Source organism: Fundulus heteroclitus, unplaced genomic scaffold (assembly GCF_011125445.2).
Source record: "Fundulus heteroclitus isolate FHET01 unplaced genomic scaffold, MU-UCD_Fhet_4.1 scaffold_492, whole genome shotgun sequence".
Classification (NCBI taxonomy): domain Eukaryota; kingdom Metazoa; phylum Chordata; class Actinopteri; order Cyprinodontiformes; family Fundulidae; genus Fundulus; species Fundulus heteroclitus.
The window spans coordinates 19,117-91,205 of NW_023396915.1; the positions used below are offsets into that span (position 1 = coordinate 19,117).

General features: G+C 40.0%; 1 protein-coding gene across 1 annotated transcript; it reads right to left on the reverse strand.

The window, feature by feature from the left end:
* Window positions 1–10,119: 10,119 nt before the first annotated feature.
* Window positions 10,120–42,918, reverse strand: LOC105934006 (Ras association domain family member 3). The gene is made up of 6 exons (XM_036132368.1): window positions 42,366–42,918; window positions 20,067–20,174; window positions 17,278–17,451; window positions 15,123–15,210; window positions 13,446–13,558; window positions 10,120–10,668 (listed from the first exon to the last, which is right to left on the reverse strand). The coding sequence occupies exons 1-6, from the start codon at window positions 42,486–42,488 to the stop codon at window positions 10,519–10,521; spliced, it is 756 nt and encodes a 251-aa protein (XP_035988261.1). The 5' UTR covers window positions 42,489–42,918; the 3' UTR covers window positions 10,120–10,518.
* Window positions 42,919–72,089: the final 29,171 nt, after the last annotated feature.

The window sequence follows — 72,089 nt, forward strand, 5'->3', positions numbered from 1 at the left end:
TGGAGACTTTGATGAGTAATTTAATCTTAATTGGCTGTGGTACAGAACATCTTTTTAATTTAGTGTTGAAAAGTCCTCATCATTGTTTAACCCAGAAAATGTGTTGAAAACTGGCCATGAACGTCCCATCCTCATTCAGACTTTAAGACATTGAAAGTTGGTTGTTGATTTGATCGAACCTAACCACATGGATGTTTTATCTAAGCTTAGACGTCTTTCTTCCTTCCACTCGTCAGCCACAATTTATCATTGTTTAGACGGAAAGCAAAGTCTTCTTTTCTGTCTATTCAACAAACCTGTACTTGGGTGTTATCACCCTTGATCAAACCAGAAGAGATACTATATGTACACTTTGTACATTACAAAGGCAATTATAGAACATTATTGTTCTCAGTTGCCAAAGCAGGTATAAAACATCCCCAACGCAGGTATGAATTGACAGTGCGTCGTATGAAATGCCACAAAAAGACAAAAGCTGCAAAAGGACAAAATGAAAGTATAAAATGACCAGAATCTGGGGGGATTTTTTTGCTACGTTGTCGAGATTAGGAACGTTTGAGTTCATAAATCAATCAGAGTTTAGATTAACATAAAGGAAGAGAAAAAGTAAAAAAAATCCAAAGGAAAACTTTCAAAAGCATACAACAAATCATTGATTTAGACCACTTTTAAAGACTTCAAGAAGACTTACATGGCAAATAAAAAAAAAAACTGAGGGATGACAGATTACAAGACAGCACAGAAAACAGTGTCTGCAGCACGCCAGTAATCTGTGGTGTGAGGACGGTTTCCACTTTCAGAGAGATGAACGGCGAAGATCTCGAGTCAGAAACACTTAAGAAAACAGCTGACTCAGATCAAGAAACATCCCTTGAAGCCCTGCGCTCTGAATGTGAGAAGATACCTCCAGCCTGAGCTACACTGCACAGAGATGACTAAGCATGGGGCCTGCCGCCTCTGGCACTGCGTAGACATGTTCCACTCTGCAGCACACAGAAACCATTTCACACGGTCCCCAGAATCTTGGCTAAGCGAGTGGGAAACTTCAGCCGCTCTGTAGTGAGCATTTATGCTCTGGGGCCGACTGTGTACACTTGCTGCCTGGTTATACATCAGCAAATTCATCAAACGTTAAGGCTTTTCAGTTCTTATACGTTTTTTTCCCCACAAACAGCAGTTAAAACAAGAAGCCAGTGTGATTGAAATCAAATTTTTCGTGTGTTAATTACCAGAAAATTAAGTAAAATAATAATTCAAAGCAACAGCAGCACAGACAACTAAATGAGAGCAATTGCTGGTATTCCCCTCAAATGTTCTCTTGAAGCCCACCCCCTAGTACAAGTATGTGGTCAAGCCATGCTTTAAAGGTATTATCGCCACCTTCTGGCCACTGTCGCAAATTGCCAGATGTGTTAACATTCCTGTTCATCTTTAGTCAAAAAAATTTAATAAATAAATAAATGTCAAACGCATTCTTTAACAGAGATAACACCACAAATGATGGTCAAATAATTATACCTAATTTCCCAGGGGAAAGAAGTGCACTATGTTTAGACAAAGCGACATGACAGAGGAGGTGGATTTCCTCTGTTTAAGAGTTCAAAAGTTTAATGGCAAAAAACACAATGACTGTTAGACTTTAATCTTGACCGAGGAGTAGACAATAAGGCTTTGTCTAAAGATCTTAAGAGGTTTCTCTACAACGAAAGATAAAAGCGTCATGATGTCAGCGGGAATCAAGCTTTAAGGGCTTTAAATGTTATTAGTAAGATCTCAGCTTTAACTCTAAAAAGCAGCTGGTATAGTTGATTTAAGTCAAATAAAATGAGAGTCGTATGTTCCCATGCAACATCTTACTGAGGGCTGTTTATTGAACACAAATACTTTTTCATGTGTATGTTTCCAATAAGAAAAAAACAAAGTTTTTTCCCCCCAAAGAGACCACTGAAAATTAAAGGAACATTTCCAAAGGTGAATGAAGAAATTGCTAAATAGCTCGAGTGATATTATCAAACATTAGGACTGCTATAGATTGAGATGTTAAACATGTCAGGAGTAGCACTTTTGCAAAACCACTAAAAATCCAAAATCTCCATTTTATTTCCTTTCATGTTACAGCTAGCTTTAGCACAGCGTAGCAGCTAGCTGCTTCAGATATTTGAAAGATAATTTTAACTACAATGCAGCGATCATTTGGGCACATAAATGTAAAAGCACATCTGAACTGCATAAGCTAACGTTTACAGCTAGCTGTACATGATAGCATTGGCAAAGCAGTTCCATTCTGGAGCACCGATGTAGCATAAAATAAAAAGTAGCACTTTGAAACTCTCATAAGACAAATATTATTGCTTACTTAAAGCAACGCCGTGTAAGTTTTGACCCAAGTATTAGCCTAATTTGAGATATATTAAATGATTTCTTAGGTCAATATACAGTAGTTGGTGCTTATTGAGGCTCTGTGCAGGCTGCCCTTTTAAAAAAAAAAAACTTCCCTGTGTAACCCTGAGAGGTTACACAGGGAAGTCACTGAATGGCTCATGTGACTTAGAGTGCCACTTTAGGTCACTTTAACCCGTTCTAGGTTACGACAATCTGAACGTAACAAAATAAAACATATGACACTTCCCTGATCAGACATATTTCTGGTTCTTTGATGTGTAATCTAATCTAGAGGGGTGAAAGTGGCACCGTCTTTACCAGTAACTCCCTGACAGTCTGCTGGTCTAAACGGGTCTGCTATCAGATTCCAAACATGGAGGCAGACTGTTTAATTTTGAGATACATTTAAAATCAAATTGAAATTGAATCAATTAATGATCCAAAGAATCAAAACCTAATCAAATTGTGAGGTTCATAACAATACCCAGCCCTAGCCCCTAGTGGCTAAAAGTGCTGCTTTGATAAAGGACAACTATTAATTATAAAGGCTTATAAAAAGTACAAGCTAATTTTTAATTGACCCTGAAGTAAGGCTAATATCTTAGAGGCAACTTCAACTGGACAATGACCAAAAAATTAACCGTTCCAGATTGTATCCGGGGGAAGCCATGCCTTGTTAATATGGACTTCCTAAAATACACCACGGAATGCCACTCGGACCCATCGCAGCATAAACTCAGCAACTTGTAAGATTGCAGAACACCCGGACAGTATTTTAGCACCTCTTGTTGAACGCACCACATCACATGATATAAAAGAACAAAGTTGAAAGTCTAAAGCTGACCTTAAGACAAACACTGGTGTCTTTTGATGTCACTTTACCCTTCACCTGTATGTTGTGAGTGGACTTGTTGGCGTATCAAGTTTGAAATGTTTCCAAATAGGCTCAATCTGGTACTTGGTCCATGACGCTGATGTGAACATAGAACTGAAGAGACTAGATCATTGTTAATTAAAAAAGAAAAAAAAGAAAAAAGAAATTCCTGAATCGGCATCATTCATCCGATATCCAATCCAACCAATTAGTCAATATTGGAGCAGATATCTGGTCCGGGTATCGGATCGGTGCATCTCTACTCACCACCATGAACTTTTTGTCATCAGATCTCTACACCAATGGGCCAAACACTTCAACGTGAGCGCAGAGGGGAATGAAAAACAAACAAACAGAACCTTATCAAAACTTGTGGATATCCTACCTGGGCTTTTGTCAAGGCAACGAAGAAATCTAGACAATAAACTGCTGAATAGAACAAATGCAAAAACATTGCCATCTCCTATGTTGCAGGAACATCCATTAAAGATTAACATCAAGGGGCATTTTGGACCAAAACTCTGACAGAGGTTGGTTAGTCCTGAGAACAAAAATCCAAATTGAAACCGTGTGGCGTATGCAGTGCAGCGAGGAATGTCCAGAAGTCTTCATTGGCAAAACTAAACAACCTCTCCACAGACGGATGACTTAATACAGGAGAGCCAGCTCCTCAGGACAAGACTCAGCTGTGCACCTAAACCTCAAGGACGAGGAACACTCTTTAGACGACCACAGCGTTCACATTCTGGACAGAGAAGATAGACGGCTTGAGAGGGGGGGAGAAGGGAGCCTTTCACATCACATGAGGAAAACCCAACTATAACCAGAGGAGATTTCAGGTTTCAAAAGCCTACAGTCTAGCTGCATTAGGCCTCATGTCCAGTCACTTCCAGAACAATTCACACCTTCTTACATGTGACCAAACATCCCTCTGTGATCCATCCTGGATAACAACGCCCTATTGTTAAGGGAGGAAAATCATGCATGGCAATTTAAGACAAGTTTATTTGTCTAGCACATTCCAGCAGCAAGGTGGTTTAAGGGCTTTTACATTATAAAAATACATAAAACCATCAAACGGTCACTGGTTGTGAGACCAATAAACATTAAATTGCATCAAGTAAAAACATAGATGCACATCAAATATGTTAGTCAATATTCCTGTTATGGGCTAAAAGCAACTCTGAACCGGTGGGTTTTCAGCTTTGATTTAAAGGAACTCAGTGTTTCGGCTGTTTTGCCGTTTTCTGGAAGTTTGTTGCAGATTTGTGGAGCAAAGAAGCTGAATGCTGCTTCTCCGTGTTTGGCTCTGGTTCTGATTCTACTTTGCATACCCAGAACCAGAAGATCTGAGTGGTCTGGAGGGGATGATAGAGCAACAACAGGTCTTTAATGTATTTTGATGCTAAGCCGGTCAGTGATTTATAAACTAACAAGTATTCTTAAGGCTATTCTCTGAGCTACAGGGAGCCAGTGTAAGGACTTTAGGACTGGGGTGATACGCTCTATCTTCCTGGTTTTAGTGAGAAGAACAGCAGCGTTCTGGTACCAGCTGCAGCTGTCGGATTGATTTTTTTGGGCAGACCTGTGAAGACACCATTGCAGAAATAAATACAACTAAAGATAAACGAGTGGATGAGTTCCTCTTGATCTCGTTGTGACATCAGTCCATTAATCCTGGAAATGTCCTTCAGGTGGTAGAAGGCTGACTTTGTAACTGTCTTTATGTGTCCTTGTAGGTTCAGGTCTGAGTCCATCAATACACCCAGATTTTGGGCCTGATCACTAGTTTGTACCTGTAATAACTGAAGCTGCTTGCTTACTAGTTTGTTTCTCTTTAGGTCCAAAGATAATATAAGTTTTGTTTCTGTTCAGCAGATGAAAGTTCTGGCACATCCATGCATTGATTTAGGGAGTAGGGAGCTGCCTACAACTTAAAAACTCAAACATCTCACTAGAAATAGAAAGCCCTCTCTGGATGAAGAGTGAAACTTTGAAACGACAGGAACTCAAGTTGCATTCTCTTTGCCTCGGAAATCGAAAATAGGAGCCAGGAATGGGGTAAACCCGAGTAAAAAGTGGTTCAGTCAACATGGTCGGCGTATTCCAAAATAAAAACAAAAGGTTAGTATTCCAAAATAAAAACAAAAAACAAAATGGTTAGTATTCCAATATGGCGACGGCCGGGAAAGCTGTCGTTTTGTTCGTAGTACCTCTTCTAAACGTCCATTAAAGCTGTACTTTCCACATACATACACCCCTTTTAATGTGTTTACTTCACAATGTAATATTGATTTTAGACGCACTCTTACAAACAACTGTGTCTTGTTGTATAACAAACCTGTTTTCTCACAGCTCGCTGTTGTTGATGCGAGGCGCTGCCATATTGGATCCCACAACTGGTCGTAAAAAAAAAAAAAAAAAAAAAAAAATAGACTTTCCGAAGGGAAAGTCCGACTACAGCGGCCGTTAGTTACAGTTTTTTTTTACCATCAGAAGACGGGATTTCCAGGTTCCAACAGCAAATTAAATGCAACATCAAGTAGTTTTTTTTTTTAACCTTTTTCAAAAGAACCATCATTCTTCCCACTTTAATCAGTCAGTTCCACCAGGGCAAGACAACACGTTTTCTAACGTGTCATTCATTTCATTTTAGCCAACTTTCCTGAAGCAAACTCGGTTTAAACGCCTAAAAACATAATTAGCTGAGCTAGCTAACTGCTAGCTCAAACAAACTTGCTAAAAGCTAAGGGTTTGAAAGGTCGCAAGGCACAAACATATGTCTTACCTTTATCCTTTGGCTTTCCTCCTCCTTACATTTCTCTGCCCCACTAGGATAACGGATTTCATTGCTATAACCACTGTCCATATCCATAACAGCAATGACAAGACACCTGTCAGCAGATGTGCCTGGTCTGCAGTCAGTGAACTTCAAAGATTTTCACTTATATATGACACAAGAACACCAGTCAGATTATTACTATTAATATAATATTAAATAATATTTTTCAGTCTGAATTTAGTTAATAAATACAACTTTATTTCTCTTTAGATTAGGCTAAACATTTAACTGTGGCGGCCCCTAGTGGCTGAAGGAGTACAATGCACTTGGATTAGCTGAAACACCTACATGTCACTGTATCTTTTGATTTATAATAAATAAAAAAATATAATTTATTTGCAGTTGAACAGATGCTAAATTAGATTTTTCTTTTAATAATAGAACAAAAACATACATCGTTGTATTTTATATACATTGCAAAGCATAAAATGGCATAACTTTGACAACTAGATTGCAGCGAAGGTATAAGACACTCGGTGTGTGTTGAATATGCATCAACTGTCATAGTGGTATAGGATTTATTTACCAAAGCAGTCTATAACGATTATATGGACATTTCGTGGAGCCAATCCATTTTGAATAAATATGAAAAGAAAAAATATCCAATTTATTCAATAGTGATTTTTGATTAGCTACCAAGTTAAAACTTATAACCTATCCTGATATTGTAGAATGTTAACCCAAAGGCAAATAACATTTTCCGACCATTTCAAATGTTCTATGAATCCAACTTATGACTCTTCTCCTCTGACTTAACTGGTGAGGAGACTGAGGTCCTATTGTGGGACAATAAAGGATTTCTGATCTTATTTCTGAAAAGAAAATTTCTCTACTTGTGAAAATATAAAAATATTTTTGCCAAATGTCACCTTTAAAATAATAAGCAGGGAATGAAGAAGCGTTTGTGTGCACTGTGAACACATATTTTGAAAGAATATTCAATTATTTGCTAGAACATTGGATTGAGATCAGAACTTCAAACTAAAGAATGTACTAAATGTTAAGATAAAATAGAGTGGCAGAGGCGCACTTTAAGCTGTTAAAGTGGTCAAACGTGATACAACCTTCAATGCTTTGAAAAAGATACAAACTGTTTAAAGGAAGCACAAAAAACAGCAGCAACAAGGCTTTAATTTTTTTAATTCCATGCAGACTTTCAAATGATTTTCAATCAAAGTATATGGAGGTAAAAAAAAAAAAGGGAGCAAGAAACTGTATATTAAACTTATTTGTCTTGACTTTTTAAATTAATTCCCAATTGCAAATATGAGAAACCATAATGGCCCATTTAGGCATCTGTTTTACGCAAAAATATTTAAAAATCAACAAAAGCAAATGATTCTAAATACAAATTTTAAAAAACCTTTCTTGAATGATTTTTTTTTTTAATAATAATTTCATCATATCAGTTTCCTGTCAAAAACATTGTAGCCCGAAGTCCTAAATACATCTTGGCATGTCTGATAAATTTTGCTTCAGTTTCACAATTATTCAGCTACATAAAAGATTCAACTCCCGAAAACCCTTTATTCCCTTCCATAAACTAAACCCAGTGTTTGATAGAAGACTAAATCAGGGCTAATCTACCCTGTAAATAAAACTCTAAGTGTTATAAATTGTTCCCTGCAATGGCAAGAGGCCTTTTATCATTTTGCTCCTGGCAACAACACAAAAACATATCTTTGGTTATAACAAAAAGACAAAACAGCAGAATAAATCTATATGACGAGCAATGCATGTTTTGACACAGAAGTAAGAAAACAGTTGCAGTAAATGACCACCAGAGGGCATCATTGCACAGCAGTCCCTGCAACACCATCAGCGTGACATCTTTCAGTGGTAGAGAGAAAACTAATCAGTTTTCAAAGATTTTAACGTTTTGTTTTGCCCAAATGATTGTCGTAATACTTAAAGAAAGGCTGATTGTGGTTGTCCTGAAATATTTAAATAAAGTTACCAGAGCATTCATACCATAAAACTACATTTCAGAGAAACTTCTTTTCTACTTTCTGATATCTCTTAGTATTCTTTTGTCCACCCTCACTTTCTTTTTCCCTCTGGAGAATCCCACGTAATCCAACCTCAGTTTGACAAAGGAGGTCAAGGTTGGACATTTCATATGAAGATAAGAGCCCCAAACTGAACGCATTTTAACTGCACAGCTGCAGACAGGCGAGACTAAACAGGACAGGACAACCTAATGGGACAATATAGCCTTCTTTCCTCTGCAGCTATCAGCACACACAGACCTCTACGTGAGCTTTCATTAACGCACAAAGTGGACAAGCAATTTATCAGAGGGACGTGCGGTGTGAGGAAAATCCTGTCGTCGTCTCCAGGGCCACGGTCTCGTTGCTTGTCTGTCAACCTTTCTCATGTTTTTTCTTCCCAGCAAACTTCTCATGTTTCTTTTCTACTTCCTCAAACACGCCTAGTCAACTTCCAGAAACCAGTTACATCTCATCACACTTTTCCTGCAGATACCGTTACTCCACATACAAGTATATTCACCAAATATTGCTTCTCATCTGATAAGAATATATAACCTTATCCATTGAAATGTTTACTTTCTGTACACACTTTCAAAAAAGTAGTTTTCCGTTTCACTCGACCTCATATGAGTCTAGATTTAGCTGTAAACATATGGAGGTCCATTCCTGCCAGATAAAAGAAATAAAACAGCATTAGATTTAAAGTCACGGCTTTCACTTTCAAACTCATAACTCTGACCGTAATCTTGTTTGACTCTGAAAGTTGGAATTACTAAATTCAAGCTCAACTAAATTCTGAGTTTTCTAGTTATAACTTTGACGTCAAAACTCATGACCAAAACATTGTTGACTTCATATCTTATAATTATAACTTTAAAAGGTCAAATTATAATGGTTAACTATTACATACTGTATGGATGATATGTCAAACGATTACGACTGATTATCAGAACTAGGAATCTAAAAGTCGAAATTAGGACTGTCCACCCATCATTAGCACATGTCAATATTTTCCTTTGCAGGGCAGATTGGGGCTTCCTTACTCTGCTTCACTGAGCTTCAAACTGGTGATTATGGAGCCCTAAATGTGCCAAAAAAATCTGTTATAAAAATACTCAATTAGATGCCATAAGGCTTCAAATATAAATCCATATATTCTAATATTCCTTAAAACTAAAAGGCACTACGTGTAAAGAGTGAGACGGTAATCAAGTTCTGAGCAAGACCAGTTCATATATATTGCCTACCCTTTTAAATTTCAATAAAAAAAGTATATATATATATATAATGATTTTCCTTTAAACTTAAATAATATTTTTTTTAAAGTTGGTTCACCGTTTGAAATTAAATGATCTCCAATTATGACGATTTAATGTTTTATAAGTTTAATGGAACGGCTAATTAAATTGCTTATGGAAATTAACATTTTTTAAAAGTGGCGTAATTCAAATGTCAAGATTAACTTTAGAGGAAAAAACAAAAAATAATTTCAAAAAAGTTACATCACACAAAATTTTGAGGTAAATATGAACAAATGTAACAAAAAATAAGTTACCTATCTTTGCCTCAGTGTCACAACATGTGGATCATATTTTTGTCTTGCTGTGAATAATAAAAAGGCAATTTCTGACATTTAATATAAACTATGTGTTCCTTAAGTAAAATAACAATATATATTTCTAAGTTTGGCACACCAGGGACTCCATACTTTTGTATAAAGCTACTTTTTGTTTAGAAATACTTCCCCATTTCCAGCTCCGTCACTAAATACCCCACATCCAGTTTACTTCTGATTTCTCAGAGCCGTTGTTGTGCACATTTAATTGCAGCAGTACAAACTGATCTGATGCACGCATCATCTAGTTAAAGCCTTGATAAACTATTCTGTCTGTGTCAAAAATAAGTTTGTTTCTTCCTCTCGACAATGAAAACAAAAATAAGACTTTGCTTAAAAAGAGAGAAAAACCAGATAAAGCTTTACCCATATAAATTAAGAAAAAAATATGTACAAACCTTTGAAACAAAGGAATTAAATAAAAGAAATACAACCTCAACTCTTTCACAAGTTAAAATAAAGTGAAAGAAATAAAGAGGAATTAAGATAAATTACGTGACAGCAGAAAAAAAGAAGAACGAGGGATGGTTGAGAGGAAATAATTTGGCACATGAGTGGATCTTTGGCGAGTGCAGCAATTCTAAAAGTCCATCCATTTATTTTCTCATTTGTCCTTCATGTGTTTTCTGTCCTCCATCAATCCAAACCTCCCCCTTTTGTCCAGTTGCTGGTTCCTTCCTCTCCCTCGGCATTCGAGACCTTCCCTCCACCAAAATGTTCACCACATTTCTCCTCAGAGGAGACTGGAAATAGATAGAGCAGGTCCTCAGTCTCCGTGAGGAGCAGCAGTTCAGTTTGATGGAGGGTAAATCCTCTACGAAGGCCCCCCGACCTCCTTGATGGCCTCCAGCAGTTTCTGGCGGCAGGTTTCATAGCGGCGAATTATTGCCTCCTTCTGCTCCTGCTCCTCTTTGTCAAGTATCAGGAGAAAGTTTCGCAGCTCGGGGATGGAGAAGGCATCCCACTGGAGAGGAAGACGGAGCAGTTTAATGGTTATAAGGCAGGCAGGTGAGTGTTTGCACAGTGAATTTAAACAGGTTTTAATTTCCCTTCACATTTTCTCTTGCTACAAGAACAATTTGTTGCATTTAGCATGAATCAAAGAACCAAGCAAAAGCTCCATGGTTGCTCGGGTGGAGTTGCAGTGACACACAACTCAGGTAGGATCATCTGTTGACAGGTCAAGTGTTAGTTGTGTACACCACATGTACGGCCTTTACGTAGGCCTGGGCGATAAATCGATTTCATCGATTAATTCGAGTTTACAATTCTTTAAGATTTCATTTTTGGAAAATCTGGATTTTATTTTGCCAATACACTCATTGGGTTTCCATGAAGAGAACAGCATGTGATGCTGAATATATGTTTAGGCAAATGTATTGTCAAAATATTGTTAAGTGGAAACTTTTTTTTAACCATAATTCGAGGTACTTCATTTACTTATTTACTTCTTTTTTTTTAACTTAGTTTGAAGTTCACAAGTGCAGTGAAGCCTGTTCTTAGCTCAATGTGTAATACCACTAGCAGCAAATGTTTTGTTATATTTTCATTGTTTATAATGGCACGGCTGCCATCTTGTTTTACAAGCATGTTTCACAGCTTGTTTTTAGTTGCACTTTGAATTCAGGTCAACTCCCTGACGAAATGCTTGACATAAAAAGCATGGTTTTAAAATAATTTCTTTAATTTCTTTTTATGAAACAAAAAGGAGGAAAAAAAAAAATCGATTAATCGGATTTGGTATGATAAAATCTGAGATTTATTTTTTAATCCATATCGCCCAGCCCTACCTTTACGGAAGAGTTGCAAAAAGAACAGCATTGCTGGGGGGGGGGAAAAGCTATAAGGAGATATGTTTGTAGTTTACAAATAGCCCTGTAGGTAAAGCAGCAAACATGAGAAAAAAAGCCTGATTCAGATGACTCTAAATTGCAATTCAAAACACTATAAAAAGGTAGAAACCTCACTACACATCACACCCACGGTAAAACATGGTGGCGGCAGCATCGTGCTGTGGGGACGCTTCTCTCCATGCCATCTGACTAAAGGTCCATTCATACCCTACGATTGGCCTACACGTCCGTATTTCTGTCCGTACGTTCTATCCGTTGACTTCTTCATACCTCCGTCCGTTGAGGTGCGCAATAACTAATATTTCCTCTAGGTGGCAGTGCTGGGCGCCAATGATTCGTCACTGATCAAACATGGCGACAGTCCAAGGCGTGATTTTGTTGTATTTGCTCCGTAAGTAAACTTTTTGTTTGTCCCTGTGCCCCGGACACGACACATCATATGTGTGGGTAGTTGCAGACAAGCTCCGCAAGTCGTTCCTCGAATCCCGCCATTGTTTAAAGCCCAGAATTACAACCTTCCTCGTGATTTTGTTGCCATATTGTACTACAAACTCAATAGCGCCCCCACCTTTTCCGGTAGTATTGATCCGTTTCGTCCGTAATTGTAAGCTCCCAATTTTCGTGTCAAAGTACGGACGAAATCGACGGTTAGAACGTATAAAACACTCCACACGTATCTGTCTTTTACGTGAGGTATGAATGGGCCTTTAGGCTGAACTATTTTGCTAAAGATGTCAGTCTGGTGATGCACAACTAGATAAGTGAGATGGATCTACAAGATATTTAGTCAAAGGGGTTTAAAACCGATGCACGCCAAATATTTCAGATTATCATTTGCTATACATATTTATAAAATCATGATTTACTTTCCCTACTTTACAATTATTCACGGCTTTGTGTCTCATGTTTAAAAAAAAAAAAAAAAAAAACCTGCAATTACATTGACCCTTGTGGCTGTGAGGTGACAAAACGTGAAAAAAGGCCAAGCTGTATAAATGTCATCAACCCAAGTTTTTAGTTTAATCTATTTTAGGGCTGAACAACTAATTGCATTTTCAATATAATCGTGATTTAAAAAAACGCAATTTCCAAATCGCAGAGTCTGCAATTTTTGGCTATGTAACAATTAGGGAATTAGACACGTCCATTAGGTGTCGGTAAAATGCTTAAAGTGGGTTTGCTTCCACATGGAAGGGAAGACAGTTGCAGCAGTGAGGTAATCTAACTTTATTACTTGTTTTAGAGTTTATATAATCATACATAGCATTAAGTTCTGGTCAATCAGTTTAATACATAGACTTGCTTGTTGGCTGCACGTTATGTTCAACAATGATTGATGTCCAAATCAACTAAAAGCTGTTCTCTTGAACAATATTCTGATTAATAGAACCATTAAAAGTTCTTGTTTTAAATAGTCCTTGTTTACAAACATCTATATTTAGAGGCCATTTTTGTTGCTTGTGGTTAATGCAGAGAAAAGTCAAAATTGCAATTTTGGTTGAAATATATCGTAGGCAGAACACAATCATTTCTGCACCGAGTTTAGATGCTGTGGGTCTTTTAGCAACTAATCTGCACAACGAGGAAACAAATTGATTTTTTGTTTGTATATGTTTAAAAAGACAAATTAAACTGGAGAAAAAAAAATAAATCACATTAAATCGCAATATTAAGAAAAAAAAATCGCAATTAGATTTTCCAAAATCGCTCAGCCCTAATCTATTTTATTTGATAATTTCTATCAAGTGAAAAAGGAGCAAAAGAGAGATAACCAGAAGAATCTAGGCTAGAATGTAAGAACCACAGAAAAAAATAAAATAAAATAAACCTTGAGGATGAATAGGAAGAAGAACAAAACAAAGTGGTTTAGGACTAAAGTTCATCTCACCATAACTTCTCCGCTCTGCTCTCTCAGAACAAAGCTGAGGGTGTCGAGGTCGGGTCCGGCCAACAGACGGAGGAACAGCGGCTTCTCGCCGTCCGCCAGCTTGCACACATAAACTGCAACACAACAAACGGAGACGGTTAAACTCGTCACGTCCCCAATGCCGCCGCTTCTAGAGTCTGTGTACATGTAAACACGCATGGCAGAGGATGAAGGGACGGGGCGTGGCTCATTAACCAGAAACCTTCACAAGAGAATAAAGGTCGCTGTGACATACAGCTGAAAGCGCATGTTAAAACGCAGTCAGAAAAAACTATTTCTCTCACTCTGACATTAAATAAGAATAAACCTTTTGTTTTAGGTCAGTTAGCATTACTTTAATTATTTCTATTAACTTGTGTGGAGTTTAGGAGTTTAATAGTAAAATGTGGCAGGTGGCCTGCAGGGGGCACCAGGGAGCCGCATCCATGAAAATTGCAGGAAAAAAGAAAATCATAGAAACAGTAAACATAAATTATGAAAATAAAAATCAACATCTGCTTTCTTGATATTTTAGCATTCCTGTTTCATTCTAGATTTATTTTTTGCGCAGGCCTCCTAATTTTAACGTTTCAGTGCCTGTGTAACTTTTTGCCTTCCATGTTACTTCCTGCTGGTCTCTAATTGGTTACTTAAAGATTCTCCTCTCTGCGCCCGTGGCCAATCAGAGCTTTCTCCATCATTCTTCATCCAATCAAATGAAACCATCAAATGTGTCAAAGCCACACGGCTGGCAGCTCATATGCGTGTGCGTGAAGGTCACTCGCATATACAGATGCAAATGAAGGATTCATACTACAATAATAATTCATGGGGCTTTTGCTGGAGGAAAAAAAGTGAATAAAATCCAGCAGCAGGGAAGCGACTGTGGACGGGCTGTGTTCAAGTTGAGTTTATTGTTGTGTGGAAGTCTTAGGCCTGTAGTGCGCATGTTTAGCTTGATTTAATATCACACTGTGAGGAAAATAAAGATTATATGGTTTGTTTTATTACAGTGAATGTAAATATCGAATCTCAACTGTACTTACTGATCAGAGCTAAGAAATATATATTTTTTTTAACATTCATTCCTAAAACTCGCCCTTAAAACATTCCTCCATCTCCTGACCACAGTTCAATTAAAAGCCCCTTACTTTCTCATTAAAAGCCAGATTAAAGAGTTTAAATTTTACATACATCTGTCCGTCTAGACGGTCTTTAATTAGCAGACACAGTTTCACTCCCGTAATTAACGTAAACGCAACCAGAAGGGGGAAGAAAACTCCCCAAAGGCCTGTAAATATTTTACTGATAAATAACTCTGAAATAAAGTCGTTTCTTTAAATGTTTGAACCTTTATTTTGATGTTTGCGACAGACAAAGTGTCTCCTCAGTCTGAGCTGTTAACTAGACTCCAACATAAGTGAAATCCTACTCTGGGTATGTGTGCTGTATTTATACACAGCCTGTGTGCGTATTCCTGGGTATCCCTGGTGTGTCTCCGTTGTTGGGTGAACCCTGCGGTATTCAACAGGCGGGCGAGGCCTGCGCACACACGCTGCATCAGAGCCGAGGCATCTGATACGGCGACTGGTATGGTCGGCATGAAATCTGCAAAGCTGTCGCCCTCGCTCTCACACAGAAGCCCTCAGGAGGACTCACCCTGCTCGTCCCTGCGGCAGCGCTTGTACAGCGCGTACTTGGCCGGGTTGTCTGCCACCGTGAACTTGTTCAGCAGCGCCACGATCACCTGAACGCGCAGAAAAGAAGAAAAACACTCAAACACTTTGATCAAAGGAGGAAATTGTGGACTTATTTTAGGAAACATTTTCTGTCATACAGTTACATCCTTTCCCAGACTGTCATATTTTTCTGGCTGTTAATGTTTAAAAACAATAATTTACTGTAGTAGATGCTACAATCAGTAAAGTTGTATTTACAGTCAAAGAAGAAACCAATTTTTACACAAAAAGTAAAAAAAAATAAAAAAATGTATGGTCTGATTCTTTATTTGGTTATTTTGTAAAACTATATTCATGCCTACAGTAACAAAATGGGAAAACGTCAGGTCTGCTGGAGCAGAGGTGCGTCTAAAAGCTGCAGGACCCCTGAGGACTGGAGTTTGAGAGCCTGCATTATACAATCTGGGAAAGCCCAGATGATGTCATGGCCTGGTTATCTTCTGATAGGTTAACTCCCAACATTAACAGGGAAAACATCTGTGGATGTATTTCAAGTTAAAGCCTTAAACATGTTGCAACCCTGAAATAATAATAGTAATTAAAAAAAAAATCTGTAAAATAAACTAAAAGAACGGTCAACCTGATGGGGGTGAACATGTTTCGGTCTGAAATGTGTAAATTTAACCACAAAACAAAATGGCTGCAGCTGGTGAGAGTCTCATAACTCTCAGGCTCCACCAGAATACCCTTAATAGCTCCTAGCTCCTGCTCCTTGACCTTCCATGGTACCAACAGTGAGAACTCTATCGTGGGGAGGAAAGGAGCTTCGGACTGCTGTGCTGAATTCAGACAGCCTTTAACTCCGATGTTTTTACACGAGATGGAGACGCACATGGACGACGAGAATCAAATACGGGCCTACAGCCTTCAGATAATGAACTACAATGAGCGACCTCTCTTCTCTTTAGACATTTTTATTGCTTTTCATGATGGGGTTGTTTTTATACGTCATCTGAAGCAAAGAATTGTGGGATACCTAAAGGGTTCTTAGCACCACTAAGGGACGTCGTGGGGTTCCTAGGCTAAACTAGCCGTGGGAAGGAAGCATAAGGCTCCTTTTTTTTTTTTACCTCCTTCCTTACTGACTGCACTATCCGGACAGCATTTATCACTTATATACTGGCGAACTTCCGCTTTGGCTAAAGAATCCTTCCTCTATAAGGGTGTTCGGATTGAGCCTTAGTCCTGTACGGACATGGGCTGAAAGGCCGATCAGTGAGGAAGAAGCCACTATTCTAAAAAACACATAAAAGACTCCATTAGTGTTTGAAAATGTACTCTTGGTTTAAAGAACCTTCTTTTCAAGAGACATTTCCCGTCTGAAGAAACTAAAATCAAAGTGTTGGGTCATAAAGACCACACCTCCATTTGGTGGAATAACCATAAAGACTACAAGCCTGAGAAAAGCGTGTGAGCTGGGAAGTTTGGAGGCAGCAGCATCATGGTGTGTTGGTGTTTATTTACAGGAGAGACTGGTGCGCTTCACAAAATAGATGACGTCATGAGGAAAGGTGGAAATATTGAAGCCAATAGGTCTTCTTAATGGACTATAAGCATAAGCGTATCATTAATTTAGGTATAAAGTATGTTTTACCATCTATATGAACACACATTTATATTGAATAGTCAGATATTTTATATTATATATAAATATAAATAGTGAGAAAGCAATAGAGAATATATATATAATTTACTTAAGTTCATCATACTCTCAAACTGATTAATTATCCTTATTTTCTGTGATTTTTCACCTTTTTTTTTTAAATTATTACCAATAAGTTTGTACACTTCATAAGGAACTCAGTGTTGTCCCTTTTAGTTTAAAAAGTGTTTTACAATTAAAGTTTGAGCGATTCTAACTAGCAGGTGGATTATTTGCCTCCTGGTGCCTAATTATCAGATGTATAAAATAATGCTGTCTATTTAAACTGCTGCTTTTAATTTGGACTAAAGTGAAATCTAATCTCTCTGACCTCGACGCAGACTGAGGCGACTTTATCCTACATGTCACCAGGTCCTCATTAGCTTCCCCAGCTGGCAGCGTGTGTCGCTGTGTGTTTCTGTGTGCTGTTCACCTGTTTCACTGTGTTTTCTGAGCTGATGTGGAGCGTGTTGTTGACTCCTCGCGGTAGATAAAAGGCCTCCCCCATCACGGCTCCTCCTGCGGCTCTCTGACCGTCTCGCACAGTCACCGGCCTCCTCAGATCCATCATGACCTTGACGAAACCGGTGTAAACGCCAGTAGGGCTCTGAAAGACGGAGAGAGGTGTGGTCAGCTCCAAACTGCAGCTGCTCGTCTTATACGCCGCGTGATTGGCTGAGAGGGGGGTTACCGCTCTCTGGAAGTCATAGCAGACATGACACCAAGACAAAACAGGCGAATGGAGATAAAAATCTGAAATAATCGAGGAAAGACAAAACAAACCAAGGTGTAGCAGCTAAGTGACTGAAAAAGAATCCGGTCTGAATCGTTTAGCAACTTTCTCAAAATTTCCAGGAAGCAAGACGCTACTGAACTATGAGGATCTGTCAGTTTTCTTTATAATTATTATAATTAGCCATTATGCAAAAGGATAACCACTGGTGGGTTTTATTCCATGCAGCTGAAGTGTTTTATTCTGTTTTAGTCCAACTAACTAATCTAAACTCCAGATTTTTCCACTTTATAGAGAGCTGAGGCGCGGTTCCCTGTAAAGGTTCAGTAAACTCTTTTTCTCCGCCACCATACTGTAACACCATTTCAGCAGTGAGCACAACTTCAAACACGTCTCTCAGTGCCAAGGGAAACACTGTGGGGGAGAACAATAGCAGGAATAACATCACAGCAGACTGATGTGAGAGCTCGGGAATGCTGAGCGCAGGAGGGAACCGGCCTTAATGTTGAAATATCCACCTGGACGTGTGAACCGCTGCTACCTTCTGCACAGACACAATCCAGGCGTTTGCTGAATAAAAAGATGTCGCAGCTTAGCGGCAGAATGAAATAATTAAAAATAAAAAAAAAGGAAAATTTGAAGGTTTGCAGCCCTAACTTACAGAGACAATAACATTTTAGTCTAAATGGGGTTAAGTGGAGTAGTTCTGAGCAGTCTGTGTTTTACCTGCAGATGGAGGAATCAAACAAGTGATCCACGGAGCATGGCAACCATCCCAGAACAACTTTACACCGTCTAACCAACTCCTACAGAGCTGCTCAGGCTTGCTGATGATCAGAATAACTGCACTGCAAAAAACGGATCTAAAAATAAGTAAAATGTTCTTAAAATTTGTGTATTTGTCGTAGATTTGAGCAGGTAAATAATATCTGCCAATGGAATGAGTATTTTGACCCCTAAAATAAGATAGTTAGACATACTGCACTTGAAATAAGATGATGGAGATGAGTTGTTCCTATTCTAAGTGCAAAAGTCTTATCCAACTGGCAGATCATCTTATTTACCTGCTGAAATCAAGGACAGATACACTCATTTTATGAAAATATTACTTATTTTTAGGTCTGTTTTCGCAGTGTGGGAGCTTTAAGTAGTGCAACCTCAACACTACAGCTGCAGTTTATGTTCTTCATTAAAGTATCCTGCTCTAAATCTGCTTCCACTTTACATCCTACCGGTCTATTCCCATCAGACACCGAGGCTGAGGAATTAGAGTAAAACCTCAAATCAGTTTTCAAGAAGAGGAGAGCATCTCAGAGACATGAGATACCAACTTTCCATTCATAGAGATTTTGCTTATTAACTTTCCATTAACCCAATTATAGATCAGAAATCCACTTTGAAGTTTGGACTCCCCTCTTAAAGTTAGCTCAGACTGAGATGCTCAGGCCAGCAAAGAGGAACGATTCGGGGATTTCTTCTTCCAGCAGTCATCATTCCACAGATGCCTGGTAGCATCCACAGGCGTGGGAGGACAAGAGCTACTCTCCCCCCCCCCCCCCCCCCCCCCGGCAGGCCCGGAGAAGCCGATGCCGTCTCCGGTAATTCAGTAAAGAGTTTAAACTATTGCAGATTTTTGCCTCTGAAAACCAGAACCTGGCCTGTGGCCATCGATGCGTAGCGGCGCAGAGGCGTCTCACGCAGGTGGGGAGTCGTAATCAGCAAGAACTGAACTAGTCGCTGTAGGTATTTACTAAAAAGGACTAAAAGAAGAAAAAGGGCAGAAGATGTGATATTAGAGTTGGGGCTGGAACTTTGTAAGGAAATGATAAAAATAAGATGCCCTCAACAGACTTCCCTGATTTTGTCTTTTGCCGTTTTCTTTTTCCAACCTGTGAGTTATTTGCTCCAAAGTAGTCATATTTTCAGTTTGTCATAGGATGTTTGTGCTATTAATCAATTTGTTTATACACAATTTTTTATCTGTTTATTCATTACTTCATGTAACGACACTTATATATTTTTACTGATTTCTATGTTTCTATTTCCTTTTTAATCAATCATTTAACTTCATCTGCTTACTAATTGACTTTATTTAGTAATTCTTAATTTTCTCATTCATTTTTTTGTTAGTTAACCATATATGAATATTATTCACTCATTGATTCACCTATGACTTTTTTGTTTAGCCTTTTTATTGAAATTTTCAGTTTACTATAACAAATACCAACCAGGTACTTCCAGACAAGACACAATATGGTATTAAAAAAGGCAAATAAATACAAATATCACCTGATATAACTATACCTACAGAAATATTCATTTAAATATGACCCTAACCCTTTCCTAATATATGATTTAAAAGTAGTAAAAACAAACCTCTCTCCTATTAATCTCCTATTTTGAAGGTGCAGCATAAACTGTGCCATTAATATTAGGCATTAACCCGGGGAGGAGTCGTTGTGACGTCATCAGGACCAGGCTTCACTCACCAGAGTCATATTAAGGCAGTCTTTGGTCAGAGAGTTGTACCGCTTGATCTTCTGCTGGATCTCCTCCCTGCTGAACTCCGTCCGCACCTCTCGCTCCTTCTCCACATCCTTCCATAAAGAGACGGCAAATGAAACAGAAACAGGAGACGTCAAGTGAGGAAAAATCACCAATGACCATTTAGACAACAGCTAAGTGAACATCTAATGTATACAAGCGAAAGGGTTTTTAAAGTCAAATCAGGGGTCCGACACTCAACACGACTTCTTTTGAATAATATAACTTTGTTATAATAATATAACTTCGCCCCTAAGTTGGGTTCACTTTGACCAAGCTCAGGTTTTCCTGCATTAGAGGCAACATGTGAGAATCCTCACTGCTTTAGGGTCAGCCCATTACAATAATCTCTTTTTGAAATCAACCCAAGTCCCATGCTGAGAGCCCCGCGTCTAATTTTAGCCAAATCACAGGGATATAATTGAAAATAAATAAGCCTAAAATAAATAAATAAATAAAACCTCTTTAGTTTGACTAGAAGCTACAAGGGCTCCCTTTCACACAGGACGGAGACGTAGTGACTACAAACACACAGAACGATAACTCGGGTCACATGTAGCAGGAAAGTACGCTGTATCTGTTGTAAATAGACAACGCAATGACCTCAGAGGCACTTAAATGTTTTATTATGTAGTCAACATGACTCCAAGAAGCTCACATGACCCATATAAACGTGTCATAAAGCACCGCTAAAAGTTCAGCATCAACATAAAAGTTAATAGCGTGGTATAAATAAATACATTCGATTTTGCTGCACTTTTGGAGCAGAGGTTGTATCACCACAACGGCGTTCATTGTGTCCCTTAAATGAGAGAAAACAGATGCATAAAAACTGCTTTTAGTCCAGGAAGCAACGATGTATGTTCTTAAAATGTATTATAAATTAGGTGCAACCTTTTAGATTAGGTAATATGTGCAGGGAGAAATGCAACACATCAACAGACTCGATGAAATGACTTAAAGAGAAGTTAGTGGCGTGTAAATCCCAGAGCAAACTCTTCATCCTTCCCTGGTGTATCCTGTGCTTACATGGGCATAGTGCAGCTCCCCTCTGCATCTATTAAAAAACCGCACAGCGCCGAATCCAGCGAGGCTCCGCAGCACGTACACCCTTATATGGAGAACACACACCAGGCTGCAGGAAGACGCGAGGTGCCAATGCAACAATGCGGGCAGCGGGGGTTATAGGTTCACGGCTGTGAGAAACAACAGCGATGCCACTCTCTGCACCGCCGTTAAATCAAAACGACACGCCGTCCTTTAGAACGGAAGAACGTCCGTGTCGTCGACAGACTCTGAGAAATGCATGAAGCCAAAGCCAGACTAATAAGGCGCTGGTTGCAGGAGCCGTTCATCAATAACAGGGACAACAGCTTCTCTGCTTTTGTTGGGCCAAAAACAATCAGACGGCTGCAGCCGTTTACGCCACGTCCAAAGTCGTTAAATAGTCCATCAGAAATAAACAAAAGGGAGGTTTAGTGAATAAAAATATACGACTCAAACAACAACCTGATCAACTGTACAAGGAAACTTATTCCTAATTTTATACATTTACAGACGACACATAGAAACTCAATCAAATAAGACTAAAATGGTCCAGTTTAAGTTTAGATTATCTAAGTGTTTAAGCAAGAATATAAGCTGCTCTTAATAATAATAAAATTCTGCACCTTATAAAATTGTGTCGGGGAACATTTTCATATTATTGCTGCGTTTGGCGCTTTAAAAAAAATAAATGCTATAAATAGCGACATTATTTAGTAGCAGAGGGAATCCTAGCGCGTCTGTTCAACATAAAAGAATTAGACTATATTGGATGTTTGTGTTTATTAATCTGTGTGTAAATTAGGGCTGAACGATTTTGGAAAATAATCTAATTGCGATTTTTTTTCTTAATATTGCGATTTAATCTGTTTTTTTTCCCAGTTGTTAATTATCATGTCTTTTATACAATTACAAACAACAAATCATTTTGTTCCTCCGTTGCTACTATTATTCTAAAAGACCCGCATCTAACTCATAGCAGAAATAATCGATTCTGCCATCTTTGCCTCACTTGTTCACTTTCTGACTTTTCTCCTGCAGTGAAAGAAAAAACCACACAGCAACACACAAAATGGCCTCATTAAATAAGAAGTTTGTAAACAAGGACTATTCAAAACAGAACTTTTCAATGTTTCTATTAATCGAATATTATTCAAGAAAACAGCTTTAGTGATTGGGACATCAATTCCCCCCTTGTTGAACATAAAGTGCAACCAAACAAGCAAGTCTATGTATTAAACTGATTGACCTGTACTTAATGCTATGTATGATTATATAAACTCTAAAACAAGTAATAAAATTAGATTATCTCACTGCTGCAACTGTCTTCCCTTCCATGTGGAGGCAAACCCACTTTAAACATTTTACCAACACCTAATGGACGTGTCTAATTCCCTGATTGTTACATAGCCAAAAATTGCAGACTCTGCGATTTGGAAATTGCGTTTTTTTAAAATCGCGATTATATTGAAAATGCGATTAATTGTTCAGCCCTAGTGTAAATACTGTGAAAGGATAATTTTTACACATCATACTGAATCTACGCAGCACCAATGAATGCTGCCTGATCATTCCTCAGATGAATGTTCGATTAATAAATGACCAAATGTGAGAGAAGCAGGAGGAACGCTGAATAATTGTCGCCTCCGGCCCTTATTGGCCTCGCCGACCGCCAGCAGACACCGACTCAGCAGGAGTAGAGAGGAAAAGCTGAGGGACAGACGTCGGCGTCTGATAACACGTCTGGTCCACCAGGTTTCCAACAACAGAAGCAGAGGCACAATAAGAGGAATCAGCTTCATGGGTTTCTTCATCTTTCTGATAAAATGGTCTATTTACGGTTTAATTTCACCTTTAAGCGGCTGCCGGCCCTAACGAGACTAATCTCATCACCAGGAAGTGGCGGGTAAAGGAGATTATCGGCCCTCGCGAGGAAGGGGGAAGCTCAACGAGCAGCTAAGCAGTGTGCCTTCATGCCAACGATATTATGTTTATCAAGTGTTTCTGCATATATGGAAGACTCTACAGGACTGTCTCAGAAAATTAGAATATTGTGATAAAGTTCTTATTTTCTGTAATGCCATTAAAAAAAAACATGAAATGTCATACATTCTGGATTGATTACAAATCAATTGAAATATCGCAAGCCTTTTATTGTTTTAATATCGCTGATTATGGCGTACAGCTGAAGAAAACTCAAAAATCCTATCTCAAAATATTAGAATATTTCCTCAGACCAAGTAAAAAAAAAAATTATACAAGGAAAACAAAATCAAACATTTGAAAATGTCCATTAATGCACTCAGTACTTGGTTGGGAATCCTTTTGCACAGATTACTGCATCAATGCGGCGTGGCATGGAAGCAATCAGCCTGTGGCATTGCTGAGGTGTTATGGATGCCCAGGATGCTTCAATAGCGGCCTTTAGCTAATTTGCATTGTTGGCTCTGGTGTCTTTCAGCTTCTTCTTCACAATACCCCACAAATTCTCTATGGGGTTCAGGTCAGGGGAATTGGCAGGCCAATCAAGGACAGTAATGCCATGGTCAGTACACCAGTTACTGTGAGAATCTTATGTCGTCTCTTAACCACTACCATACTTGTGATTTAGTTTACTGAAACAAGCTGAGTGTTTTTCAAGGCTCAGGAAACCCTGCAGTGTTTCGAGTTAATTAGACGATTCAAGTGATTAGTTAAATAGCCTACTAGTATACTTTTTCACGATATTCTAATATTTTGAGATAGGATATTTGGGTTTCTTAAGCTGTAAGCCATAATCAGCGATATTAAAACAATAAAAGGCTTGAGATATTTCAGTTGATTTGTAATGAATCCAGAATGTATGACATTTCATGTTTTTTAATTGCATTACAGAAAATAAAGAGCTTTATCACAATATTCTAATTTTCTGAGACAGTCCTGTATAAGCACATCACCCTCAACACAGCAGTCCCACAGTGAAACATGGTGGTGGTGGCATCATGGTGGGGGGAGTATTTCTTCAACGGGGGACAGGAAGGATGATCAGACCTGACGGGAAGACAGATGAGCTGAAGATGCAGCCGGAGCGACGATAGCATCGAGGTGGGATTCATGCGGTGGATCGACCCAGTCAAGTCCAGACTCGACTCAAAGTGAGGAGATTTGAAAAGTGATGTGTGCAGACGCCTCTTAATCCAGTCTGACAGAGCTTAAGCCGTTTTACAAAGACGGTTGGGTAACAATTTCAGATTCTAGATAAGCCGGTAGAGAATTATCCCCAAAGACTTGCAGCTATGCTCAGAGTGACAACAAGCTCACCGAGCGTCGTCTCAACGTGGAACACAAACGCACGCCGTAACCGTTTATGAACATGTATGAAAACTACACATTTGTTTCCACTTTGCAATTGCAAATGCGAATAAAACACATTTAAGTTTGTGGCTGTAGAGTGAGAAATGTGGAGAGGCTGAAGGGGAGCGAGTAGCTGCGAAGTGCTGCCTGGTTGGTGGTTAAGGGGAACAGGGAGGATGAGAGTGGCCGGATCTAAACAAACAGGAGAGGAGCTGCAACACAATGAGCTCATGCTCCTTTTTCAGGAACAAAACCAATCCTCCCACTCAGGCCCAAAGATCAACACTGAACCGGCGCAGCAGCAGCAGCAGCCAGGAACTACAGCATTATTATGACCTAGAAGCCGTCTTTCCACTTGACGTTAAAGGTTAACTCTTCTGCACTAATAAAGATTTAAGTGCATTTTTCAGTCACTGCATTAAGCTACTGAATACTTCAGCTCATGATTAGGCTGAGTAGGCGTAGTTACAATTCGCTTGTTGCACAGAGCACCAATAAAGCAGAAGTTTGCGACAGGAAAAGCAGAACAGAAAGTGGAGATCAGAGCCTCCAGTGCCTTTTCACCTCCATGTCGATGTCAGAGACAGACAGCACTTTCTTTCTTTAGCCCTTTATCACACACACCTGCAGCATTCCTGCCTTTGTTTACCACCGTCCTGCCCGACTGACATCCTCCATCTGTAAATATGTGGCGTCACGGGTGGGTGGGGGGGGTTTCCACCTTTAACTGGGACAGCAACAGGCTGAGCTGCTCTGCTTTTTTCAGATATCAGGCTGGTGATCTCACAAGGTTTTCTGCAAAAGTTAGTTTTCTTAATGAATTCGGCAGGAAAAATGAGAAAAGTTGGAGATTATATACCTAAAATAGGCCAAACTTTTGCAGGATATTATATCCAAGCCACTCAACGCAGGTTTCTGACTGTGTGACATTTAGCATGCTGGGCACCAAAGGTAAACATCAAGTGTGAGCCTGAAGCGCCGTTAAACATCTCTATCCAGCAGGGAAAATAAATTACTGGCATGCAGAACTTGAATGCATGCTACATAAAATAGTAGTCCAAAGCAGTCCTTTGCATACGAGAATTGTACACCTGGATATCGCGGTTCAATATATCGTGCATCTCTAATGCCGGTTTCTGATTTAGAGGTTATAACAGAGTTAGAATTTGTATTTTGAGTGATTTACTTAAAATGTATTTTCTTGACGTCTTTAAATGAATACAGAGGAAACTGCAAATACTAATTTTGCAACAACGAAAAAGAATAAGCGTAATTTAAAAGCAGTGTTAAACTCAACATCCAGTTAAAATGAACCTTCCCTCATTTCTGTTTTTGGAAATATTCCTCAGACCTCGTTTCTGATTTTGATTGCTTCCCTAATAATCCCCCTTATTGTGATTTTTATTTGGATTTATTTTCTCTCCGTCTAACCCTCCTGGCTTCCAGCCCGTTCCTCTGTGTGCAGCTTCCTGTTGAATCCAAGTCCACTCGGGCCACACCTTTCCTCTGAGCATTCCTGCACTAATGGGACCACACGGCCTCGTGAATAACCACAACAATGTGCTTTAAAGCGCTCACACCTTTCCTCGCTTACTGAGACACTCAAAATAAATCTTACATGGACCTTCTGGGTCTAATGGACACTCATAAATCATAAACAAAACCAGCTTTGATAATAAAGGTCTTAAATACGGCTTCACCCACTGTATAATAATAAATCAATCAACATGTCAACGAACAGCAGGTCCTTTAATTCGCTTTTTTAAAGTTGAATTAAAACTGTTTAAACAGTTGAGACATGCATTGATGACTGAATTGGATTAAGGTTAATTGTTGCTCAATTCATTCATGTTAAGATTTAAAATTTCTCTCTTCTGTTGCAGCTCTAAGGAAAAGAAATTGCGTGTCGATATCAGAAGCGGCAGGTCAGCCTAAAGTAAATCATTATCAAGCAGTAAAAGCTCGATCGTTATATTTCTAGACAGTTTCTAAACTCCCACACTAAGGCTGTTGTAACAGATGTAGATGCATCTGTTTCACTTTCAATATGAAGACTTTGTAAAACATTTCCTTTTACACCAATAAACGATGTGCATCGTCTTTAGAGTGTCTCCGTTTACTATATTGCAGGCATGTTTAAGCTAGAAACCTCCAAAATGTATAGTTTGCTACTGCAGTAGGACAATTAATTACCTTTTTCAGGCGCATAAAATCTCTATGCTTTTTAATCACCTGATTATTTAGGGCTGAAATACACAGGCTTTAAGAGCTTTGATAGCACTTATCTAAATCAGAAAATACTTCTGCTTCAAACATTTGACATGCAGCAGTAAGTACATTTTCGTTGGCGCAGACAAAGAGTCTGCATGAAATGGAAGGCAAAATGAATCTTTATTATGGAGATTTTTTGTAAGATTGGCCTACATTTCTTATTAGTGGTAAATATATGTATATATAGCACCTTTAGATAAGAGTAAGAATGATTGTTTGTCCTGTTTGACTCTGTGTTGCCCTGCGATAGACTGGCGACCTGTCCAGGGTGTACCCCGCCTCTCGCCCATTGACAGCTGGAGATAGGCACCGGCACCCCCCGCGACGCCATGAGGGATAGCCGTGAAAGAAAATGGATGGATGAATGGATGGATGGATGGATACGAGTATGCAACAGAATATTTCAAATTGTCCAAAGAAATCTGTGGCAGCCTGGCTCAGCTGGAGGTTAAACTCAATGTGCTGCAGAATCAGATGTGTAGAAGGGTCAGTGTAAAGGGTTGCTGCGTATCTTTATACACCACTGAAAAGCAAGGCAGAGACGCAGTGGTATGGTGTGGGCATTACACATCATTTTGCCTTTATCTCCAAGGATTTGAGTAATTAAGCTGTTCACCTTAAATCTAACCACCAATGATCCCGAGTAGTTTTGTCACTAAAAACCTGGCTTCTAAATCACCCAAAAACCAGCAGCAAGCCGAGCAGGTTGAACTGTTCTCTGCTCAACAAACGACAAAAGGACAGTTTCGCTCACCGTGATCAAAAGATGTAATTTAAAGCAAGCAATAAAATGAAATAAACTTTTCTTGGTGGGAAAACAAGAGGTTTCAGTTTGGAAACCTGCAGTAAAACCTGCAGACTAAACTTGCTGGACCACAAGTAGACCGGAGCCAGCCTTCGACACAATAAAAGAGGACCACACTGACATTAAGCTGCAGAAATGTATGCACATTTCCACTGTGGGTCGGTCAGTACAGCATGAAGAAAAGAACACAGAATGTCCGGTCTGTGTCGAAGGAGTCTGTGAGGAAAACCACAACAAGTGTGTTTGCAGAGGCCACCCAAAGATGGAGCTAGTTTCAGAACCAGCAAAACGGGAGGTAGGAGAAGTAAAGACGGACACCTCACCCAAAATGATGCAAAACGTGAAACAAAAAAAGACAAATAAGAAGCAGGAAATGAAGGGTTAATTAAGCACAAACCAGCAGGGACCAAAGAACTCATAAAACCACAATAAAACAGTTCATTCTGAGCCGCGCTCTTCACATTCAACAAAAACATCTCCACCACGGCGCCGTTTCAATGTTTATCGAACCACCTTCAAAAAGAAACACGGCCCGCTGAGACACGGTCTCATTAGCTTTCTTTAAAACAAACCTCTCCCTGCAGACGCAACCACTTCATGTACACAACTGCGCTGGAGTTCAAGTTGATGTGCTCGTTCTGGGTCGCGGGAGGTTTTGCAAATGATTTGTTAACGGGAACATTGTGCAACAGGCTCAAGCAGTCCGAGGTGTGTGTGTGTGTGTGTGTGTGTGTGTGTGTGTGTGTGTGTGTGTGTGTGTGTGTGTGTGTGTGTGTGTGTGTGTGTGTGTCGCTGTGAGTAAGTACGTGCTGGCGGAGATTATGAAACTTCATGGTTCTGACCTTGGAGGAAGATATAGGGAGGAAAGTTGTGCTCGCAGACAGCGAGGCTACAGTAACGTAGACTGGTGACTGCTTGGACGGCCCTTGTCCTTCTAATGGATGCTAATTTCGCTTTAGTCAGGATTTTCAAACTAAAAGGTGTTGAGGTTGGTTTAGGTTTTCCCAAGAAATATTAAACCAACCTTATAGTTTTATCAGGACAATTAATAATGTCTAACATCTGATAGGTAGAAACATTCGTATGTTGGCCTGAAAAATCACTCAAGAGAGTTAATGGATTTCCTCATGTTGTTTTTAATGAGCTGGTTCATAAAAGCCTGAACAAGGTCGAGCAAACAAACACACAGCAGCTATAATGGAGAGCGCTGACAGCGGCGTTCCTAGCAGAGCCAGTTAGATATGAAGCAACGCGGCGAGTCAGTCGGCCTTATCTGCCAGCTTGGTTACTAAATAAACCTCGAGCTGCCACACTGTCCTCCCGCAGGAAAGGGTTACAGGTTTCTCTCATGACGTGTGCAGTTATTTCCTCACAACATGCAGGCTACGGCCTCAAGGAAGGTGATCGAGAAGAAAGAAAAAAAAAAAAAAAGTCAGAAATGTGCCGTTAGGTTACACTCGCACAGTCAGCTGTTATTGTGCAAGGCTAAATCCTCGTCACCTGAGCTTTAATGTTTCTGTTGCACAACATATTTTCCCGTTCCCCCCTTATCCATACAGTCAGAGGTTTTTTTCCATAACTAAAGGAAAGCTTGGCGTCTGTAGCAATACAGTTGGCATCATTTTCTCCCTCCGAGTGTTTATCATTAGGAATAGAAACAAAATGCGTAGATTAGCACAGCTTTGCTCCAAATTATTGCAAACACGTATTTTAAAAAGGCATTTATACATATTAAACATAATAATAAAACATAAAAGGATTCAATAATGTTTAAAACACAAGGTAAAAATGTCTAGATTGAAACTAGTCCAAATCTAAACAAATAGCTTTTTTATTAAATTAACCAGGACGGCCTTTTAGGGCAACACGTTTTAAAGCTTGCATCCTTGAGAGTGAAATTTGACATCAGAGAGGCTTCAGTCATTGCAATAGAGATCACCAGAGAACAGGACAACAGCCTGAAGGTCTTAGGGGCGCCAGGTTTGACAACATTTGACAGATTATCTTGTTTCTAAATGTTAGAAGGTGTTTGCTGGTCTATTACCAATAATTTCACCATGTAGGACATTTGTATTCTGCAAGGCTTAACAGATTAAAACATCTTTACTTGATCACCGCGAGATACCAAGAACGTAGGAAATGCTCTTAATAGAAGGAGGAAGTTGTTAAAAAAAATGTTTTTCTCTCACTGCAGGTTTGATCCTCTTTTGGACCCAGGAGGTGTGTATGTAAGAAAACATTGAAAAAAAACTAGTTGTGCTGTGTTCCTGCAGCCTATATTTGGTTTTAATTGGTTGTGGTGTAGAAACACAAAGTCTAAGGTGACACCTTTCACAATAAACGCGCTACTAGAGCTTTAAACTGGAGTCATAAGTCGGGCAAACCTCAATACTCTATTCAATATGACAGGGAGTCCAAGTTGTTCTGAGTAATGAGGCTCTAGCACATCTTTATATAGGACTTAAGCCATTATAACACTTTAACATTTGAAATAATAAAACTAATACGAGTTGAACCAACTCCTCTGGGTGGGTTTACGGGGTCAGCACCTATCATTGCATCCAGATCGGGTTGCAGAGCAAGCGGAGCTCAGCAAAACAGCGGCTTTGAATTACACGACGATGCATCAGCGCACTGCTACTTGTTGCACGGCTGCAGTGGCGACAAAGGAAGGCGTGTCTGGATGCTGCCTCATAATGTGAGGACAGGAAACAATGCCGGTGGGATGTGCATGTAATGATGACTGTATCGCTGCAGTCAGGACAGCTACAGCGGAAAAAAAACCCTTTAGGATTACAAAGAACCCCTCCTGGCTGTCTGTCATCAAACGGACCAAAACATGCACGGTGATAATCAGCGGCCATGAGACAAACCCTCAGAAACGTCGCTAAATGACACTCTGACTTCTCTTTAAACGCCCACAGAGGCAGAGAGGTCTATTTTTATGACACGCACAATGACGGGTTGTTTCGCACACAGCTGTGAGCCTAAATACTGCCGTTAAGCAGAAACCTGAAATTAAGAAGGTTTAAAATTAAGGGCGCGGCGGTGGTGCAGGGGCAGAGCATGTGACCCGACCATGGAGGGCTAAATTCTCGACCCAGCCGGTTCAGGTCCCGACCCGTGAACCTTTACCGCATGTCTCCCCCCCACTTGTTGTCATTTCCTCTCAGCCTCCTTAAAAAAATGGCCACCAATGCTGCAAAATAAAAATAAAAAGGATGTTTTAAATGATCGAGAGGGTGTGTTGAATGGGTAAAAGGGTAATGGTCAAATGTTTTTACAATGACACGCACGTCTTAGCTTTATTAGACTTGCATCCTAAAAATACTTTTTCTTTGATCTCTAACACTGATGCTTTGATATTTTTAAGTTCAAGATTGTTTCAGCATTTCTGTAGCATTTAGTAACAGTTCCTATAGGTACAATAAAGCAAGATTGCCAAGCTGGGGACTAGGGCTGAACAATTAATCGCATTTTCAATATAATCGCGATTTAAAAAAACGCAATTTCCAAATCGCAGAGTCTGCAATTTTTGGCTATGTAACAATTAGTGAATTAGACACGTCCATTAGGTGTTGGTAATATGTTTAAAGTGGGTTTGCTCCACATGGAAGGGAAGACAGTTGCAGCAGTGAGATAATCAAATTTTATTACTTGTTTTAGAGTTTATATAATCATACATAGCATTAAGTACAGGTCAATCAGTTTAATACATAGACTTGCTTGTTGGTTCCACTTTATGTTCAACAAGGATTGATGTCCAAATCAACTAAAAGCTGTTCTCTTGAATAATATTCCGATTAATAGAAACATCAAAAATTCTTGTTTAAAATAGTTCTTGTTTACAAACATCTTTATTTAGAAGCCATTTTTGTTGCTTGTGGTTAATGTAGAGAAAAGTCAAAATTGCAATTTTGGTTGAAATATATTGTAGGCAGAACGCAATCATTTCTGCACCGAGTTTAGATGCTGTGGGTCTTTTAGCAACTAATCTGCACAGCGAGGAAACAAGTTGATTTATTGTTTGTATATGTTTAAAAAGACATGATATATTAAACTGGGAAAAAAAATAAATCGCATTAAATCGCAATATTAAAAAAAAAAAAAAATCGCAATTAGATTATTTTCCAAAATCGTTCAGCCCTACTGGGGACTGGAATCGGCCAATTTTAGGATTGACGGGTAGATCGGATTGTGTCTTCTTTAACAGTCAGCCATTTTTGCGTTATGTCGTCAGCTGCTGCTCAACCACATGACCCATTCCACCTTTAATATGTACAGCGTTTCCCCAGAAAATTGACTAACCCTGGTGGTAGGAGTGGTCGTAGGCTCTGGACGCATTTAAATGAAACAAATGTTTATCCTTGCGGGGGTGAGTAAAGCTTTACGGCCCGCCAGGCTAATGATACGCCGGGGGAAACCCTGATGCATACGAAAAGAAATAAGGATTTGCTAGACTGTCCAACAAACTGGAGCGGCTTATTTTTAGCTCTGAAATTTTATAAAAACATCAAAATACAGTGTATGCTGTAAATTTAGAAATTTAGAAAAGGGGCATCTTCAACAGCGAAAACCACAGTGCAAAGATTGTGAATCAAAGTCTGCGAGACAATGAAGACAAGCTAAAGAAGCCAGGCTTCCTTAAACCTAAGCAGAACCACAGGCCGATCACTTCCATGGTACTTACTGCACTTTACTCAAATGTTAAAGCTCAAATAATGGTCTAAATATTGTAAGTCGAACGTCATTCTACTTGAGTTAAGATTTTTTTTCTCACAGGTAAATTAAGACAGAAGAACTTGTTCCTCTGTAAAAAAGGACTACAAAATTTTCACAGGAGGCTTCTCACTTTCTGAAAACCTCGCCTGTCGTTATCCGTTGTTGGACTTTCACTCTCCTTTGCACACATCAAGGCGAGCAGCAGACCGCCTCAAAGAGCGCTGAGGTTTGGTGATAATGGCGGCCTGGAGATCAGAGCGAGTAAAACTGCTCCCAGATGAGTTGTGGGCTAGAAAGCAGGATGAGACCGAATCGCTTACAGACCACAGCGGCGACCAAAGAGCGCTTCATTCCTTACTGTACAAACACAGAAATAAAGAAAGGTCTACCAGCCTTCCCACTGCCATAAATAATCAGACACGGCGGTGCTGCTTTTGCTTCATGGCACAGGTACGTCGTTTACTTTGGGATGAGGTTTTAGTTCTAGCAATCATCTGTTTGGAGAGTTATCTGATCATCTGTCTGCAGAAGCATCAACCTGATCTTGATCCACAAAAAAAAAAAAACTACAGTGGAAGATCGGTGAGCACTCTGAACCTAAAACCTAGCAGAGTTTCTGATGATCTGCATATCCACAGGGCCCGATATTACAAGACTTTATGTCAGAATCCAACATTTTCCAGAATAAAACTTCCTACAGTCTGAGTTCTGCTTTGGCCCATTTTCAAAGTCTGAAGACAAAACTTTCCCAGGAATTTATGGCAGAGTCTGCAGAAACCAGCCTGTACATATGAAACCTAAAAAAACCAGAAGGGATGGCCAGACAGACGTGAGAGCAGACCAATAAAAGTGTTAGAGAAAGGACCGATGGATGACAGATGAATAAATGAATAAAATACATTGAACAGCTGGATGGGGCCAAAGGAGGGACAGAGTCTGCAAATTAGCTTGAAGCTGCAGAGGAATAATCACTTAGTAACAATGAATGTCTAACTAAATAAATGGGGGAAAAAAGGAACAAATGGACAGATAGAAACTCAAAAAGTGGACAAAGGTGCATTTTATTTATATATATATATATATATATATATATATATATATATATATATATATATATATATATATATATATATATATATATATATATATATATATATATATATATATATATATATATGATGTTTATAATATTTCAGAATAGGATTCCTGTCTTCATCAGCATTCTGGACTCCTCTGGGCTGTTTGTCTGGTCAGTGTTGCAGTGGTTGGGGGTATAGATGCCACTGAAACACCTGTTCATGGAGTTTGGAGGGGTAAAATAACAGCGGTACAGTCTAACTGAGGCAGCTGCTATTGAGATTCATCTCCGCTGACAGCCTCCACTAGCAGCCATCGATCACACAGGGGTGACCGAGTACAACAGCCTTATAAGAGATGGAAATAATGATCATTTTCTGGCTAACTCTCCCAAACATCGGGCCATCGGACGCAGTTTGGACTCATGGTGGTATGAGAAGAGAAAAGCTGCAGATTCTCACATTAAACAATCTTTCCATCAGTTTTGCCCCCATGCGGCCTCTTAAGAGGATAATAAATGAATCCCTTAAACGTAATAGAGTAAATTTGTGGACTTTTAGTCAAAGATCCTTTCTACACAACAGATTTTCTCCTCCCTCCCCCCACAGTCCTGACAAACAGAGCTCTCCATGACGCAGGTAGCTCTTTTCAAAGGCAGATTTATCTTATTATAAAACACAACACAGTGCTGTAAAGGGGCTGTGTTAGTGGGTGGGTGTGTTTCCAGGCCTGAAAGCCCTCTGGGTCTGTTTAAGAAGATAGCGGGGCCCACACAGAGAACTGGAGAGGGAGAGTCTAATAAAATCCTGTGAATAAAAGTGCTGCTTCACATCACAATGATGCAATGAATCTCCTGCTTCAGAATATTACAAAAGCAGTCAGGAGGTTTGGACTCCAAACGCTAAAAGTTAAGACAGCTTGATCATGAGACTAAACATGTTACGCGCACTTGATCCAGCAGCTGTTATTTTTGCACCAAGAACCAGAAAATGTCATGATCCAGTGGTCAGCATCGTCAGCAGGATCCGTCCTCGGGCTGAAGGCTGAATGTGGCTTCTACATTTCACAGCAATCTGTCAAATCGCTGAAGAAGGTTTTCAGCAGAATAGGATGTCTACAATTAACCCAGAAAACCTTTTCTCTGATGCTGCCACAAACATTGGACAAACTGGATTTAAAAAACGAATTCCTACTGATTACTTTAGGATACTCGAGGTGTTTGGTTCACAAGCTGCATTTTTATAACCTGACTCTCACCAGATGGATGTGGCTCCAGTGAGCTCCATGCGTCTCCTCACATCCATCTGGGATCGATCCATTAAAAATGTGTTTCAGAAGGAGGGGCCTTGTCAAAAATCCTTGTGTATGATTGGATAAACCACCTATCTGTCATCTTTACTGACGCGCTACAAGTTCTTGCCAAACCCAGTCGAGAGAAGGGCGAAAACATTGTTTCCACTAACAAAAGCCTTCAAAGCCGTTCTCTGGTGTTCTTTTAAAGAATTAATATTCGGTAGATTGGACAACACTGATGAAATAGCATCAATGTTGCTGCATGCTTCCTCGCTGCGAGCCGCCATTGTTGTCTGAATAATCAGATGCGTCACATTTAAGAAAAACCCGCCTGACTGGCTCGTCCATTTCATGCGGTATTGAAATCCCTCCCAATGGCAGCGAGTCCAGATGGATGTTTTGACGCCGTGTGCAGATCGGCGGAACTACATCCATCTGCCGAGAGTCAGGTTGGCATTTTTTACTACGTTTGGGAATTTACAGAAGTGGAGAAAATGGTCAATTTACTATAAAATCAATGTTCATTAACTCCAAAGCATAATTTCTGCTCAATAATTACATCTTTACTGACAATAGGGGCCTGGGCAGGATTGCAACTCTGAAAAGAGAAATAGAACAACTAACACATCAGAGTTAACCAAAATTCAAGCAAGATACACAGAACCACATTGGATCTGGGGCAGCCAATCAGTACTTTGTTTAATCGGTATTAGCAAAGTCTAAAGAAGGCAAAGGAAAGCAAAAACACTGGAAACAGGTAAATGAAACATCAGCGCAAAACTTAAAACGCAATAGTTACACAAGGGACAAACATGGAATTAGGTTTTTAGTTCATATTGCTAAATAATGGCATTTATTTCTATGAAATAATAAAGACTATTTAACATCTCAACCTCTGCTCACAGCAGGAAACAGAAGTTAGAATCAGCAGCTACTTAAAATAGGAACCAGCAGGTCAGAACAACGCTCTAATTGTAACCCCCAACTCACAGGCTAGAGGCTTAGGATCCAAGTTTCATGCCTGAGCACAAAAAAAAAAATCTCCAGTAAATAAATGGTTTCTTTTAATGCCGTTTTGTATTTTACCTACTGTTTCGCTAAAGGACCAGAGGTCCAGCAAACCAGCACTAGATGCTTTTCTACACATATGTGATGCCAAACTTTCCCAACTGAACACAATAAAAGTAGCAACGAGGAGTTATGTAATAATTGACACATAATCCAATCCTCTTAAAATACACAGGATATATTAAACAGAGTGATTATAAACAAAATGAATTAAAACAAACCAATTGACAAATTATAGATTGATAGATGAACGGAGAACGGATGTAATAAAGTTTGGAGATCTGAGCATTAACCCATATTTAGTTGTATTTTTAGAGTGTGAAAAATACGTTTAGCTAATTCCAGACTTTTCCAGGCAGCACAGGAACCCTGGATTTAGGTGGTGTGAAGCAAACTGAACACAGAGCGGAAAACGGAGAGGAAGTGAAGTTTCAGGAAGCAAGAAAGCAGGTCAAAGTTGGACAAAGGAAGGAAATCTAGTGACAGAAAAACAACATGGGAATTAAGTGATTTTCAGAAGAAAAAAAAAAACTAATGAAAATACAGTAAACTAGAGCAGCTCTAGCTGCTGGTTCAATCCAAGTATGAAACAAACTAGCAAACACTTAAAAAAAAAAAATACCAACAATATTTCTCAGACTGTCACGTTTTATCATAGTTTGGCCGATCCTGCTACTTGTAGGTCAGGTGTGACTTGTATACCAGTTTTAAAATGGCAAATCATACTGAACAACATGAACCAAGTACTAAATATTACATTATCAAGGCCTGTGAAAACTATATGCTGTTCCTGTACCACTTAAAAATTATTTGAGACATTACCTTATAGACAACATGTTTATATGTTGTTTTGCTGTTTCAGTCTGCATTCACACAGCGGAGCGTTGCGTGTTGCAACTCGTAGACCGAAACAGAACCCAGTTATCGGGCTGTCCGTGAAGCTAAGACCAGCTAGCGCTAGCTTACAGCTATGTTGTCCGGATATTTTACAACTTCACTGATACACGCGAGCTTTATGTCGCTCTGCAACATCTATGTCGTGCTGTTAGCTTAGCATGTAGCAACGCTACGCTCACGATCTAATTTCAGCTTAATTTTAACAACTTTATTGCTGAAATACGCCGAGGAGAACTTTCCGGGTTGGTGGCTTTTTATGCTAATTTATCACATTTAACCTTCCAGGTATGTTTCACATTATTCGGCCGACTGTGGATGCAAATGTGTAATTGAATAAATTGCTTTACCAGATTAAATGTCAGTTTTTGTCTTGGATTGTATGAAATTAAATTCTAAATAAAAGAGACATAAAGCCTTGTGACTTATACATGTTTTTCCCCCCTCTTTATGATGCAACATATTCTGGAGCGACTTGTAGTCCGAAAAATACGGTAATTCTTTGTTTTTAAACATTGCCAAAATTAATGTTTTATTGCAGCACAAATAACCCCTGAAGCAATTACTTGGTAATCAAATTGAGTTTGTAGAAATGGAACATGCGAACAAAGAGATGATGCAGAAAACTCATTAATAGTTTGATTCTTTTCAGCACATTAAGGAGATACATTATAACACAAAAACATTGGACCATTTCTAAATTGGCAAATAAAATGAAATGTCTTCAGCAGGTCAGGGAGTGAAGTTACAGAGTTGTTTATAGCATGTGTGAGAGAATAAATGAAGTGAGAGATAAGATCTGTTTTTCTCAACCACAATGGCAGTCAGCCTGTCTTCAGAGCGCCCTTGGAGATAATAACAAAATGGCCACATTCCCACAGCAGCAAACAAGGAAGTTAACGGCTAAAAATGACGTGACGTCACTTTAACTTGAGCTGTAATTCAAAAGAAGTTCTAAAGCTATCCAGGATAACGTAAGTGAAAGCAAACATGGCGTCGTGATGCGGCACAGGGAGCGGTGTAGTGGGAAGGAGGCTTCAGGAGAACTCCAGGTACCAGCACTGAACCATAAACCGACATGCAGAGGAAGTAAACCCTAAACAGCAGCCAAGGATCCCCAAACAGATCCATTATCGCCGTCTGTCAGGGACACAGTGATGTCAGTCGTCCTGGATCCTTTAAAAGGCAAACATACACACGACGACTCAACTTCTCCTGCAAACACCGCTTCTCTCTCTCAGCTGGATCCAGTTTAGGAGGAATTACCGCTTCATTTAGAGAAAAATGCATTTTACAGGACCGTGTTCCTGAAACTAAATACTGCACCAGGGATCATAAGCTGCTTTAGAAGCAGAAGACGTCAACACTGAGGGATGGGATGTGAGATTAATGGAAAAGATTTCAGCAATATTAACATTTGCATGGTTCTGTGTGAAATATTCCACACTGGGCATGTTTTGGTGGATAAGCAGAAGCTGAATCAGGAAGAAAAAGTAAAGGTGCCTCATTTTATCCTTTGTTTCTAAGGCGCTCCCTCACTGGACCGCTACAATCTTTACTAAAACCACATTTTGATTCTGCTGACAATGTCCGTCTTTGTTTCACTTAATCGTGTGGGAATAACCTTTACAGAAGTATTTCACCTGCTTAATAAATGTCTGTTTTGCTCTGAACGTCGTTTTAAATGAACCAGCTCATCTTGAATTTGCAGAAAATCTTATGAAATATCACAGAATGTTGTCAGACTTTTAGGCTGAAAAATTCAGCTATAATGAAATCAAAGCAAATGCTAAAAAAAAATATTTCTATTCTACTGATGGGTCTCATCTGTTTACTGGTCGTCATTTTTTGTTTTACTGTTCTAATAAAATGCGTTTTAACCAAAAAGGGAAATATGATTTGAGAAATTGAGATATAAAGGAAAGTTACATTTCTAGGTTATTCTTCCAGAAAGAAAAAAAATGCTTAATGATTACATTGTATTGGGGCTTCTTTCCTTCTTCCTTTAAATAAAAAGGTTTTCCTGGCATGAAATTAAAACCCAACAACTATAAAATCCTGATGAAATTAAAGTGCTTTGAGATAAATGTCTTGAAATTAAAGCAGGAAACTTCTTTTTCTACTTGCAAAAAAAGTCCAATCACTGCAGTTTTTTTTCCTTTGGTTGGATATAAAAAAAAAAAAAAAAAAAAAAAAACATATTTGAATAACCTAAAATTAAAAAAGTGGGCTTATGACTTGTTATTTAATAGCAATTTTCATTGCTTAAGGCTGCATCAGCTCTGGAGGTACTTTAAAGAAGTTCCATCTGAAAATGAACTTATTCACAGTTTCACAAAAATGATTAATAAACACAATGTCATTTTAACTTCATGGTAAAATGGCAACTTGAAGCTGCATTTTTTCTTCAAAGATCCTTCCTATAAACCAGATAAAACAATGGCAGCATATGAAAACATTTGGAGTTGGTCTTTAAGTTAGAAAAGCAACTTATTCTTGTTAATTCGCTCATTCGTGGCCCAATGAACGCGGCGAGTCGAGGAACCAGCAGCCGACATCCACCCAAACCACAACACAATCAGTGTCAGAGCAAACTACATGGCCTTTTCTGTGCAAACACAGAGCCAACACACTCTGCAGCACCAAGCAGACTGAGCTCGTCATTCTCACATCGTTACCCTTTAGATTAATTCATGTTAGCGGAGGTCTGCCCCTGATGTCGGAGCACAGTAAGCCTACAGTCGGCCAGAGCGATTTAAAGAGGAGCTGCTTCAGCTGTCCCATTACGCCTGTATGGATAATGAGGAGGGGGGGGGGGGTTACCCCACCGTGGTTGTTCATGTGGTCAGCGTGACATTTCCCGACAGAAACCGCCTTTCACACGCTGGAGAGGCTGTTTAAAAGGGCGTTTGTGTTCATGGGGAGTAGGGACATAAATCCCCCCTCTGACATCGTTCCTCTCTGCTTGAGTGTCCACAATCTGCCCATCAGCTGTCAGTCCTTCTGTTTCTTCTCCTTTGTCCTCCTCTTGTCTTTCCAAACTCGACGTTATTAAAACGCGCTCCAGAGAAGTGGCTCCCGACTCCATGGAGCTGCTCTCAAACAGCCTGAGAGCACGCCGTAACGGTCTCGCTGCGCCGCCAACGATCGTCTGCGATAAATGCCAGACTGCAGCAGGTTCACACAATAACTTCCCTGTTTTCTCATTTCCATATAAACAAAATATGTGAGAAGAACCGAGTCTATTCCAGAGATGAACATAATAACTGACACACATTTTATGCTTGATGAGAGCCATTTTAAAGTGTTTGTATTGTTCAGTTTGACCCAGATTTTTGCCATTTTTAGGCCAAAACATGTTGGAAAAAGTTCCTTACCCGTCTTTGTTACCAGATACTAATATGACGACAATTTAATGTAGAGCTGGATGATAATTCAGTAACAATATATAAAATCGATCGATAGACTTATATCGATGATAGAAAAAAGTCAATAAAAAGTTCAATAGAATAACAGTTTTTCTTCTTTATGCTTTCTAGCCATGTAGGTTAAGTTTAATTACATCCCAACCAATCACAACGCAGACACAGGAACCAAGCTCCGCCCCCTTCAACGAGTTCAGAGAGCACGTGTTCTTTTTTCTTTAATAAAAACTTGCGGTTTTGGTAAAAAAGTTGGTTGAATAAAGGGTTGATTTTGAATTCAACGTTTGTGTGTTAAAATACATGCTTTGAATTTGTTTATATTTATCAATAAATATGATTTCTATTTTATCAACATGCTTTTTTTTTTTTCTCCTCCATATCATCCAGCCCGAATTTAAAGGCCTAATGGTCCTTTAAATTTGGCAAGGACTAGTTTACTAAAACGGTGCATAAAATAAATAAAAAATAGGATTACTTCCACTCTTATCAACCGAATAATTTGAACAGTTTAGAAAAAAGAAAAGAAAAAGAAATGCAACCACAAAGGGAAGCGTGAGCAAAGCAGTGGGTATAAATACACATTTACACACCAGTTCGCCCTCTGTTTTGCAAATACACACAGCGGCGGTTTCACGTAGCAGCGCCACGCATTCTTTCCCAGGGGGCAGCGGCCCTGTCCAGTTGTAATTACTGCTGGCATGTGGGAAACCAGCGGCGGCACCCCACTGCAGCTCCACAGGCACAGATTAAGGTCGCAACCCCTCGCTGCAGCGTCCCATTGTCCCAGCAGGCCAAAACACAGGAGTGAAGGGTCGAGCAAGGCTGCAGGATCTGCATGCAAAGCTTCGGTCACACAGAACCAGACAAATGTTAAGTGGGCAGAGAGGGGATGAATAGCTTGATTCTGCTACAGTGAGCCGAGATGTCAACGCGGGGAAAAAAAAGGCCAGCCGTGTCCGCCACGCTGAAACAAACAGGGTGACGGGTAGAAAGTCGAGTGCCTTGCACAAACGTATTCAAGAGCCTTAAACCTTTTCCTCATTTTGTTCATTAAAGCTACATGCTTCAATTTATAGTGTTCAGCTTTGGGGACTTTCTTAAAAATAAACTGAAAACTGTGCCACACCGCAAAAACGGATCTGAAAATAAGTATAAAATGTTCTTAAAGTTAGTGTATTTATCCTTGATTTGGGCAGGTAAATAAGATTATCTGCCAATGGAATTAGTATTTTTACCCCTAAAATAAGATAATTAGATATCCTGCACGTGAAATAAGATGATGGAGATGAATTGTTCTTATTTTAAGTGCAAAAATCTTATTCCATTGGCAAATAGTCTTATTTACCTGCTCAAATCAAGGACAAATACACTCATTTTAAGAACATTTTACTTATTTCTAGTTCCGTTTTTGCAGTGCATGGGTTAGTCTAGCCCCCCTTTAGTCAATGCGTTACAGCTGCAGGTCAGATTTTCCCACTTAGAGGTTAAATTTCTTTACCAATTATTTAAAATAGCTCCAGCTAAGTCAGATTGGATGGACAGTGTCCATGAAAGCTGATTTTTAAGCCTTGATACAGATTCTCTAAATGTTTTAGGTCTAGACTTTGACTAGACCATGCTAACACCTTCTGGCTGTGTTGTGCTGGTCGTCCTGCTGGATGGCGATCCTCTGCCCCTTCCTACCCTAACCCATCCTGTGCTGCCTCGTATTCAGCTTCGTCCGTCTACCCATCGGCTCTGACCAGCTGTCTAGCCCCTGCTTAAGAAAAGCATCCCCACAGCATGATGCTGCCACCACCGTGCTGCACAGTAGGGAAGGGTTGTGGTGAGTGTCGGGGTGCAAACCCATTATAATACAATTATGTTAAGGTTAAGGGTCCTTCTCTTGACAAATCAGCACGCTTTTTAGTTGTTTTTTCATCAGAATTTGTATATAGAGTGAAAAACCTGCCAAACGGGACCACCTGTCAGATTCCGGTAAAACTAAACCAGAAAAACTGGGTTCTTGCTCAACAGCTGCCAAACCCCACTGATTTTTAGGACTATTCAGGGATTTCGCAATTAAAGGCCAGCCAATATTATAGGTAGAATAAAAGGGATGTAACGCTTTAAATATATGTGACGTTATTAAGCTTTCGGCTTAAAATTCAACTATAAAATCCAAAGCTGTGAAGATGGTTCCCATCTTCTCGGCAGGTGAAACCAATCTTGCACAACAGGTGGGCGGACGCTTAACCTGAGAGTTATTCTTCTAATACAAACCGATTATTTTATGTGTACGAAGCATAAAGCTGAACTATTTCAATTGTTACCTTGGTGACTGCGGGCTTCCCGGAAGGCTTTATGAGGAAAGAGGTCCTGGCCGTGAAAAAGTACTCCTCGGAGTCGTCCTCCAAGCTGCTGTAGCCGCTGCTCATCGTGCTATTCCACGTCATTTGCGGAGAAAACTTCCCGACGCGGACCCGCTCGCATTAAAACTCCTCTCCGGAAACAACAGTGATAATTAAAAAAAGAAGAAAAAAAAACCCTACGCAGCTGACGTTAAGAAACAGGCTCCAGACACGGTGATTACCCAGACCAGCGGGTGTCTCTGTTAACCGGTGATTCCCTCTTTTAAATCCGCTCAACTGTCTCCCAGCCGTCTCCCTTCCTCTTCCTCGGTCACTGGAATAAGTCCATTGCTACGGCCGAAACTCGTTCCATTTTAAAATAGAAATAACCCAAACTGACTTCTTTAGCAACAAAAAAAAACGCTCTTGTTAGTAAAAAATAATTTAAAAAATAATTAAGTGAAATAACGGCAGAAAATCCCACTAAACGCTCCAGTCATTCGACGTCTCCGCCCGTTCACTGTTGAATGTGTGACTCCGGTGTGACAGCCAGCAAGCTACGTTGAAGCCCCGCCCACCGTGAGAAATTAACCAATCATCTGACTTGTCATTTGGAGTATGCCCGCCCCATACAAGCAACAGCCAATCACAGATTTGATGACTATTTTTAAGCTTGGAAAAGAAAAAAATACTTCAATTTAGGTTATTTCTGAAAAGTAACTGCCATAGTATCCTGTCTCTAAAATGTATTTTCTGCAACCCAAATGCAATATAATTTGACTAGTCCTTAAATTAATTTAAGTCAATCTTAAATATATTATTTTATTATAAAGCCCAATAGAACCACACCTGACAAACAAAGACAGAGACAAAAATAAGCATGTTACTATGTAAACTATGTAAACCTTGCAGAAGTATTAACTTTTTCACATTTTAGAGCATTCGTGAAGTGGAACAAAGTTTTTTTTTTTTTACAAATTAAAATAGGAAAAGTGTGGTATGCATATTTATTTAACACATTTCCCTCAGATGCCCCTAATAAAACATCTAGGGCAACCAAAAGCCTTCGAAATTCACCTGCGTAATTTAATCTTAGCATGAATACAGCTGCTCTGTGAAGACCTTGAAGCTTTTATAGGGAATATTACAGAAGAAACACCATCATGAAGACAAAGGAACACATCAGACACATCGGGGAGAAAGTTGTGGAGACGTTTAAAGCAGCGTTAGTTAATAAAACAATATCCTGGCTTAGAACATCCCACAGAACACCTGTTTAACCAGTCATTGAAAACAGATATAATGGTATAGACCTACCAAGACATCGCTATCCACCTAAACTGACAGGACAGGGAAGAGGAGTATTAATCAGAAAAACAATTAAGGCACTGACGACGGAGGAGCTACAGAGATTCACAGCTAAGGTGGAACACGCTACTAACAAACAATTAATTGTTTAATTAATCTTCCACTTATGAAAAGGTGGAAAAAAGAAAGTCTTATTATAGATTTCTTAAAAAAATAAAAAAATAAACCATGTACAGGACATAGCAGACATACAGAAGATGCTGTGATGTGACAAACACCAAACTCGTTGGGCTTTATTCAAAACACTAACTGTGGAAGAAAACTAACTCTGTGCATCATTCTCAGCATCCACGCTGAAAAAAAAGGTGGTAGCAGCATCATTTATTTTTTATTAAACCTTTATTTAACCAGGGAGGTCACCATTGAGATTAACAATATCTATTTCAAGGCAGACCTGCAAAGAAAAGTGATGGAAAGGTTGAAAATTGCACAAAAAAGGCAATAGGGATTGACCAGATGAAGATGTGTAAAAATTTGCCAAAAACAGATCTATTATGTCACAATGAAGCCAACTACTTTAAGTTAGGAAGAAATTACTAGAAATTGATGTAAAGCATCTGTTAAATGCAGAGCTGTAAATAACAAGAAATCCATTGTGCATATATTTGGTCTTTCTGTGTTTGACATGTGATTGATTGCCACTTAACACCCTGAGGCAAAAAGAGCCATTTTCTTCCCTTCTGCTAATTTCAGTAAGAGTAGCTTCACTGAAAACTCAGCAAACCAAACACATTGTTTGCAACAGATCCCAACATGAAGCGTATAAAGTTACCAACATCACTGAAAAAAAAAACAGATAAAGGAAAGAAGGACACAGCAGCTGGAGTTTAGAAGACTGAAGATAGATGTTGAATAATTTGGTGACAGAAAGGTAAGACAACCTTGTTTTACCTTGATAACATGTTAGAGTTGTCAAAATGATTAACATTTAGACATAATCGACACTTAAGAAAACTGTTTTCAAAGATACTCATTTGCGTCAAAATCTATATAATCTAAACTAATCTCATTTGCTTTAATTGTGGCCCTTATGCCAGCAGCAAGCTACAATATAACAGACATTCAGCCCATCCACTCGCTGCGGCTGCTCACCTAACAAAAACCATGAGCTGCTGCTGGAAGGTTAAACTCTATCACGGCGAGTTCAACCACGCTACTGATTAAGAAGGCTCAGCAGTGGCTGCACTTTCAGAGGAAACTGAGGAGGTTTGGTATTTCTCTGGAGAACCTCTGAAACATGAACTGTGCATCTCTGAGAGCATCTTGACCAGCTGCATCACAGTCTGGTATGGCAGCACTACTGCAGTGGACCGCAAACACCTGCAGAGAGCGGTGAAGAAGAGAGCAGAGAAGATCAGCTGGACCCCACTGCCCTCTATGCAGAGCATCGATCACTCCAGAGTCCACAGAGGAGCTGTAACCATCCTGAAAGACCCCACCAACCCCCAGCATGAACCCTTCACACTTCTCCCCTCAGGCCGGAGCTGCAGAAACGTGAAACCCAGGACCTCCAAACTAAAGAACTCATTCTTCCCCACTGCCATCAGGCTTCTAAACTGCTCACAGTTCTCAGTAATCATGTTCCTTATATACTCACTACTACGGCTTTATTTTGGACATCCTCCTCTGCTCATTGCAAACAGGTGATTTAGAACATTTTCACAATAATATTCAGTATTTTTATATATTTGTACTTTGCTGGTATGCAATCAGATTGTCTATCAGTTCTTTTCTCTGCATTTTTTTATTATCTCTCTCATTTATTGGCATTCAGAGTGTAGAGCAAAGAATTTCACAACACAGGGGTATATGTTTGACTTTGACATCCATAAACACCTTTATGATAATAAACGTGAAACTGAAACTGAGCTTGAGTGCATCTAGTAAAAAAAATAAGATAAAATAAAAAATAAACATTTCTTTAGCTGACAAGGCAAATAAAAGTGTTGTTTGGAGTTAAATTTGCTATGAGGGAGACAGACAGGAAAAAGCAAAATGCTGAAGGATGCCGCATGCTAGCTGTGCTAACGCTACAGGCTAACGCTACAGGCTAACGCTACAGGCTAACGCTAAAACACTGCTCTTGGAGAACAACTTAAAAAGGTCAGTAAAGCTGATCTGCAACAGTGAAGTAGTAAACTTCCTGGATGCCCTAAGCAAAACATTATCTGTTTAAGTATAAGCGTCATAGACAGCCCAACTTTTGTGGGTCTGAGCCCTCACATCAAGATGCACCTCCCAGTTGCGCACTTTAGCACCATGCAACACTCCCTTCTACTGTGGTACAAATAAATGCAGGAAAATGGTAATCAGCTGGTGAGTTAATTAATAATGAAGCAACAAAACAAACAAGTGCTTCCCCTCAATTGCGACTCCATTTAGCTGTAAAGTCATTGCAATTTTAGTACCGTGACAACCATAATTGTATAGTTTCATAAAACGTTTTTTCTTCTGGACAAAGTTTTTTCTTGGTGCTTTTGCAAACTGAAAAATGTTTTAATGTCTACAGTACATGTGTTTTAACTTTTAATCTACATTTTTGGAGTCAAGATTAAGTTTTAGATTATTTTAAACCCTTTTCCAATACCTCAGTGCATGTGGTGTTTATCCGTGTAGCTTTAACCAGAAACAGAATATTTTTCTTTGTTCGTCTTTCTTTTTTAAAATTCACCGTGAAATTCAGATTTGCCTTTAAGGTTTTCGCTTATGCTCAATTTGTTTCTGGTCTGCCTCTAATTCACTCTGTAAACCCGAGCTGAAGGCCTGCAGGCACAAAGAGACTCTCGAACAGCTTTCATCTCCACATTACCGTCAGTTCGGTTGTCCTTTACAAGTAACCTCCCTCCAGACTTGATAGGACACAACACTGAATACAAAAGATAACAGCCATGCCGCCCGGCTGGATCTGTATTAAATGGTTGTTAAATTTAATAAAACTCTGTCCCTGAGCTGTTTTGACTCTGCAAATGTTTGCTTTAGTCAAATAGCAGTTTGAAGGAAAAGATGCTGTTTTTTGGGGTAGCATTTGGCATGTTTTTAGTCTCAGTCCAGTTTCAACAGATTTCCAGCTAGACTACTTGAAGACCACAACCAAATACGCTTAAAATCAGATATCTACTCGTGCTGCATAAAGAGTCTCTTTCAAGTTGTCTTAAAAAAAAAAAACATTTTCTCCTTTAGTTCAGTTAGGATTACCAAACTTCTTAGAGTTTTAACTTATTACTTTCTTCAGATCCTGAAGTTTAAATACGCAAAGATTGCTGTAACTCTAAAGAATTTTAGAAAACACAAATGGTAATGTTATGGCTTTCTAAGCTCCTGCAAAGTTCATTTACATCATTTGTGGATGTATTTTAAGGCAGCACACTAAATATTCTGCTTCCTTGTATGAAATCATTGGAAAATTAAAATAAATTAGCCAAGATATCATGAAGAGATATGTGGAGCCTGCTTCATCCTAGGGTACAATTTCCAAATGCCTGAAGAAACCATATTCCTCTGTTCAAACAATTACACACAACGTGGGAATGTCCAGACATAATAGCGTTTAGGGAAAAGGTGCTGTGTCCCAGAGATCAATGGGTTTGGTGCTAAATCAATGTATGTATAAACCCCAAAAGAAAAGAAAAAGACCATGTGAAGATGCTGGGTAAAGCTGGTTTGAGAGTGAGACTCCCCCATTAATGTCATGGACTGAAAGGTCCCTCAGAGGCAAAGAAGCCATTACTCCAAAAAATAACCCAAAAAGACAGATTTAAAGTTTGCAAACGCACTTAGGGACAGAAACGTTCATTAATGGAGAGATATCCTGTGAGCTGATGAAACTATAATTGATGTATTTTACCATATTGACCACTGTTGCACTTGGAGGAAAAAGGGGGAAGCTTGCAAACCTGAGAGCACCATCTCAGCGTTGAAGTACGAGGGTAGCAGCGTCTCATTGTGTGGACGCTTTGCTGCAGGACGGAGTGGTGGGCTTCAAAAATAGGATGAATCACAAGCCAATAACAATATATGACAAAATTTAAGCATATTTAAGGAAAATATTAAGTCAAGACACCAGCCAGAAAACAAAAGCTTGGGAACAAACGGGCCTTTCAAATGGACAATAAAGATAAACACATTAGCCGATTAGTTAGAAAATGGCTTGAGGACAATAAAGTCAATGTTTTGTAGTGGCTATCTAAAATTCCTGGTCTCAGTACACAAAAATTAGTAAGGTAGATTGTCAGTTGGTTGGTCAGATGGATGAACAGTTTAAAAATGTATAAGTACTCTAACATAAGAAGGGTCTAGCTTAATATTTTGCTGCTACTATTGTTCTCAAAGCATAATGAAGCAATACCGTTTTAACAGACTATATGATGGTCTTCTGAATACCTGTATTCCACATAATGTCATCATTCCGATTCTATCAAACATAAATTGGTACAAAAACAGTAAAAGTACATCCAATTTAGACACAAGGTAAGTTTACTGTTGAGTTTATGCGGTTATAAAACACATCAAAGATCCATTTACATTTAAGCAAGTTGTAATAAAGCCTCTTACATCACATTTTCATAGACTAACAGCCGGTAAATATTTAAGCAAATTAAAGCTGCTCTGTTTTCACTTGCTTTCGTTTACTAGAGAAAATTATGTTACAGGTTCTTTAATATTAAACTGGTCGTGTAATAGCCCACCCAACTGCAAAAAAGCCACAAAAATCAGCGAAAAAGATTCATCTGCAGAGTGGAATCCATGCCACATCTGCGTTAAATCAAGCGTAACCCAGTCTCACACACATGCACACTGAAAAAGCACAGGGAGAGTTATGTGCATACAAGTAATAATTTAAAACCATGGAGGGGAGAAAACAGACCAAAATAAATATGCCACATGTGGGTCGGCCAAACCAAAATCTGGTCTTTTGAAATACAACTCAGCAGAGATCCATTCAAAACAATCAGAGTGCACAGATAAGCATTGCTTCACTGGATCATCCAGAGTCCTGCAGTACACTAAAAGAAATTCTTTCGGTTTAAATGCATTAAAGATTAGTTGGGGTCACTCCTGCATTGTGCAAAGATGGAAATGTCCCCACAATTTGAGAAAATATTGTGCACCTTGGTGCAATAACACAAAACGTCTGGAATCAGACAGTCTCTAGAAATTCCTGGAGTGCATGAAATACATCTGCTAATATTGCTCTCAAAATGGCCATTTTACACATAAATATTCAGAAAAAAAATGTTTGGCAGAATGTACAGACGCAACTAGGACAAGCACACATTAAAAGAGAAGTACTTATATAAACAGTGTGAGGTAACTTGTCTTAATCTGTTTTCCAATGACAGACCAGTCAGATTAAACATTACACCACTTCCTGTAAGGGCTGCTTTGAACTAGAAGGCACTAGAAAACGGCTTTTCTAAACCTGTCATAACAGAGGCACAGACAAATTGGCTGGTGAGCGGAACAGATACATTTAAAGGTTTATCAGCCCTGACCAGCCAGTAAAGAACTATCATGATTACCATCAGTGAAGATACCACACTAAGCACTTCAAGGCTGTCTTTGGGTGGACTCTGAGTGAGAAAACCTGTTTTCAGTATCAGAAAGATCAGGGGCGTAACCAGGATCTCAGAAGTGAGGGGGACACATTTTTCCGAGGACTATTGAGCAATCTTATCATCCTCCCACACCTCTCCTTAGTGGCTAAAAAAACACATTCACAAAAACACCCACAGCACCAGGGGACTGACTTTAGGTCTTTAAACAATATGCAAACAAAAGCTGAAGTTTTCCTCGAACATCTACAGCGTAAGCAGCCAGATCATTAAGTCCAATAAATCATTAAATTAGTAATAAAGATTTATTTTAAATGTGTGGAAACACACAGTGAGCACAATTCTGCACAAAAATTTAGAAGATTAAGTTTCCTTTGCATAAACCAACTAGCAAGGGATGTAACATAGGCAACAACATTAGTATTATTGTTACCTCGCTTAAAGGAGTTGGTGAAAAGTTTAACTCCTCCCGGTCAGTAGGTGGCGAGCACACCCGCTCTTGTGCTAACCTTCCAACTGTACTGTTCGCCAGCCGGCTGCCAGGTCTGGTAGCATTAGCATTAACATAATGGTTAATGCTATCCAGAAGGAAAGCAGCAACTTCTGCATGGCTTCTGAGCCCCTTTGCTTCTTTAAGTTAGTACCAACACTCAATAGCTTGACCAATGTTCACCCTCGTTTTGCTTCTTTTTATTTGTTAGCTAGCTTGAGTATGAGAAATGTAACATCAAGTAAACAAGCCAATTTTCAGTGCTATCACTTAGCTTCTACGATCTGGCAACGCCTGAGCTCTGTCTCACATGACTTCAACCTACTATTCCTATTGGTGCAGAATCCTTTCGTGCTGATGTTGCCGTCATAACCAGAAGTAAATATCTATGTATTTTGGACCGGTCAAATGTTATAAAAAAAATTACTTACATACTATACATCTATTTTTCAGGTAAATTAATACTTTTATTCTGCATCACTTTAGAAGTTCTGTGAATGTATTATTTTTGAAAAATGAACAGTTGTTCATTTGATGAAAAAGTTGTAGCTATGACTTTTAACATGGTATATTATCATATTAACATATATTAACTAGTCATAATTTTCGCTAACATCTGCATGCAGCAGCATTACTGAACTTACACTGTTTGTTTGGAAAAAAACTGCAAGGGAAGACCAAAATCTTCACCAGATAACAGTAAGATTGAATGTATTGCAGCAAAGTTTCTCAGTTTATCCTTTTGACACTTCAACCTGCCTGTTTTGCAAGTTGCTGGATATAAACGTGTTGTCACCTTTTCAAAAAACTCACCGGTATGGACATTCTCTAAGAGTAAACAGCTATGCTAGCCACGCTATCCGCTGAGTTCAGATGCTAAATACAGTTTTAAATGTCAATCAATGGACACTTTGTAAATCAGTGAAACCTTCAAAGACTCTACAGAGAAAATATTAATTGAGCATATCTATTTATACCGAAATTATCCACAACATTGGCTAGGGTGAATTTCTTAACATGCTGTGTCAAACTTAATTCATTTTTTCAGACTCAAATTTTTCAATTAGGTCATTTATTGCCTTTTTTTCCCCTAAAGAATAAACATCAAAGTAGCTCGTAAACATATGAACAGTCTTTATATATGGAATCTGCAAAAACTGCAGAGTGTAAAGGGCTGGCTGGCTGTCTAAAAAGTTGACCGACAGACAGACCAACGAACGGTGGACTGATGGAATGAATAGTTGGGATCATAGTAACCATCTGCATTATTTTAACTCAATGCCATCTAAAAAAAAGTATTTAAAATTATGTTTTTTTTTTTAGAATACACAGTTAAAGCAAGAAGTAGAACAAGAACCTATGTGGTATTTATTGTGGCCACTCATTCATTTTGCAAACCATTTTGAGTTATTAAATGCTTTTTAGTGGCTTAAAAATGTTGTCCTACTACTTAAATCTCAATTTAAACCTTTGCCACAAGTGGTTGCTGCCCCTCAAAGCCATAAATCTTCACATACAGAAAAAAGCGAACAGCAAAGTATTTATAGTTAAACAGATTTTTCCTTTCGGGGGAATAATCCTAGACCTTTCTGATTCAATGCAGCTTTTAAGAAGACAAAACACTTGGACAAAAGTAGAAAGACTCAAGTTTCAGTCTATAGCAAAGGTCTCAAACTCCAGTCCTGCAACTTTTAAATGAATCCCTGGTCCAACACACCTGAATCAAGTGGCTGAATGACATCCTCAGCTAGAAACCAGGTCATAAAGAGTCCTGATAATGACCTAATTATCTGACTATGGTGTTGAAGCAAAAACAGATCCAGAGGTTCCAGGATATCTGAGACCAGTGGACTAAAGCGTTGACTGTGGACTTGTGGGAAGCCGTCTTGCTGTGGATTTGATTCCAGCTTCCTCCTGTCACAGATTGATGTGCCGGTAAGCACCGATTTATATATTGGAGTACAAATGTGTGCACATTTTAGTGAAGGTGACTCTCGCGAGCGGTAGGTATGACTAGAATAGCAGATGGTATGGATTGTTGGCATCTTCAGGCAGTGACCTTCAGTGACCACTGAAGCAGTTTAAAGCCAAATGTGAAGTGGGCTGGGCATCAGCTCCTCTAAGTCATTTAAACTCAACTGGAGGAGATCAAGTATCTTGTGTCTTTGTCCAGGATTGACAGGATGAAGCATGAAATTGACAGACGGAACGAGGCCTAAGTGACAGTCACGAAGGTAAAAAGCAGTTCTCAGTTTATCGGCCTGTATTCTGTCCCTAAACTATTCTTAAGAATTATAAATCCAGATTGAAAGAACAAGATCTTGGATACAAGCGGCCGAAATAAGGCTTGTCTTGCGAACTGTGGTGGACGAACAGACAGATGGAAGGACCCCAGTGTCTAACTTCTGGTATGGAAACAGCTTATAGGATCTTCCAAGAAGAGCTGAAGAGCTAAAACACTGAGTAGTTCTTTCAAATAAAACCTATGAAGGACCTTCATAAGCCCTGCAGCACCTTTACACATGACTTCTTCACATACTTCACATTGTTAAAAAGACGGAAATGTAATTCAGCAACGTATTCAGAGACGTGGTGACAGAGAGGTTTGGACTTAAGAATGCTGTTAGGTGAGACAGATGGCCTGTAGCTCCTTCCATTACACATTAGACACATTCCACCGCCGACACAACCTATAATGTTTCCATCACACGCTGCAGCTCCAATGACAGTGACTGACAGTAAAACTAGGAGGATCACCAGCGATACGTGAGTCACTAACGAATCACTTCCTCGTTTCTTGGAAATTCTTTACGAAACTAACCAAAATTTGAGTTTCTTGGTCCTTTTTCAAGCTGTTGAGTACTGCTGAGACTAGGGGTGCTCTGTAGTTGGTGTTCAACAGATAAAATTTAGCACAACCTACTGTGTGTAATCCTAGTTTTCTTACTTTTTAACTGAGCAGCAGAGTTTTGTGTTTTGGTATTTTGTCGTTAACTACTACATCAGATTCTCTCAGAAGGTTTTATTTTGGTAGCACTTCCATTGCATGCTCTGTTTGGAGAAAATAGATCAAGCAATGACATTCATTTTGTTTCCTGTCCTTGCTTTTCTAGCTTTTAAAGTGTAAACTTTGAATTGCTTGGACCATTGGGATGTAGATTAATCTTTCGCCCATCAGTGCCATGATTATTGGCATCCCTGCTGTGAATAGTTTAATCAACCTACTTTGGCCAATTGAAAAGAACTTAGTCTAATCCTCTAACATTTCCAAAGGTTCCAATATATAGAAAAAGAAATCTTTGAGCATTCCTCTTGACGAAATTGTTCTTGAGCATCAAAAGTCCTTGGTCAGTTCTCATTCTCTTCAGGTGATAATGCAGACTGGTAATATGAAGATGTCACTCTTTACTGCAGGTCTCTGACAGGAAGTTTTAGAAGATCTGTGTCAATGTTACAGTTGTTTTAAACTTTCTAATTATGGATCTGAGTGTAGATATCAGAATCAGAATCAGACATACTTTAATGATCCCAGGGGGAAATTACTTTTGTTACATGCTCCAGAATACACACATCGTTAAATATATATTTACAACATTCCACACAAGGTATTACGATATCATAATAGTCATATCACTTCACCTTGGGAATCAAAGTGATAGTGACTTGTGCAAAGAACAGGGCAAAGAATGCATAAATGACAGTTACAGAGGAGGGGGGGGGGTTGTTAGAATAGGAGGGAGCATATAAGCATGGTTATGTCAGTAGCCAATTTTTTTTAACCATTTAATAACTTACCAAGCTCAAAAGACATCTACATTACACAATGCCATGCTCTCTTGTCGTTCCTGTTTTAGGGAGTGGCTAATTGTGCGTTCATACCGAACACAAACAAGGGGAATGGAAAGAATCTGAACTTTTCTGTCAATTCACGTCACGTTAAGGGTCCTCCTCGTCCTTTATTTAAGCGTGAAAATGTTTTGTGTTACATATTCCGTACAATTAGGCTGTATTTCTACTGATTTACTGACTAAAGACATCTGTAGTTCCGGAAGTACCGCTGAAAGCGACCGTCATGGCGGTACTCGCCAAACTGAGTGCATCTGGTTTTCCTAGGGGCGCCGATTCCATTTTTCAGCTTTCTGCATTACACAAACTACTTGCTTGGTAAAATCCATCTCCGCCATGCTGAGTTGTAGAGACAGGAGGAACCAGTAAGCAGATGTTGCTGTGTTGCCCGCACGAATTGTTTGCGAGAGAGAAGCGAAATGTCAAGCAACCAATGGCGGTCGATTGACATGAAAAATTCGCCTTGTTCGTGTTCGGTGTGAATGTACCTTAAGAGACATTGGAATGTGTGTCACTCAGTTTATATTCATACCTCAAGCAAGCACAAAGTAATGAATTACATGTTTAAGCTTCCTAGACCCTCTATTAAACAAATGTCTTGATGAGTAAACTTTCCCCCACTGAACAAATGTTCTGATATTAGGAGTTCAAAAGGTTTTCAGTGTGAGAATATCCTACAAAAATAAGATTTTTTTACAAGGACAGGGCTCTGTATATAACAGTATAATAAAACTCTTAAATTCAGTTGTGGCTTTTGGTTTTGATGTGCCACCCTAAGAACAATAACTTGAATAGTTCTCTATTGTATTTTATTGTTTACATTATTGTGAAATTCTTGTTTCGTAATATCAGTATTTTTTTGTTTTATTCTGATGTTTCCACAAGTATTCTTTGGCCAATCTGTCAGATTTTTTTTTCTTCAATTTTTAAAACATTTGAGTTTGGACATTTTGTCCAGTACAGTATATTAGGCCCTCCACAGGGTCACTACCTCTTCATTTTGTTTCTCTTAAACTCTATAAATGTAAGCCTTAAATTATTCAAACATGCTATAGGAAATAAATGTGAATAATTTAATGTACATCAGGTCTGCAGACTGCAGGAGCAGATGGAAGTCACCAACTGTACTTGCGTGCTTTTAAATTAAGTTTATCTAGTCTGCTGCATCTGCTGCCGGATTAAATTACCCTGGATTGGTTAATTTGGTTCACATAGACATGAAACTTTTTGCAGTTTCTCTAGAAGCATCAGTTTGGATTTTACTCGAGGGTTTAAAGTCTAAATAAATTCTGCTTTTGCTCGGTTACATGAGTAGCTCCTGTGGGAAAAGCCGCCAGCAGCTAAATGTCTGGTTAAAAAGTAATCCACTTTAAAAGCGGAGATGCTGTGCAACAGACCTTATTGTGTCCTGGGTGATGGGACAGAATGCAATATATAACCTTCAGGTGCATGCGTACAATTAAAATAAAGACATTTTAATTTTCTCAGCAAAAACATGATGTAATATTAGATTAATTTGATTTTTTATGGATGTGAAAAGGAAGCCATACATAAAACATTATGTATATTATTTGTTTTCTGTCCATGACTCAGTCATCAAGATAAGGAGGTTTGGAGGAATGAATGGGTTTTAATTTTAACAAAGGAAAGTAATTTTACACCCGCTTACTGGACGGTTTACAAAGAAAGCTCTGTGCTATTTAAAGAATTTCCTAACCTAAACAAAAATGTATTCATGTTAAGTCATTTTTAACAAACTAAATGGTTAGAAATTGTTTAGGCGTTTGTATTTCCTGCAGCTACCAGCACAAGTTTGGCTTTAGAGGGTTTGTTATTAAGGTGGACTGGTTGGTTGGGTTGCTGGATGGGTTGAATTTGAAGCATCACTTCATGTAATGTTTGAGTTTCAGACTTTAATACGTTAGTAATACACCGTTTAGTTTTTTATGTGGGCCTTGAATACGGTGGCCCAGGATAGCATTAGAAAGGGAGCCGACAAGCATCAGATAGACAAGAAAAACCTGCCTGTCAGTTGGGCCTTAAACATGTTTTCTATTGCTTTGAAACATGTGCGGTCAATGCAGACTTGGGGCCTCCTTTGAGCTTATTTTCTGTGTTTAGTTCAAAACTGTGCTGCATTTTATCACACCCCAGAATTTAGATAATTATTTAGATTTATATTGGTTAGGTGGGCCAAAGGTACCATTCATCCAAGAACCAGCACCTGTGGTACTAAAAACACAATTAACACTTTAGCTGCTCTTTTTGTCAACATCAATAATATCTGTTTAGCAACAGATTGACCAAAACGAAGAATTATTGGGATCTAAGAAGGAAAATATACATTTTCACAAGTTAGGTGAGTCTTTGAGAATCTGCTCAACAAAACTGAATATTCCAATATCAATAATTCAAACAATCGTAAATATGGGTTTGTTGAATCTGTCACCACTTTGCTGAGTCTGGTACAAGACCCAAACTGCCCCTTACATACGAAAAGGAAAGTGATTAGGATGTTAAGGTAGCCATGATCACTGTAACCATCAATTTCACTGGCCATAGTGAAGCAAGGTATGTAATGAGGCATCACAGTAAAGTCATGAAACGAATGAACAATGTACCAGCCTTTAAGCATGGTTTTACTGCCACATGTACTGGTGCATTGCATAAAGTTGATGAAATAACTAAATAGGAGGAAAACCTGAAAACCTGAGTAAAGAAATTCTCAACATGATCGATGTTGGCTAACATTACATTAACAGTGTGGAAAAAAACACCCGAAACCCCAATCTGAACCCAATGAAAGGTTTGTGGATTACACGCCAGTGAAGAATTTGTAGGTAGACCCTAATGCTTACGGGCTTACCTTGTGATGGGTCTGTGGACCAGAGTATTTATTAGCCATGAGTGGTTCCTTTTTTTCTGTAGGAGGGTGTGTCTGTGAACTAATTAAAAGGTAGGAGTTCAGAAGGTTGGGCGTGTGTCCTTCACGGCTACTTTAAAGATGGGAAACAACATGGGGGTTGTTTCCCATCTGATTACATCTGATTACATGAAAGAACATTTAATCAGGTGTCATGAAAATTAGTTTTAACTGCAACAGAGAGGTCAGGTTTTTATGGTAATTGGTATAGACCTTTGGGGGGGGGGGGCTTAACAGAATTAGCACCATAAAAATTGTTGTTATGCAAATTTATTTTTGCTGCGTTTCAAGTCTGAGCCTCAAATTTTCCAAATGCCTCTAAATGGTTGCAATAAGAGGATTCACTGCAAAAAGGGAACTAAAAGTAAGTAAAATCTTCTTCAAATTAAGATTTAAGCAGCTAAATAAGACTATTTGCCAATGGTATTAGTATTATTACCCCTAAAATAAGATAATTAGATATCCTGCACTTGAAATAAGACAGTGGCAATGAATTGTTCCTATTTTAAGTGCAAAAATCTTATTCCATTGGGAAATAGTTTTACTTAGCTGCTTAAATCCAGGGAAAATATGCTAATTTCAAAAAGATTTTACTTACTTTTAGTTCCCTTTTTGCAGTGTTGTTCATGATAATTTTGAAAAATTAAGCTTTTGATCAATCAGGGGTTTAAGGCAGCATTTGACCACAGTTCTAGGTGTCTCTAGTTTTCCTCCATTGTTGTCAAAAAAGGTTTTATATTGTTTTTACATCCCCATTTCTTGTTTTAATATTTACCATAGAGATGCAATTATGTCATTCCAAGCTATAACCATATCTGGATTTTGTTTGAAGATTTCTAAAGTCAAAGCAGGGTAGATTTTAAACATGTTAGAGTAATTTTTCTAAACAAACAAAAAATCCCAGTAAAGTGCAGATTGAAGATGCCACACTTAGACACACAAAATAATCCAATATGTTGCTAAATTTGTCTAAAACCATATATAAGGAAACTCAAACGAAGGGACTTTCCCACAGCAAGGCTGTGTGAAAAAAGTATTTATACTTTTTTAACTCTTTCCATACATTGTTGCATAACAACCACATGGACTAGTCTGCGTCTTTGAAGAGGGGCACCCTGGTTTGAATCACAGTTGCGTCAGGAAGCGCATCCGGCGGGAAAACTTTGCCAAGACTGTGTGAAAGTTGTAATGACTTGCTGTGGTGAATTCTGTATAAGGGAGCAGCCTAAAGAACTTGCACACAGTTGCACAACGACCACAGATGTCAATGCACTTCCTATGATAAATAAACTGAAATGGTTTTAAAAGTCTTATAAAAATAAATAAAAAATCAGAAAAAGCCTGCCATGCATCTGTATTCAGCCCTCTGACTTGATACCCTGGAGAATCCCCATTTTGGTGCAGTTCTAGCTGCACATCTTTTGGGGTTTGTTTCTACCAGCTTTGCACATCTGGAGACTGAAATGTTTGGCCATTTTCTTTGTAAAATAACTAAAGCTTGGTAATGATGGATATAGAGGATCTGTGAACATTAGTCAATAAGGTCTGCCACTAATTCTTAATTAGAATTATGCATGGGCTTTGACTAGGCCCTTCTAACACATTCATAGGCTTTGATCTAAAGTGTAGTTCTGGCTGCATATTTAAGGCCGTCCTGCTAGAAGGTGAACTTCCGCCTCAAATTCAACACTTTTGCATTAAGAGGTTGTTGTTTTACTTCCTGTATTTAGCTCCCTCAATCTGACCAGCTCCTCTGTCCAAGCTGAAGAAAATCACAGCATGATGCTGCTGCCACCATGTTTCACTGCGGGGGTAGGTGAAGTCGAGAGTTAGTTTTCCACCACAGCTTTTTGCATCTAAGCAAAAGGTTTAATTTTGTTCTCATCTGAGCTGAGCACCTTCTTCCACATTTTTCCTCCAAGGCTTGTGGAAAACAGGACTTCTCTTATCTTTCTTTCTACAATTACTTTCTTCTTGCTGCTCTTCTAAAAACAGATTTATGGAGTGCTGCCTCGTAGTTTTTAAAATAAACACATTCTTCAACCTAAGCTGGTGATTAGGTTGACTCAAACCTTCTTTGTAAGTCATGATTTGATTGGCCAAAACGAGAAAAACACATATAAGATCTCCAAAATGAAATTAGGCTGAATCTGTATAGAGGCTGCAATTGAAATGCCAATATTATGTTTATATTATGTTCTCCACAATCCAGAATAACCTGAGGTGGACCAACCCAACAGTTTAAATGCACTGGATTTACAGTTTCTATTAGCTCTGCATCAAATGTCCAAAATGGGTTTAAAGTTGTCACATTTAACTACATTTTCTTTTTCATTTTCCAGGTGAGCATGTACCCGGACCACTTCGGTTGGGCTTAAGGGTGCACACCTAATTTTATAACTACTGGCCAACACTCTGAGTCCAACACAGGAAATGGCAGGAGGTAGCAGCTCACAGATTTAGCCTTAAATCACACTTTACTTGTGTCAGTGTTGCTTTTCCGACTCAAGTCTCAGGTTGCTATGTGGATCACTAAGACAGATCCGCTGCATAAATCAAACTTAACATATACGGTGAGTCCGACATGAGAAGACACTTGCAGCGTATCGTTGCGAAACTGGATGCCGATAGTGATTGCTGAGCGTGTTTCAGAACGTGTCCCAGCATACGGTGTTCTACCGCGGGGGGTGCAGCCCAGTATTTTACCCTGACAGACAAAACACTGAGTCTCATGATCAAAGAGCAGAGGAATGCTGCCGGAGGTTCACATGCAGGCCCGGTGTATCGCATAATCACAGACAGCCAGCAAGAGCAGAGATGACGGATTAAACACGAACACTACAGCCGGGCAGGTTGCACTGGCAGCAGCTGGAGATGAAGGAGATGGATTGTTTATATGAGAGTAAGGATGGCATAAAGTGATGAGATTAACTGCCAGCCAACTTTTATCACACTTGAACCAGCTTAAACAACATAAATTAGGTATACAGTTGTAACCAGATAGACTATATTGGCCAAGTATTTCCTCATCTGGTTTAAAACACATATAGACACATAAAGAGTGGCATTCCATTCTTTATCTACATGGTTTGTTATGGTTTAGTAGTGTTTTAATCGGACAGTTTGTCTATTTGACCAGAAGGATATTTGTAAGGTCAAACACTGATGTTGGATGAGAAGCCTTTGCTCACAGCCTCTACTCTACTCCATAAATCCAAAAGGGGCGCTGTTAGGTTCAAGTCATGACTCTGAGCAAGGTTCTTCCACACCAAACTTAATCCTAAATAGCCCCACACCTTAATCCTCCTTCCACCAAATTTTAAACTCCACTTCATTTGATGATAAACTTCATTCATTTGACGTAACTCTTGGCTGCAGCTTGTCACTGAGCACATGAGAGTGACCCATTCGTTTTTTTAATTTATTCTTTTTCTGGGTTTTGTAGCACAAGTGGCTACTTTTTTCAAAGTACAGAAAAGAGGGGTTGAGAGAGGGGGAAGACATGTGGCAAAGGACCTCAGGCCAGAATCAAACCCGGGTGAGCCGCGACCAGGACTAAGGCCTCCTTACATGGGTCGTGCTCATTACCCTTGCGCCATCGGAGCCTGCCACGCGACCCATTCTTTACAAATGTTTGCAGAAGCAGTCTGCATGCCTTGGTGCTTGCTTTTTTTCCCCTGGTCCATTGGAAGCCTTTTGAGCACCTCATTCCAATGCTTCGGATTGATAAGAGAAACATTTACACGTGTGGCCACCAGATGTTTCTAAAACTGACACTTCCGTTTTTGTTGGCATTTCTCCTTGCTTGTGTGATTGAAAAAGGGGGTCATGTAGGTACTACACAAGTTTTTCCATTCTCATTGATTATCAAACAACCAACTTTGTCTAAATTAAAGTTTGCATTGGCACCTTTAAAAAAAAAAATCTGAAATATTCTGGTTTTTATAAGTCTCTCTGGGATATAAGTCACATCGGTCAAAAGATGCATCAAAGAGAGGAACAAAAAGATATAAGTCGCACCACACTATAAATTGCATTTATTGAGAAATTTATTTCACAAAATCCAAGGCTAAACACTAACATTTAATCTGGTAAGGCAACTTATTCAATTACACAATTGCATCCATAACATGGAACAAATTAGAACAACAAGCCAGCAACTCCAACCAGCAAGTTACCGACAAGGTTCTCGGTGTAACAGGCTGTTACAATTAAATTTGTCAAAATTATGCTGAAATTAGACCGTGAGTGTAATGGTGCTACATGCTAAGCTAACAGTATGACACAGATTTTTAAGAGCAACATAGAAAGGTCAATAATGCTTTTGAACTTGCATCAGCAAAGTTGTAAACCGCCTGTACAACATAAGCTAATGCTAGCTGGTATTAGCTTCACGGACAGCCCAGTGATGGGTTTCTATCACAGGTCTGGGCTCCCACTTTGAGCTACACCACTCAATGCTCCGCTGCATGAATGCATTTTGAAACAGCAAAACAACAAACAAACATGTGTTCAGTCTTTGTTGTCTATAAATTAATGTTTCAATCAATTTTAAGTGGTACCGGAGTAGCATATAGTTTTCAGAAGCATAGAGCGCCCTCTTGCGGCTACAGATGGTAATGTTTACTCCTTGGTTCATGTTGGTCAGTATTAATTACCTTTTCAAAACATGTTATATAATTGATATAAGACTATAGGTCACATGATTAGCCAAACTAGTAAAAAATGTGCGACTTGTAGTCTGGAAAAATAAGGCTATGCTTTGTGTCCAACCAGCCAGACACAAAGCAACATTTTTTGCTTGTAACCGGACCGTAACAACATATTGTGCTGTGAATGCTTGAAGAAGGTCATAGACTGAAATATCAGTAGAAATAAAAAAGTTACCTCCAGCAGATGATGAAGAAAAGCTGCTGGTTTGAACTCAAACAGCAGAAGGGAGTCTTTCTGCAGTAACAGCACAATGGCAACCCTGTAAGTCGCAAGTCAAACTCACACTGACTCACTGTTGAATTTAACTGTGGGTGATTTATTGCCATGATAAGCCTTTCTGACTCTGCCAACACAATATTTTGTTATCCTTGTTAAACACTCTTCAGCAAGAAATCTAGTTAAAAATAATTCCCTTCAAATCAAACACAAAGATGAACGAAATGAAGTTTTTCATGCCTATGGATGCCTATGTTGTCTAAAATATCTTCCTTCAAGTTCTATCTAAAGCCTGTAAGCGTGCATTCAGCACTTTGTGTTGTTGACAGCAAGGTCACTGAGTAAGAAGTCTGAATGAAAGCTGAATGTGGGTCATTTACAGTGCACGCTTATCCAAGCTGGATGGCATCTCGGAAAGAGATTGTCCAAAAGGATAAGGACAGGACCTGAGATAAACGCAAACAAACAAATGCTATACAACGTGACAGATAGTGGATCACTGGGGAGTCCCACCCTGATAAGTATCTAAGTTTTCCTTTGAACCACCAGCAAAAAACTGGGAAGACATACTTCTTCCACTTACATGGACAAGAATAAACTGGGTTAGAGTTCTGTGTTGACCTCAGAAATGTGGCGACAGATCTGCAGACGTGTTTTAGAGCATGATCACGTGTATGTAAACATGATGGAAAAGATCCCCTGAGTTTGTAGATTCCCAGTAAGCGGAGGTTTTCCGAAGCTTGAAGCTTCTGAGAACTTTTCTAGTGAATGAACGTAAACAAGGGGACTTAACTTGGGAGAAGGGTTAAATGTAGGTATAATATTCTACATTATATAAACTAGCTTACAGTAAAACTAATTAACTAAAATATAACTAAATGTGGGCGAGTGTGGCTTGATGGGTTGAGTAGTCGTCTTACAATCAGAAAGTTGTGGGTTCGATTCCAGCTTCCCCTTGTCACATGTCAATGTGCCCCTGGGCAAGGCACTTAAACCCAAGTTGCCTACCAATCTGCGTATTGGTGTATAAATGTGTGCGCGTTAGTGAGTGCGATTGGGTGAATGTGGCTCTAGTATGCAGCGCTTTTAGTAGCTAAAAGCGCTGACTGGAAAAAGCGCTATATAAGTTTAGTCCATTTAATTATAGTTAATGCAATTAAATGGTAAATGGTAAATGGACTGAACTTATATTGCGCTTTTTCAAGTCACACTGACCACTCAAAGCGCTGTACACTAGAGCCACATTCACCCGCACTCACTAACGCGCACACATTTATACACCGACTGTACTTGTGCAGTGCTTTATCAAGTCCAACACTACCACCAGACATTCAACAGCTGGCGGTGTTGAGCTGATTATAGCCACAGCTGCCCTGGGGCAGACTGTCAGAAGCAAGGCTGCCATACAATTAGCTCCACCGGGCCCCATGACCACCGCCAGCAAGAAAAGTGTCTTGCCCAAAGACACAACGGCAACGACTAAAACAGTTGGAGTGGGAATTTGAACCTGCAACCAACCGGCTACAGAACAAGCTCCATTGCTCCTACGCTACTGTCACCCCCAAATATATACTGTATGCATATGTATATATAGTGTGTATGTATGTATATAGTGGGTTTATGACATAATCCAGTGTTGGTCCTTAGGCAAGACCATTAAGGCTAACCGCCTACCTCACATGCATGATGAGGGCGCACATACAGTGAACCTTCGTCAAGTGTTGAGGAACCAGGACACTTTGATGACGAATGGACTACTGGAACACGAAGGCAATGGACTCAAGAAGACAATACGGCACTATTGGAATGCTACTACTCCAGTAACCCTGGTCAACAGGGGGCTACATACCCACAAAGTCTAAACTGACAGCGAAACAGCTAGTAACTCAGTGTTCCAGCATCCACAAAAGCATCTGCTTTCACAACTAAGAGATAATTTCCCGACTAGAGCAAGAGGGAACTAAGACACACAGTCAGATAGGGGGAGTTAACATCAACCCCCCAGAGATTGGGTACTGACATCGACTTGTGAAGCTAAGTGAAGTGCCTCCACAGGTTCTCCTAGATGATGTGAATACAGGACTAAGTACAATCCCTACTGTGACCATCACAGAGACCAATGAGCTGATATGCAGTAATGCACTAATGATCCTTGAGATGCTTGGGAAGGGTAACGTTAAGAGCGGCCATAATGGACAATGTCCACCGTGGAGGAGAAGGTTGGAAGCCAAAAAAAAAGGCAACGCGGAAATAAGTAAGCCAATACACATACGATTATGGAAATATTCATTAGACAGTAACAAGCACCCAATTGAACGTAGTTACCAAAGCATATTTGGGGGCTCGTCTGGGATCTTAATAATGGCCATCTTGCACTAATATGCTAATGTTTAACTTAAAAATTGGTTCAAAAACACATGCCAATTAAAGACCACAAGTTAGATTAGGTGAAAATATCACAAAAGCTAAAAGAAATGCTATGAACCAGTCAGCCAGTTAACAAAGTGATTAAAACACTAATTGCAACCAGATGTGATAAATGTGTGGATAAGTAGCAATGGTAGTTTGATGAAAACAGGAATACTGACAACAATATTGAGCCAAACCCAATATATTTATGGTTACATTTTTTTTTTATAAAGGTATCACATCTCACAGAAAACACAACAAACGTCTTTACATATACTGCATATCATAACAGCTGGCCATGTTGCCAAAATTGGGGTAAAAAAAATCATAAGGACCCAGCTGTCGGTAGGTCTCTAAGCTGCAGACTGGTGTCTTGTTTCAGCAACAAGCAGCTGATGATGTCGATGCTTAGTCTGTTCGACTCAGGACTTAATCCCAGACAATCCATAAAAGATTACAGTTCAGTAGTGAGTGTTGCATTTCATCCCTCTGCACCTCTTTGTTCTGCATATGGTTCTACTGTCATGCACATTTATTTTATGTTTTACCATAGTTCTTAGAAAACAGTACTTTTTAAAAATGTAAACTGAGCGGCTGAGGGAGATGAGCGGCTGAGATCTCGCGAGAGCTGTGAGCTGTGCGTAAGTAAAATGGCGGCATACATGTAGTTCAAAATTAAATCCACTCAGGTAAGTAATAACCAATAACTGAAAATTAAAAGTAAAGTTTAAACATTAACAATTGTCTCATTTTCACGAGGGAACAAACTGGAAGAAGAGACCTTGACCAGCCTGGAGAGCTACCTGGACGAGTGTTTTGACAACATCGTGATGGGGAAGAAAAAAAATCCCGCAGCCACAAACACACCTTCACTCAAACGAACCCGGTCTAGCTCTACTGGTGCCTCAACTTCCACTCTATCACCCGACAGGAGCTACAGCGACGTCCTGGAGTCCATCGACAAAAAGCTTACCAGCCTGGACGCTCGCCTCGCCTTGGTAGAGGTGCTCCACAAAGAGTTCCAGGCTTTGAGGGAAGCGGTCGAATTTAGCCAAGCCCAGCTAGCTTCTGTTGCCGCGGAGAACGACGCGCTGAGGGTGAAAGTCACGGAGCTTACCGAGGGGTTGACGCGGCTGTCCGGCGAAAATAAGAAGATGAAAGAATCCATTCTGGACATACAGTCGCGAAGTATGAGAGACAACCTCGTCTTTGCAGGCATCCCGGAGCGCCAAGAAGAGGACCCTGAGTTTGCTATACGTGAGTTTCTCCAGCAGAAGCTGAAAATCCCGGCGGATCAGGTAAAAAACATCACCTTCCATCGCGTTCACCGGCTCGGAGGTAAGAAACCCGATAAAATCCGCCCTCGTCCGATTGTAGCCAAATTTGAGCATTATAAACAAAAAGTGTTTGTTAAAAGCTATGGCCGCGAATTGAGAGGAACGGATTTCAGTGTTAATGACCAGTTTCCAAAGGAAATCCTAGATCGTAGGCGAGTGTTATTTCCAATCAGGAAAAAATACATTAATGATGGCGTCAGAGCTAACGTTGCAGTTGACAAACTTTATATCAATGGTCAGTTGTTCAGGGATCAGAAGATCACTCCTTGGCTTTATTAGATGCACAAAGGGTGGATTTATAGCTTGTCACGCTTGAAAAGAAAAAAAAAAAGGTGTTTGGAACACGGTGATAAAAAATAAATAAACGCACAGCTCAAGAGGACGCTTGCACGGTATGGTTGCTAGTCACGGTTGGGTACACGAGGCATGGGTGATGGTTATTTCTCTTTCATCTTTTCTCACTCTTTGCACTTTCTTAATTCTCTGTCTTTCTTTATATTATTCATCTGCTCCTCTCCTGCTGACCAGGAAATCACAAGCACGTCAGATGATGCTACCTGGGTCTTTGTATAACTATTCTTCTGAAGACATGCACTTTTCAACTTCTCACTTTCACCTATGATGAATGTAAAGTTTGTGTCATGGAATGTGCATGGAGCAGGCACCAGGGAAAAACAGCTAAAGATCTCTAACCAGCTTACAAGATTAAAGGCAGATGTTGTCTTATTGCAAGAAACCCATAAATCAGATACAACTGTAAGTGATCTTAACTCACCTGAGTTCCCTGATGTGTTTGCTGCCTGCTATAACTCTAGACAGAGAGGAGTAGCAATTTTAATCCACAAAAAACGTTAGTTTTAAAATATTAGATAAAATTATTGATCCCGAAGGTAGATTCATATTAATTAAAATATCTATTCATAACCAGAAGTTATGTATTGTTAGTGTATATGGTCCAAATGTTGATGAACCCTCATTCTTCCACAAACTCTTCCATGCACTTTCAAAACACGGGGATTGTTCTCTAATTATTGGGGGTGACCTCAACTTTGGTCTAAATGAGGAAATAGACAGGCTGAATACAACAGGGTCTCAGCGTAGTTGGCAGTCATTAAATATAGTCAAACAATACATGAGTGATTTTGGTCTTTGCGATGCATGGCGTTCTCTTCATCCTAATAGTAAGCAATATACTTTTTTTTCAAATGTTCACCACTCTTATTCTCGTTTGGACTATTTCTTAATCAGCAGTTCGCTGCTGTCGGACGTTTCAGATGCTGTAATTCATCCTATCGCTATTAGTGATCATGCTCCTGTTACTTTAACCCTAACAAATAAAAAAATAACCCCACAAAACAAGAGCTGGAGATTTAATACATCGTTGCTTAAAGATGAAGATTTTAATAAATTTTTCAAAGAAGAGTGGGCTTCATACTTAGAACACAATGATCTGCCAGGCACTTCAGCATCTATACTTTGGGAAGCAGGGAAAGCAGTGATGAGAGGTAAAATAATTTCATTCTCATCTCACAAAAGGAAGTTGGAAAACAAGAAGATTCAGGAATTAGAAGAAAAACTTAAGTTACTAGAAACTTCCCTGGAAGAGGGAAAGTTGGGAAAAATCCGTAAAATAAAACTAGAATTAAACCAGTATATTGAAAAGCAAAACAAATTTCTAATAGAAAAACTTCGATTAGAAAATTTTGAACATGGCAATAAGTCAGGAAGCTTCTTAGCTAATCAGTTAAAAATAAATAAAGAGAAAACGACTATATTTGCAGTTACAGATTCCAATGGGAATACATTACATGATCCAGAATGTATAAATAACACCTTCCGTGATTTCTACAAAATTTTATACACATCACAGATAAATCCATCAGACAATGTCATCAAGCAGTTTCTGGATAAAATTACACTTCCTAAACTATCAGATAACCAAAGAACGACACTGGACTCACCGCTGACAACAGTTGAAGTTCAGGAAGCTTTAACAAGCATGCCTAATAAAAAGGCTCCAGGTCCAGACGGATTTCCTACTGAGTTTTATAAGGAATTCTGGAGTATTCTGGCACCAACGTTTCACAGAATGTTGCAAGAAATTCAGGAAAATGGCAGATTTCCAGCTAATATGAACTCTGCTACCATCAGTCTTCTGCTTAAGCCAGGCAAAGATCCTATGTTGCCCACCAGTTATCGTCCCATATCCTTAATCAACGTGGATATTAAAATAATATGTAAAGGTTTTGCAAAACGATTAGACAAAGTCACTCCTTTCATAATCCACCCAGACCAAACTGGTTTTATCAGAGGAAGGCAGTCATCCACAAATACACGCAGATTACTTAATTTAATAGATTATTCCTACAGTACAAATAATAAAACTATTATAATGTCTTTAGATGCAGAAAAAGCATTTGATAGAGTAAACTGGAATTTTTTATTCGCTACTCTGCATAAATTTGGTTTTGGCAATTTTTTTATAAATTGGTTAAAAATTTTATACAGCTCTCCTACAGCCTGTGTCAGGACAAATAATCAAACATCTTCCAGCTTTTGTCTCCAGAGGGGCACTAGGCAAGGATGCCCACTTTCCCCCTCACTTTTTGCCATTTTTATTGAACCTCTAGCAGCAACAATTAGACAAACAAGGTTATTAAAGGTATAAAATGCATGAATATAGAGCATAAGATTAGTCTTTATGCTGATGATGTATTACTCTATCTTCAGCACTCAAACTCTTCCCTTTCTCAAGTAATTAGATTACTAGAATCCTTCTCAAAGGTTTCTGATTACTCTATAAACTGGTCTAAATCTACGGTACTGCCAATTAATTGCTCTTTCCAAAACCCCCTAGATTTACATTTGCGCTCAGGAAACATTACATATTGGGTATCACTGTGTCGTCTAAACTTGCAGATTTAGTAAAATCTAATCACATCCCACTTTTAAAAAAGATAGAAGATGACCTGGATAGATGGAAATCGCTTCCAATTTCACTCATGGGTAGAGTAGCTTCGATTAAAATGATGGTCTTACCTAGAATTAATTACTTATTTTCAATGATCCCCAATAAACCATCATCTGACTGGTTTAAATCTCTAGACTCTTCAATCTCTAAATTTCTTTGGAAAGATAAACCGCCCCGTATCAGCTTAAAGACGTTACAGAAAACTAAAGACAGGGGGGGACTAGATTTGCCTAACTTCCATAAGTACTACTTGGCAAATAGACTACAATATATCACTAAATGGATAAAGCAAAATCCGTTAGACGAGCCCTGGATAGATATAGAACAGAAATATGCAATAATATCATGATTCAGATTTGCCGTTTATTAGCTCAAATATAAAACGACATACATGCTTTAAAAATATCAATATCAGCTCTACTCTGACAGCATGGTGGGAGTTTCTTAAAATGACAAAGTCGTCACTTATCCCATGCAGTCGTACACCCATCTGGAACAACCCTGACATCCTACAAAATAATAATATGATAAACTTTACATACTGGAAGAATAAAGGTATTGAATATCTGGAACATCTACTTGACGGAACCGAGTTCATCAATTTTTCCAACTAAATATGCAATATGGCATTAGTAAAAATAAATTTTGGAATATGAACAACTTAAATCTATAATTAGAAAAAAAATTTAAGCATATTAAAGGTGGTTTACAAATTCCAAGTAATATATTAGAGTTCCTAGATTTAAACCCCCCAAACTACTGTCTAAATCATACAGGACACTGACTAAAATAGATGATTCAATATCTCTTCCTATTATGAAATGGAAGAGGATCTATCAGTCAACTTTGAACAAGACTTCTGGGCTCAGATATGTCTAAGAACCTTCAAATTGACTAGTACACCAACTTACAACTAATACAATACAAAATCCTTCCAGAGTACACTACACAGGACAAAGATTATTCAAGATGGGTCTGGCACAATCTAATATCTGTCCTCACTGCATAGGCAATCATCCTGATAATTATTTTCATGCGTTATGGTTATGCACACCAGTCCAGAGGTTCTGGACACAGATATGTAAGGACTTATCAAAGTGCTTGAGCTGTAAAATTACACCTTCCCCATCAGTTTGCTTGCTGGGTAATTTTGAGGAAAGCCCTCTGGGGAATAAAATAGTTTACATGGTTTTCACTGCACTATGTATCGCAAAGAAAACTATCCTCATGAATTGGAAAAGTAAGGAGAATCTCAGTATCAATCAATATAGAGATCTTTTGTTGGATCATATTAATCTTGAGACAACATCTGCATCCACATCTGTTCGATCTCTTTGGGCTCCTTTGATTAGCACTATCACTTAGTGGAATGGGGGGCGGTGGGTTGCTTCCTGCAGGGCGCAGTGGCTGGGTGGAGGGGTTTCCTGGGACTCTGGGGGCACTTGGAGTGGGGCGCTTGGTGGGTCTGACTCCAGGGTCTGTTGCCCCCATATGGGAGGAGCTTGGGAGGCCTACGGGTGGCCCACAGCACCGCTTGCGGCGCTCTTGGGGAGCTATGCGGGGACGGACGTGGGTTACTGACCTGGTAGCTGTGCTGTCGCTGGGTGGGTCCTGGGTGGGTCTGGGGGCCTGGGGTCCCTGGGGCGCGCCGCCCTCGGGCGGGGGCCCCGGCGGGGCCTCGGGGGTTCCGGTTCCGGGGGGTGTGCCGCTTGGGGTCTGGGCCGGCGGGCGCCCGGGTGTCCGCCCCTGCACGGGGCCTCTGGTGCGCCGGGGGGTCCTCAGGGCCTGTTGAGCTGGTAGGGGGGCATGGTCATTAACATCTCAGGGCAGATGCTCTTCCCCTTCTTTGGGTTGGCATTCTGCTAGTGGGGGGAGGGGAGGGAGGGGGAGTAGTGACTTACCCAGCCTGGATGTTTAGTGTCGAATGTATGGTGAGATGTTTGAATGTTAGTGTTGGGGAGGGTTTAAATCTACGGGCGGTGTGGGGGGCTGGGGGGGGGGGGGGGTTTGGGTGGACGTTCTGGTGGGCTTGTGTCCGGCCCCCTGTCCCGGTCTGGTCCGTGTGGTCTCCCGGTGCGGGTCTCACCTGGGGGGTGGGGTTTGGGATGGCTCTTGTGGGGCTGGCTGGCCAGGGTCCCCCATCTTATTAATTAATTTATTTAATTATATATGATTATTATTATTATTTATTATTCTTATATTATGCTTATTATTAGTATTAATAATTTTTTTTTTTTTTTTTTTGGGGGGGGGGGTTGCATACAGTGAGCCTGCTGGGGGGTGGGCCTGGGGGAGGTAGAAGGTGTTGGTCCTGGTGGGTGGTTGGCTGTGGCGGGCCCCCTGCGGCCATCTCTCCCGGCCCCCGGGCTATGGTGGTGCGCTCTGGAGGGGTGCCCCGTGCTTCAGGGGTGGGGCTTTCGGGGAGCGGGGGTGCCCTATTGGAGTCAGTAGGGGAGGAGCTGGCCTCCTGGGGTTGGCTCTCCCCAGGTCCTTTGCTCCCCATCCCCGGCCTCCTATCCTCCCCTCTGCCTTGCCTCCATGCACGCCGTCCCACACTGTAGGTCTTGGGGAGAGGGCGTTACTGGAGGTTGCCACCTTTTGGTGACGTCCCTATCCCCAATTTTATCATGCATTTAGACACTTTCACTCCAAACATTTTCACAACGCACATCCATGTAGGCCCACGATAGGGGGGGGGTGGGGGGGAATAGACGTCTGGGGGGGGGCTTATGTTGTGTGAGCCTCGCCCCGGGCGGCTCCCTTCACCCCCTCTAGCACTTAGACATTTGAGGGTTCTTCTGGGGTAGTTGCTTGGAGGGGGGGCGCTGGCACCAGCTCCCTTCCGGAGGGGGGGTGGGCTGTGCCGTGCACCCCCTTCGGTGCTCCCAGTTTTAAACACACCTGAGAACAACATGCAACAACACAACATCTGAGCGGGCGTAGGGAGGATCGGGGGTCTTTTGCACACCCCCGATCTCCGATCGCGGCACGGAGTCTGGGGCCTGGAGGAGGTGCGGGCCCACTGGGTACGGGGGTCTTGGCGGGGGGGCTGTTGCGGCTGGCCGGCGGTCTTACCGGATCTGGGGCTGGCGCCTCTGCTCTCCCCAGGAAGGATGGGGGGCAGGGGTGGCTAGGGTAAGGTCGGGATGGGAGGGGGTTTATTAGGTATATAGTGGGTGATGGGGGGCTCTGGTCGGATGGCCCGTACGGGTCGTGTCGGCCCCCCCTCTTTGGGGGGCCTGGTCCGGGGGGCGCCTGGTCCGGGGGCGGGGCCGGGGGTCGGGCACAGGCAGACGTATTGTTGAATTGTGGTGACCCCCCCACTTGGGATTTTTGGATGTGAATGCTATGTGGGAATGTGTGTAAAGCGTCCTTTTTTTTTATTTATTTTTTATTTTTTTTATTTTATTTATTTATTTAGTTTTTTGGTGTCTGTGTGTGGCGAGTGGGGCACAAGGGAGGGATGGTGTGAATGAGTGTTTTTCTTTTTTTTTTTTTTTTTTTCCAGGTTTGGGTTCGGTCCGCTCCCTCTCCCAAGATCATCTCAAGTCTCCGCTAGGTGCGGAGCCCATCCCCCCACGTCCTGCCCTCCCTCCGCTGCGTTGGCGGGCGCCTTGACCCTCTGGCGCGTTGACGGTCCTCTTGGGTTTGGGGGCGGGTTTCCCGGGTTGGGCGCCGGCCCATTCCCGGGTGGTGGCTTCGCCGGGGCCTGGCCCCCAGGGGGCGGCCGGGGCCACCTGCCCGCGGGGGGGGCGGGGGGCGCACCTGGGGCCCTCTGGCCCCCAGGGCCCATGGCCAGGACCACTTCAGGCGCGGCCGGCGTGCCGGGGAGCCCACGGGCTCGTCTCCGCGGCGTCTTGGAGGGCGGCGGCATAATACAT

Coding starts and splice junctions, on each gene's coding strand:
- LOC105934006 (XM_036132368.1), bottom strand. CDS start 42,488: ATGACGTGGAATAGCACGATGAGCAGCGGCTACAGCAGCTTGGAGGAC. Junction 15,211..17,277: donor CAGAAAACACAGTGAAACAG/GTGAACAGCACA, acceptor CTGCGCGTTCAG/GTGATCGTGGCGCTGCTGAA. Junction 13,559..15,122: donor CTGCCGCAGGGACGAGCAGG/GTGAGTCCTCCT, acceptor GTTGTGTTGCAG/TTTATGTGTGCAAGCTGGCG.